This window comes from Ochlerotatus camptorhynchus, unplaced genomic scaffold, assembly GCF_037179485.1.
Source record: "Ochlerotatus camptorhynchus isolate MF236.1 unplaced genomic scaffold, CSIRO-AGI_Acam_v1.1 ptg000022l, whole genome shotgun sequence".
Lineage (NCBI taxonomy): Eukaryota > Metazoa > Arthropoda > Insecta > Diptera > Culicidae > Ochlerotatus > Ochlerotatus camptorhynchus.
In genome coordinates, this window is record NW_027040514.1 from 1,541,551 (window position 1) to 1,613,639 (window position 72,089).

The window sequence follows — 72,089 nt, forward strand, 5'->3', positions numbered from 1 at the left end:
GGTTTGCACCACTAGTTGTAATTGAAGCTTTCAGCTTTCAGCTTTCACGCGTCAAACGGGAGCAACACGGAAACAGCAGTCTGGTACGCTTTGGACGTTATCATACTTGCAGACCGGTTTGAATGTGTGAGTTTAAATTAGAAGAACATTTGTGATGTATGGGTGCCCGAAGCGTGCATTTCTCGCTGTGCGCTTGGATATCTGATTGTAGCAAAGAGAGTAATGGAGAAAGAGAGCACAAAAGCTCGCTCTCACTCTCTTTTCAGTTGTGAATCTCTCAATTACCGATAGTTGCGCCGGTGCGCCTGTCAAAACTTATGAGCTTCCCCTGGTTCATCCTGGTAGTGTTGTTCTGATGAATAAAGGTGAATTCAGATCTGAGCGTACATTAGCGGAGCGGAGCATAATTTGCGTTGGAATGAGAGAGACAACTAGTACTTTTCTCCCTCTCGTACCTTCGCAAAATCTCTCTCCGCGCGTGAAATATCGCTCAGATCTGAATACACCTTAAAGAGTTTATTAATTCAAGTTTGCTACCAAGGGGACTATGAATTTTATCCAGATTTTGACACTGTTTTGTATCAAAACATGTTTTCGGATGTGTTTGACGGATATTATTTGTTACACTTCAGTCGAAAGAGTAAGCCTTTTGATAAAAACGAAAATTCAAGCTGAACATTGCATTAAAGGGTGATACGGTCAAAATTTGGTCAATATCAACTTGACGTATTTCTTTCAATTTTGCATTTAAAAAACCTGAACACCCCTCATTTTGAGTGTGTGTAGAATGTTGCTCCTATTTTGATTTTGGAATTCACTCTTCAGTTGTCAAAATGCCGTCCAAGCAAGAAGAGCAGCGTATCAAAATTTTGCTCGCGCATCGCGAAAATCCGAGCTACTCGCACGCAAAGTTGGCAAAATCGCTAAAAGTTGCCAAATCAACCGTTACAAATGTAATTAAAGTGTTTGGGGAACGTTTGTCGACAGCCAGGAAGTCTGGATCGGGGGGAAATCGAAAACCGGAAGCCGCTGAGACGACAAAGAGAGTTGCCGGTAGTTTCAAGCGAAACCCTAACCTCTCTCTCCGAGATGCCGCAAATATGCTGGGTGTATCGTCTACAACCGTGCATCGAGCCAAAAAACGAGCCGGACTATCGACTTACAAGAAGGTAGTGACTCCAAATCGCGATGATCAACAAAATACGACGGCCAAAGCGCGATCCCGGAGGCTGTACACGACGATGCTGACGAAGTTTGACTGCGTGGTAATGGACGACGAAACCTACGTCAAAGCCGACTACAAGCAGCTTCCGGGACAGGAGTTTTATACGGCAAAAGGAAGGGGAAAGGTAGCAGATGTTTTCAAGCACATGAAACTGTCAAAGTTCGCAATGAAATATCTGGTTTGGCAAGCCATCTGTACCTGTAGCTTGAAAAGCAGCATTTTCATAGCTTCCGGGACTGTCAACCTAGAAATTTACGTGAAAGAGTGTTTGAATAAACGTCTGCTGCCTTTCCTGAAGAAACACGGTTGTTCCGTACTGTTTTGGCCGGATTTGGCATCTTGCCATTACGGTAAAAAGGCCATGGAGTGGTACGCCGCCAACAACGTGCAGGTGGTTCCCAAGGACAAGAACCCTCCCAACACGCCAGAGCTCCGCCCAATTGAGAAATACTGGGCTATTGTCAAGCGGAACCTAAAGAAGACCAAAAAACTGCTAAGGGCGAGCAGCAGTTCAAGGCAAACTGGCTTTCTGCGGCGAAGAAGGTGGACAAGGTGGCTGTACAAAATCTGATGGCAGGGGTCAAGCGTAAGGCCCGGCAATTCGGATTTGGAAAAGCAGAAGCCTAACTGAATATTTTTCCTGAATTTTATACTAATTGAACTTGAAAAAGAAATTTAATTTGATTTTTTAAATAAACGATTTCACCGATTTACACGCGTTTTCCCTTGACCAAATTTTGACCGTATCACCCTTTAGGTCCTAAGTAATATTGACAGATTCTCTCCGTCGACTTTCTCTTTGTATCTCCACGGCCATGTAAATACATTCTCAGGTATTTTCAGCACACAGATCGATAAAAGAAGCTTTTAACTGGCATCTAATACGACAAATACAACAAGAAATGGTTATATGCTCAAGTTATTAACGAAATAGAAAGTCGACGGAGAGAATCGATCAATATTACTTAGGACCTAATACAATGTTCAGCTTGAATTAGTTAAGTTTTGTAATTCCTCCTACTTCGGTTGGCGCAAAAAGGGCCATACAAGTTTTGTTTATACAAGATGATAGGCCCTTCAAATCTTACGTTAGGTAGCGATTTATATAGTTATTGAGAATATGTCCCTCGAATTCATGGAGCATTGAAAAATAAAACAAAAACTAATATGTGGTGGTAAACTATAACGCACAAGGTTTGGTGCACAGGTAAACAAATGAGGCACGCGACGCCTCTGTGTTATTGTGATTGACATAAAGTTTTCAAAATTTCCATAATTCATGGAAGTTTTGTTTTTATCCGTGATTTGTTTTCCGTGCTGAGTACCAATGCTACTGACGCTTCTCACACCTGGACCCTACCTATCGACCCATCAACTCATGAACCGGGGACCAACGACATTACTTCCCTTCTGAAGGTAGGCGTGATCAGAGATTTCATGCCTCAGAAAATCCCGATGGCGCCGACTGGGATTGAAACCAGGACCTTTGGTGTGAGAGGCAGTCACGTTTACCACTACATCACCATCCTCGCTAATTCATGGATGTTTTCTGGACTTTGTTCTTGGAATATCATAAAGTAAAATTTTTCTGAAGATAATCAAAGTTCCTAAAATTATCCTGAAGTATTCGGAACTTTCCTTAAGTTTCCACATGAAGTTCATGTAACCACCCTGAAGTTCTCAGAATTTTCTTAAGTCCTTAAGTTCTTTGAAGTTTTCGGAAGTGTCTAGAATGTCTTGAAAAGTTCATGAAATTCATTTGATAATAATGGAACAGTCGGGAAGCTCTCTGATCTTCAAGCATATGTTTGGAACTTAACAGAAGGTCAGACATTTTCAGGAAGGTCAATATATTAAATGACATTTCAATTCATTTTAGGGCAGTACCAAAGCTTCAGGAGACTAACGAAAACCTCAGGGAAGCTTCAAGAACATCAGGAATGATCAGATATCCTCAAGGCAGTTTAATTTACTTCAATTAAATAGCAGGATCTTTACAGAACCAACACTACAGCAAGAAACTCAGAGTATTTCCGAAAACTTCAGCAAAGTTCCGAGATCTTCAGGGAAATCCAGTTTACCCGTACCCTAGTTTTAATAAGATGGAACCAAATTGTGTATACAATCCGATATTTGAATTATGGGCGCTCTTTGATCAGTGATCAACTATTTCCAAAGTTGCCATGGCTTTTTTCCCTTAATTTGTTTTCCGTCGATCTTGTTTTCCGTGATAAGCACCAATGCTACCGACGCCAGGGAGGCAGCTCCTACACCTGGACCCTACCTATCGACCCATTAAACTCATGAACCGGGGTCCAACGGCTTTACTTCCCTTCGTGATCAGAGATGTTATGCCTCAGAACATCCCGGTGGCGCCGACTGGGATTGAACCTAGGCCTGCTGGGGAGAGAGGTAATCACGCTTACCACTACACCACCGGCGCCGCTGTGATGATTCCAAGTACACCTTTTGTCTCAAGAGACTTGAAAGACAATGATTGGATGATGTTTCTGCCCAAAAGAATAAACTGCTGGGTACTGCTTTGGAGTAAACACTGCCAGTTCAGTTTTCTGCGGCGAAAATTCGATCCTTCGATAGAGACAAGTTATCTAGGGAGCTATGAAATGGGCCTTCGGCATGTGGACCTCAAACCGTCATCTGAAGGTTGTATTAGCATTATTGTGTATTTCTCTGCCAAACATTGGTCGATATGTTAGACATATACAATTTATAAAGAAGAGGGCTGAGATATGTGTCATTGGGCAGTAGACTGATGCAAAATTTGACTTTTTCGCTCCACAGTGCTTAAATGGTTTCAAATTGGGTCCTGATTAGCCTCCCAAAGTTACAACTCATTTGGTTAGAAACAGACTTCGTACAAGCCATTTGAAGTTTACATGTAAATTACTATGGGAAATCTCAACTTTTTGCTCATTGCCTTCTAGTCTTTTTCCATATTGAGCTGCGAAACAGTTCGATAGCCATTCTTATAGAAAATTTTCTCAGCTACAACATTGCTCAAGATCGTTTCTATGTAAAACGAGACAGGAAAAAGATATTAATTATTTAAGAGATTGGTAAACTTATGACATGATCAAGCAGCTGCTCTGTAGGCAACACTGTATTTTACAGTGTGACATAGTAGCCATGATTGTTGGGTCCTATTCAACGCCCCAGAAACACCAATGTTGCCCGCTGAGCAGTTGATTGAGCATGATCATAAGACATCAGTGCATTGAACCATTGATAACTTTCGATCCTTACATTTAATCAAAAAGTGGTCTTGAGCAAAGTGGTAACTGGGAAAATTTCCTACAAGTACAGTTGAAAGTTTTTGAAGCAGACCGATATGGTGAATTATTAGATAGACATGAACAAAAATCTTGGTTTTACCATAGTAATTCCCATACAAACTTCAAATGGTTTGTGCCATCTCAGTTTCTCACCAAATGGGTTCAAATTTTGAGAGGTTAGTCAGGATCTGATTTGAAATCGTTTAAATATTGTGGAGCGAAAATTTCAAATTTTGCATCACTCTATTGGGCATGCTGCACACCACGAATAACTACAACGAAGCTCCTAGCCAGTCGTCTGCGCAACAGCCTAACAGTCAAGCTCTTCATCAGTCTAGGCCATCATCAAATCGAAACCATGCTCTAGTCACCTCTATTACCTACACATGCACGAACTCCGTCCCCAGTCAACAACTCAGCAATCCCGCACCACCTTTCAAATCGAGCTATCCAAAAAACCAGACCTAAAGTGTATCCCAAGTTAAAAGGGGAAATGGCTCGAATGTTGGCCTATGGATCTAAGATTGGGCCCATCGCTAAAAATCTGCTATTTATCAATTTTATCTAGATGAAAGTTCCGAGATCTTCAGGAAAGTCCAGTTTACCCGTATCCTAGTTTTAATGTGATAGAACTAAATTGTGTGTACAATCCGAAATTTAAATTATGGGCGCTGCTTGATCAGTGATCAACTAGTAACAAAGTTATCGTAGCTGTGATGATTTCAAGTACATTTTTTGCCTCAAGAGACTTGAAAGGCAATGATTGGGTGATATTTTTGCCCAAAAGATTAAGCTGTTGGGTACCGCTTTCGAGTAAAAACTGCCAGTTTAGTTTTCTGCGGCGAGAATTTGATCCCAAGTTATCTAAAGAGCTATGCAGTGGTCCTTCGGCATGTGGCCCTCAAACCGTCATCTGAATGTTGTTTTAGCATTATTATGCATTTCTCTGCCATACAAAGGTCGATATGTTAGAAATAAAGTTTATAAAGAAGAGGGCTGATACATGAGTCGTTCGGCAGGCTCTTGTAACGAATTCCGGAGTAACGTTCATTTGCTTTTCTGACAACAAATTGAACAAGAAATTATTAAAAATTACAAGATGTTCACAGCTGAAGCAGTAGGAAAAATCCTTAAAAAAATTCGTTAAAACTGCTTGCCAAACTTGAATTTTTTAAATTTCAGGAATGTATGCAATTTTAGAAAAAAAAATGCAGCCCGAGATCTCTCAAAAAGCTTTCTAAGTCCGATTTGTATCTGTGTAAGGAAGCTCGCCAAAATCAATTTAAGTCTGGGTAAGCTGGAAGTCATTCGGCCTAATGACTATTCAGGCCATTCAGTTTAATGGTATTTTGGTCTATTGGCCACCCCTTGCAACCTCCCACTTGACGTCAATACCTCAGTCATATAGGCTGATATTAAAATCTTTGAAAATTTATCCAGCATTCATCCAAACTTGTCTCATGAAACTCTTGAAATTTCTCCATGGAATTGCGGAGCCCTTCTGGGATTAAATGCATAGTCTCAGACCTATGTGTTTTTTGTGTTTTTCGAGGCATGAAGACTAACCCTTCTTAGCTTTTCGTTGAGCTGATTTCACAGAGCCTCTGAATTCTATTTAGCTGCCGTCCAAATTTCTCATACTCTGCAGAAGACCTCCAAGCATCTTCACGATAGTCTGTAGAACACCCGTTTTATCCCTGTAAGCATTCCAGTTACAATATAAACCCCCCCCCCCCAATAATTTTCCTTAACTTAATACTTGAACAAAAATTACAGTTAAGTTCATAAACTTACCGAGAAACCCGTTGTTGAGATCTCAAAAAAAAAGTAATAACGCGTCATTGCCTGCCATCCACTCAGCTCTTAGTCTATTTGAACCGCTCCTTGCCCATGTTTCGCCAAATTTAATTTCCCCCATAATAAGCGTTTTTCATCTTTTCAGTTCCATTATTTGGCCACCCCCGAGAAATCCATCCTAGAGCCTAAGATAGCCGAGCCAGAAAACCTGATTAGACCGTGAGCCCCAAAACGCCGGTCCTCTTTGTTGAATCCTACCTACACAAATCCGAAGGCGAGAGAGCTCTAAAGAAAAACATTCAATCCAATTTAGCGCGTTCGGCTCGGCCGTCTGCCGTCCTGATCCTGATGGGCTGCCCTGTAATCCTGCGGGGGATGCTTTTTTTTATTCGTTCTTTTGGGTGTATTTTACTAACCCCCTGTCACCGGAAACACCTCACTCAATCAAATTGCTGGTCCGAAAGTCGTTGGAAGGAAGATGAGGAAATGAGCGCGCGTACGCGGAGTGATTTCTTTCATCGTCAAACATCCCTTTTTTTCTCGGTGCTTGCTCGCAGTTTTACCTCATCGTGTGACATTTCAATCTAATCTCGAGGGAATCTAAAACAAACGCACAGAAATTAAGGGATCGAGATTGGAGAAACCCCATTTGCTGCCGACGGGCCTAATCTTTCATATCATCTAATTTTCCAAGCCAAACAGGACATTAGCTAAACGGGGAGAAAGCGAAACAGTTCCGAAATGTGGCTGAAATTAATTCCAAACCGCCCTTGATTTTAGGTGGTTTCTACGGAACAGCCACTGAACCATCAGGGATAGAAAATAGGCTTTGGTGGTGGCATTTAGCGCTTGTTTGACCTTTGATCACATCACAATCATCGTCGTTCGTTGCTACGTTTGGGAAATTTGGCCTGCCGTCAGAACGCATGCCTATCATTTTTTGTTTGATGGGACAGCAGGTTTTCTCAATCCAATCGCGGTTCCCGTTTTTGTCCTATAGGCCATGAAGTAAGAGGGCTGACCGACGCAGGACCTGACACTGACTGGTTGATGACAAATTTATGAACTCGCATCAGAGTTGACCCCTGGCAAGCCACCTACACACACAAACTGGGAAATGATGCGGACGCGTTTGGAATACCGTATGGAATGTTCATCAGTGGAACTAGGTGAAATGTCAGCTTCGGGGCTTCTTTACCTTTTATCGTCTGGGGGGTAAATGAAGTCTTAGGCCGGGCGTCTACTGGAGCAGCAGTGATGTCGCAGCATAATATGTCAAAACATCATGTCGAAGTCGTGTGGCGTGATGCCACTGCTCTGCCAGATCAGTAGGCGCTCGGCTTTAAAACAATGCTCTGAAATATGATGCACCTTCATGAAAAGAAAACCGGTGCTCATTAATTCCCTACCGACAATCGGTATAGAAGTGCTGAAGCCGTCGTTTGCCCTAGTTGATTACGATACAATGGATGAGCTGACAGTTCACGACATGTCTTCTCGATGAATCCTTTGATCGGGGAGTTGCGTTAGGTGGTTTAAAATATGACAAACAACGTGTGTTGTGATTGGAAATTCGAAGTCTTTTTCAATATTTCCGGCGTGCACCAGCGAAAGTAAGTTGTGTCGTTTATGTTTTTTTTGTGTCGTTTTGTGTTTTTTATGTTTTGTGTCTCTTGTGTCGTTTTATGTTTTTTTTGTTTAATAATTTATTTGATAAGGCTCAACCGAATTAACTTTACAGAGCCGAGGATTCTTGGTAACTATACAATACATCTTAAAACTATAGTCAAAAGGTACAACACAATAAACACTTTATCTTCCGCTATCCAAAAAGCCTCCTCCATCAGAACTGGAGCCGCTTCCAGTAGTTTCATTGTATGGCAAATTGTTGTACGCCAACGAGGGTCAGAGCGCGTCCATTGCAGCAATGGACGCAAAATGTGGTCAGCACTCACACACTCATCACAAAACGGTTGCTTTCCAAAGTCGACGACGCATCGACCGAAAGAACTGCTAATGAAGAACAATGAGGAGGACCACAAAATGGTTGCTGCCGAGAAAACAGACGATCGCGTAGCACACATCGAGAGTGGCCTGCTTTTGTCGACAGCCGAGTGAACACTGATGTGTCGTTTTATGTCGGCTGTCGATTGTTTTGCGAGGATTTTATGAAAGTGTTCATGATTGTGAACTGTGATGGGGATTGCGCTCAACTGCATGAATTTGCAGCAAAATTTGGAGCTTGGGGTACTACAAATTTCTCAGCCCTCAGCATTCTCAAGTTCAATGTTATTTATAAGCACTGATTTCTACATTGGGATGTGGTTAAGCTAGGAATGGGCGTTTTGAAACAAAAAAGCGATGTTGTCGAATCGATTCTAAAACTGACTATAAAATCGATCCTCTAAAATATCGAAAGAAAAAAAATCGATTCGAGTAAAATCGATTTTTTTAAATAGGGGAAATGACGGCTTCCACTGAGAAAAAGCAATCTAGGAAGGTTTTCTTGAAATGAAACACACGCACTACAAATTGTAGCTGATTTCGAGTTGCCGATAATAGAACAGCAGATTTACATGCAGTTCAAATGGAACGGTTGCCGAAGAAAAACTGGTTGCCGACAATACTCGCTCTCACTAGAGAAGATTAGAGCTTTGTAAAAGCGTTTCAAAACAGTTTTTGACAATTCTTTCGACTGAAATTGTTAGAGCAGCTGGCAGCAAAAGATTGTAAACAAACCAATACTGCATATGTGTGCGTTCCTTAGAGAAAAATGCTATAGATAGAAGGTCGCTGCTTAGGTTGCCGAGAATACGTAAATTCCCCTATTTGAATTATGCTTTATAATCTTCTATTAGACGAAATATTCCTCTTCCTGTTGTTTTAGTGAATGTGTGTGGGCATTTATTTGTATAAATCCAATTCACAAAAGCAATTGCACTCTATTTAAATCGAGGGGGGTGACACATCTAAATCTCAATTCAAGATGCTCGAAAAATCTCACACTAGCTAATCAATCTTCTAAAAATCTTCTTTCATTTCTCGCATCTACTTGCATCGCGCATCATCTTTTTGCAGGAAATCTCCCAAATCGTGATAAATCTTCTTTCTATCTACTCAGCGTACGCACAGCTAGCCACAGAAAATCACAATATTTCCTACATCATAGATAGAGTCGTCCCCTTCGATTTAAATATTTAAACCGAATTATTAAGAAATATTGCGAATATTTAGCTTCACAGTTAGAAATACCTAATTTTACATGTGACGGAATCCATCTTTGACATAAAAGATGAGACGTAAACAAACATGTAATGTAAAATTAAATGCTTCGAGACAGAAAAGTTCGTTACTCGACGAAAAATACGTTTTATTGAGTTGAATTTCACGTTTATTATGACACAATTTTATGTCAAAATTAACGCTCGTATATGTCAGGCTTAGAGCACCTAAATTTACATGATTTTTTCTAAGTGTGTTATTCAACTTCAACTCTATATCTGAGCTTTCAAAATCTTCTGTACACACTTAGAAATTTTTAAATAAATCTGTAAAATTTTACCGAAATCTCAACAGCTGAACGTTCGGTAAACAGTTTCGCAGATTTCCTGTAATGTTTCACAATTATCTGTGATTTTTTCACAGATATCTGTAAATAATTACAGGAAAACTGTAAAATTGTTTACCGAACGTTCAGCTGTTGAGATTTCGGTAAAATTTTACAGAAATCTGTTAAATAATCTTAGTGTGTAGGTATTATGCGAAGATCGGCTCCGACAACACGGATTATGAGCGTGTCATGGGGCGCCATGGTCTTGGCGAAATGAGCGAAAACGGTGAGCTGTTGGCAGAGTTTTGTGGCAATAACGACATGGTGATCGGGGGTTCGCTCTTCCCCCATCGACCAGTGCACAAAGTCACGTGGGTTTCCCGTGATGGACATACCGAAAATCAAATCGACCACATCTGCATCAGCCGAAAATGGAGAAGGAGCCTTCTTGACGTTCGGAACAAACGCAGTGCCGACATCGCGTCTGACCACCATCTCCTCGTTGGAGAGATCCGCCTTCGTATCGCGCGGGTCCAGCGGCGGGAGGAGCGGCTCGGACGGCGATTCAACACACGCCGATTGGAAGATCCAGCAGTAAAAAGGTCATTCGTCGAGGAACTGGAGACCAGAGCTGCGGATATTCCTGATGGTGGCAGCGTAGAAGAGCAATGGACGGCGATCAAGGATGCCTTTACTGAAACGAGTGAAAACAACCTGGGCGAGCTGCGCGCTCAGAGAAAGGAGTGGATCACGGATGACACCTGGAGGAAGATAGAGGAGCGGAGAAATGCAAAAGCCGCGATAGAGCGGGCGAGAACCAGAGGAGCGAAGAACCAGGCCCGCCAACTGTATTCGGCTCTCGAGAAGGAAGTGAAGCGCTCGTGTAGGCGGGATAAGCGAGCGTGGGTGGACTCCCTAGCCGATGAAGGTGAGAAAGCCGCAGCAACAGGCGATATCCGTCTCCTCTACGATATCTCACGACGCCTGAGTGGAGCAAGGATGAATCCTAGGATGCCAGTGAAGGACGCGACTGGTCAGTTGCTCACCGACCCCACTGATCAGCTGAAACGCTGGTTTGAACACTTCGAACAGCTTCTACAAGTTTCGTCGGTCAACCAGCCATCAACATCTCGGCATGAACCGCCAAGAGTGCGACGCATCACTCGCGTCAATTCTGAGGCGCCATCCCTACCGGAGATCGAAGCTGCTATCCGAACCATGAAATCCAACAAGGCTCCCGGGGTCGATCGCATATCAGCAGAGATGCTCAAAGCTGACCCCATGCTATCTGCACAAATGTTGCATCAACTATTCTGCAATATCTGGGACACCGCGACTTTTCCGGCTGACTGGATGCAGGGCGTCTTAGTGAAGGTCCCAAAGAAGGGGGACCCAACTGTATGCGATAACTGGCGTGGCATTATGTTACTGTGTTGTGTTCTCAAAGTTCTATGCAAAGTTATCCTCAACCGGATACAGGAGAAGATCGACGCGACTCTCCGACGGCAGCAGGCGGGATTCCGTGCTGGAAGATCCTGTGTGGACCATATTGTCTCGCTCCGCATAATCTTGGAGCAGGTCAACGAATTCCAAGAGTCCCTTTACTTGGTTTTCATTGACTACGAAAAAGCTTTCGACCGACTCAACCACGAAAACCTGTGGGGCGCCCTAAGGCGCAAGGGAGTTCCGGATAAAATCGTCAACCTCATCGAAGCTCAGTATGAGGCTTTCACGTGCAGGGTGCTGCACAACGGAGCCCTATCTGACCCTATTCGGGTAGTCGCTGGAGTGAGGCAAGGATGTATTCTATCACCGCTACTGTTCCTCATCGTAATCGACGAGATAATGGTTGGTGCGATCGACCGTGTGCCGAACCGTGGGTTGCTCTGGCAGCCTATTACAATGGAGCATCTAAACGACCTAGATTTGGCGGATGACGTTGCTTTAGTATCACAACGGCGTTCTGACATGCAGAGTAAGCTCGACGATCTCGCCGAACGCTCCTCAGCGGCAGGTCTCAACATCAACGTCAGCAAGACTAAATCGTTGGATATCAACACGGGAAATCCATCCAATTTTACGGTAGCTGGTCAGGAAGTGGAGAAGGTTGAAAGTTTCCAATATCTTGGCAGCCAGATAGCGTCGGACGGCGGAACCAAGAGTGACATAGGTGCACGGATCAAGAAGCCAAGGGCTGCTTTTGCGAGTTTACGAAACATCTGGAAGTCAAATCAGATTAGTCTCCGCACGAAGATCCGAATTTTCAACTCTAACGTGAAATCTGTACTGCTGTACGCTAGCGAAACATGGTGCGTATCAGCGGAGATCACACAGAAGCTGCAGGTGTTCATCAACCGATGCCTGCGGTATATAATTCGTGCTTGGTGGCCTCACAACTGGATTTCGAATGCCGAGCTCCATCGACGGTGTCACCAGAAGCCGATATCGACAGAAATTCGGGAACGTAAGTGGAGGTGGGTTGGCCACACTCTACGGAAGAGCGGAAATGAAATCTGCAAACAAGCGCTGGATTGGAATCCAGCCGGACATCGCAGCAGAGGCAGACCCAGGGGCTCATGGCGGCGAAGCCTAAACAAGGAGATTAAGCAAGTCGACCGGAATTTGACCTGGGCCCAGGTCAAGGCGAAAGCAAACAATCGCCCAGGATGGAGATCTTTCACGTTGGCCCTTTGCGCCAGGGATGGCGCTCAGGACACTTAAGTAAGTAAGTAGGTATTAAAACTCACCTTTCCAATGTTTTTTTGCATCAAGGAGTGCGTGTTTTTTTTTGCAAACAAAATCAGCTGGATGAATTAGAAAGAATGGGTCCAAAGTACACAGAACATAAAAAGTAACAAATAAATAAAGCCCAAGATTGAAAGGGTGTTTAGCAAAATTTGAGGACGATGAAATTAAAATCGCTTGATTTTCAATAAAAACATATTTTTGGGATAGTGAAATACCATTTTGTTTATCTTTTTTTTCAAGAATTCAATGGTAACATTTGATTCAACACAATCAACAACAACATAAAAAGAGTTCTGCGATTTTATTTTCTCCTTTGGTAATTTAGGCGTTTTGTTTTTTTTAATTCTTTATAAAAAAGTTTAAATGAGTAAAAAATCGATATCAACTTTGAAAAATCGATTCTGTCAAACATCGAACAGAAAAAGATCGGATGAAAAAAATCGATTTTTCGAGGCAAAAAAATCGATTCTGTAAAAATCGCATCGACATCGCCCATTCCTAGGTTAAGCCGACACCCGCTGGGGTGTGTAATTGTTCGCCTCCTTGTGGTGCACCCTGGAAACGATGGATCATCATTGCTGCGGTACTGACCCAGTCGGCTAAACGAACAACAAACGAGAGGATGCGCCAGACGGCACCTGGCGATCGATGTCAGTAAGATCGCAAGTATGTGTACTAACACACTGGCCCTAATGTAGGAAGTTGAGCGGAAACCCGTTTATACAAACCACGCTGGCGGCCAAGGTATTTTATTCTCTTAGTACACGCAAACCAAAAATCTATTACAATGAATGTTAGATCCGTTTCCTATCATCCTCTGTTCATGAACATCGCAGCGAATGTTAGAAGTTGACCTTACAGGCGATGCAATGGTTTTTTGTCTTTTTCATTTCGTGTTCTATCTACGCTTTCGACTATACCAGTAAGCTTGTAGAACGACGCACATTGTAGAACATTGTAGAACGACGCACACACTTGCCTCGAATCTCTCCAACAGAAAAAGCATACGAAGTCGAGTATGCGAGAAAATGAGTGCTTCATGTTTGCTTTTAGGCTATCCATATTCAGGAGCATGGAGAGAGCAGTGGAGAAAGCACAGGTCTGATAATCGAAGCGTTCTTGGTTCGAGTCCAGTCGGCAATCGGATTCCTGTTTTTTTCGACATAACTAATTTACCTCACTAATACACTCTACATTTTCCGGTCTCCTATTTTCTTGCATTGGACCGCAGCTAGGTATATCGCATCCTTGGTTCATGCGGTCTCCACTAACATCCTCTGATGATGAATCCCACATAATTGTAAGCGAATCTTACATCCCTCGGTTGGGTGTATCGTCGGGTGGAACCGACCGAAACGACGTTTGAGCTAATGCCTTGTTCATCTCCGTCCCATAAAACCCTGGCAGGCCTTAGAATACGTTCCTACCGTGCCACCCAGTTGGGAGACTGCGGTGGGAATAGGTTCGGTTGAGTTATTCCCGTCTTACGCGATCCGGCTCCGAACATAGCGCCCCATGAAGGCCTATGTCAACCCTCGCCATGGACCTCACTGCTTGAACAGGCACCTATGGGGATCAAACTGCGACTATTCCAGTTGCACGGTTAGGATAGCGGTCTAAGGGGGACCCAATAGTCAGAATGATGGAAAACCATCAAAACCATACAAAAAACCAACCCAGAGATCAAGTCGCCAAGGAGGCGACCGCGACCACCCAGTGATCCGAACAAGGACACCAAGCGGTCAACACCTCTGCAAGACGCAGAGCTAAGCGATAGGACCGGTGGACAGCCGGAGGAGCAACCTACGGATGGGCCCAGGTTAATAAAAGTCATGAGTGGCTTTGGTGCCTCTCCCTAGGATGCTGGATATCGCGGGACAGCTCGATGCTATCATCGAGTTCACGAGCACGCGGGACAATATCGCAAAGGACCTAAAGCAGGCCTTGCGACAGCTCCGCGCAACTGTGAACGAGGCCCAGGACAACCACGAGCGGCTTAAGAAGCGACTAGAAGTCGCCGAGAGGGCGGAGAAGAGGGAGCCGAAGTCTACCCAGACGGACGCCTTCAACTTCGCAGGCAACAGCACGATGGCCTGTGAGGCCCTCTACTTTGCCGTGACGCATGGGCAGAAGCGCGACCGGCCCTCGCCAGTAAAGGGTGCGGCACGCCCTAAGAGACGGAAAGTCTCTGCCCAGGTAGAGTGCGTGGCAGTGGTCGACCGGTCCAATGCAGCAGAAGAGGCCTAAAATAGAAAACAGAGCGATTGAGAAAAGTGGTGGCTAAGAGCAGCACTGCCCGGAACAAGAACAAGACGAAAGGCGAGGCTCTCATCATCAAGACGGAAGCGTTGAAGTACGCGGAAGTTTTGAGGAAGATGAGAGCGGACGAGCGTCTTGTGGAGATGGGCAACAACGTGAGGAGCATAAGGCGCACTCGTACTGGCGAGATGCTCCTGGTGCTTAAGCTTGGCGCTAAAGACCAGGGACCGGCTTACCAGAAACTGGCAAAGGAGGTCGTTGGTAATGGGGTGCAGGTGAAGTCGCTAGGCTCGACAATCACCATCCAGGTTAAGGACTTGGACGAGGTGACAGAGGCGAGTGAACTAGTCACGGCACTCAGGGAGCAGTGCCAAATCGAGGTACCGCCAATAGCGGTTACCCTGAGAAAGGGACTGTTCTCCACCCAGGTGGCTACCGTCAAGCTTCCGGCAGCTGATGCCAGAAAGGCGGCAGCCACAGGGAGGGTGCGAGTGGGCATTCCCCGACCGGTTACGGCTTGCTTCAGGTGCTTCGGTCAGGGCCATCTGGTTCGTGACTGCAAGAACACCGATAGAAGCAAGCTGTGCAGGTCCGGCCATAAGGCGCAAAGTTGCCAAAAGCCGCCGAAGTGCCCAATATGCGCGCAGAAAGGGAAATCCCCTATCAAACAACATGGCAGGTGGCCCGCGCTGCCCGGGTGCCAAGAGCAATGCTGCCCCGGCCAAGAGCAATGCTCAGCCATGTTCGAGGTAGCGCAGTTGAACCTGAACCATTGCGCGGCTGCCCAGCAACTGTTGTGGCAATCGGCAGTGGAATGGGGAGTGGATGTTGCAACAAATCCGGCAACGGGAATTGGGTTACGGACGCGTTGGGGATGGCGGCGTTATGCACGATGGGGAGCTTCCCCGTTAAGGAGGTAGTCTCGTCCAACTCGAGCGAGGGATTCGTGACAAGACCCCGGGTCCGGATGCGATCCCGGTTGTGGCTCTGAGGGTGGCCGTTGCGGAAAATCCAGACATCTTCAGGTCTGTATTTCAGACCTGTCTGGACGTAGGCATCTTCCCAGATGCGTGGAAGCGGCAGAGGCTGGTGCTTCTGCCGAAGTCAGGAAAACCCCCTGGGGACCCGTCATCTGTTTGCTGAACACCACTGGTAAACTGCTTGAGAGGGTCATCCTCAACAGGCTGTCGGCTTACACCGGAGGTGTAGACGGCCTGTCAAGCAGCCAGTACGGGTTCCGAAAAGGCAGATATACGGGGGAAGCCATCCGCGACGTCATCCAGACGGCAGAGGTGGTCCATCGGAAAAGAAGGGGTATTCGTTACTGCACGGTAGTAGCTCTAGACGTGAAGAACGCGTTCAACAGCGTGTGCTGGGGGGGCGATAGCCCGCTCGCTACACCAACTCTGAATCCCCGGAGGGCTGTACAAGATTCTGGAAATCTACCTCCAGAATCGTGTGTTGAAGTATGACACAGAAGATGGCGAAAAATGCGTTAGAGTCACCGCAGGAGTGCCACAAGGCTCCATCGTGGGCCCGGTGTTATGGAACGTCATGTACGACGGAGTGTTGAGGATAAGATTCCCAGTAGGCGTGAAAATTGTTGGTTTTGCAGACGATGTCACGCTGGTAGTCTACGGGGAATCCCTCGAGCTGACAGCGGCTCACTCCGTTAAGCTTGTGGAGGAATGGATGAGATCCAGGTAACTGGAGCTTCACAAGACGGAGGTGGTCGTAGTCAAAAATCGCATGTCGGTGCAGCATGCGACGTTGACAGTTGGCGAGAGCACAATTAGGTCTGTGCGCTCTCTGAAACTCTTGGGGGCTATGCTCGATGATAAGCTCTGCTTCGGCTGCCACGTCGAGTACGCCTGCAAGAGAGCGTCTACGGCTGTGTGGGCATTATCCCGCATGATGTCAAACAGCTCGGCGGTGAGTGCCAGTAAGCGCAGGCTCCTCGCCGGGGTCATAGTATCTATCCTCAGATACGGAGGCCCTGCGTGGGCTGCGGTACTGGATGCTGACTGCCACAGGCGGAAATCAGAGAGTACACATAGGCTAATGTGCTTGAGGGTGGCCAGTGCATACCGCACCATCTCGAGGGAGGCCGTCTGTGTCATAGCTGGAATGATGCCAATCGGCCTCATCATCAAGGAGGACCGTTCGAGGGGTGCGCAACAACGCGCGCGCGATATCGATTTCGAGGTGGCAGTCGGAGTGGGAAAACTCCACAAAAGGGAGGTGGACCTACCGCTTGATACCTTCCGTATCAAGCTGGGTCAACAAGCGCCATGGGGAAGTAGCCTTCCACCTGACACAGTTCCTGTCAGGCCATGGCTGCTTTAGGAGTTACTTGCATAGGTTCGGACATGCAAGTACTCCCACCTCCCCCGCGTGCGCTGGTGTCGAAGAGACGGCGGAACACGTTGCGGAGCGGATACCATACCGTGGGCTGCTTTGGCAGCCTATCACCATGGAGCATCTCAACGACTTCGATTTGGCTGATGATGTTGCTCTACTACTGCGCTCTGATATGCAGAGTAAGCTCAATGACCTAGCCGAACGCTCCTCAGCGGCGGGTCTCACCATCAACGTCAACAAGACCAAATCGTTGGATATCAACACGGGCAACCCTTCCAACTTTACGGTAGCGGGGAAGGTCGAAAATTTCCAATATCTTAGCAGCCAAATAGCGTCGGACGGCGGGACCAAGAGCGACATAGGTGCACGAATTAAGAAGGCTAGGGCTGCCTTTGTGAGTTTACGAAACGTATGGAGATCCAAACACATAAGTCAACGCACCAAAATCTGAATTTTCAACTCGAACGTGAAATCTGTGTTGTTACACGCCAGCGAGACGTGGTGTGTATCAGCCGAGAACACTCAAAAGCTGCAGGTCTTCATCAACCGATGCCTGCGGTATATAATTCGTACCTGGTGGCCTCCCGTCGATGTCATCAGAAGCCGATAGCAACAGAAATTCGAGAGCGAAAGTGGAGGTGGGTCGGCCACACACTTCGACGGGGCGGAAACGAAATCTGCAAGCAAGCGCTCGATTGGAATCCGGCAGGACATCGCAGCAGAGGCAGAACCAGGGGCTCATGGCAGCGGAGCCTCAATAAGGAAATTAAGCAAGTCGATAGGAACCTGACCTGGGCCCAGGTCAAGGCAAAAGCAAGCAGCCGCCCAGGATGGAAGTCTTTCATGTTGGCCCTTTGCACCGCTGGTGGTGCACAGAACCCTTAAGTAAGTAAGTAAGATACCAGTCCGGATAACATCGTCCCTAGGATGTGTGGTACCACCGAGATCTGGAGCGCGGTGGTGACTGCGGTTACCCACATAGTTTTGGAACTACAACGAGTGTGGCGTGCCGAGCAGCAGTTGCCTACTGCCCGACTAGAGTGTTAGAGTATGGCTAAAAGAGCGCTATAGCGCTTGGGCCCCTCTCACGAAGTAATGCCTTCGGGCGGTTCCGGCGAGGTCAAGGGCCAAGCGCACAGGTTGGAGTGCAATTCTCCCATACCTTCAACCTGAGTTACTTTCTCATGTGTCTGTGAGCAGATTCCCCCTGTATATATAAAAAACCCGGCACCTGCTGTCTGTGATCCATCAACATGATAGACCAGTACTATTATCAATTACTGTATGGAATCGGGGTATTCCATCCATCGATCTCATGTCTCTTCCGCCCAAAACAAAAATTGAAATCCAATTTAGCAGAAACAATTCTTTTGTATATGATACACCCTCTCTTGCATATGATACACCTCCCCCATTCCGCCCAGTTCTATTCAATTCCAGCCATGCGGTCCAAAAGTTGGGAGTTTTTGAATTTACCCTCGCATAATGGAACAACAAGCGGCGCCGGTGGTGTATTGGTAAGCGTGATTACTTCTCACCACAGCAGGCCTGGGTTCAATCCCAGTCGGCGTCGCCGGGATGTTCTGATGCATAACATATCTGATCATGGGAAGAAAAGCCGTTGCTCCCCGGTTCATGAGTTGATGGGTCGATAGGTAGGGTCCAGGTGTGGGAGCTGCCTCCCTGGCGTTGGTAGCATTTGTGCGCTCAGCACGAAAACAAATCAAGGAAAAAACATAAAGGAACAAAGCGCTGAGCAAACATAGAAATGGCATATCAAATTGAAATGAGCAAACAACGAAGCTTCACTTGCTGGGAATCACATTTACACAATTTAATAGAATGACGCAGAAGCTGAAAGGCCCCATCGCACAAAGCCCCTCAACGCCAATTAATCGACTCAGCGAGGAACTACGTCATCAAAACCCCTCTTCCCCCCACTGCAAAGAGACTAATTCACACCTCAACCATTGGCAACCATCGACGTCCCATATTCCATATCGATCAGAGATTAGCTGTCCGAATAAACGCCTGCAACTCTGACAAAACGAATTCCTCCCCATCAAATTGACTCCGGCTGGGGCTCACAATTTTGAACCCATTCATCCCTCCCCGGAGTGTAATTACGAGACCCCCCTCCCCTCGTCGGTTTGGGTTGCAAAAGATTTTCCATGAACAATGCCAGATTCGTGCCAGAGCCATGCTTCACAATGCTTATGAATAAATGACCATGGTGGGGAAGGATCAACTGAATAGAATGGACGGAACGGGAAAGCAGTATTTATAACTACTTTTAGTGGTTTTCGACACGGCGATGTGATTGTTTGTGGTTTATTTTTATCGTATTTCATCCACTTTTCGCTGGAATTGTGTACACGGGGCAGTTGCATTGCGCGTTTAATACATGGAGTAAGAGCTGGGGCGTGATGAGATTCATTATGGTGTGTCTCTCACGTCACATGACGTATTGCTTTCTGTATGTTTGTATGTATGTGCATGTCAGAAGGTGTCACACCGACACGATACTGACAGGCCAGCAGATAATGGACGTCATTCATGTTTTGTTTTGGACCGAGTTGATGGACTTTTGGAAGTGCTCGCTCGGTCCTTGCGCTATGAAGAATGGGGACGCACTTTGGTACCCAGAAGCGAAAGTGTTGCATTATTTTGCCATGGTTGCCATTTGCTTGCCTCATTGTTGTTTTTTGTTCTAGTTAAGTTCTTTTTACCTAATGTTGGGTAATTTGGAGTTTTGCATCCCACTCTCCCTTTTTGTTGTTGTCGAAAACGGAACGAGGGATTCGATTTTCTCGTGGCTCAAGCTACTCACGTGTAGGCATGGAAAATCGTTTGCATTAATTTCGTGCATTCATTTACATTCATTTGCCTCTAACGTTTTTTATCAACAGCATTCCGCAAAATGATGTAAATAGCTTTTGTAGGTTTAGTTATTAGCTACAACTTTTGTAAACAAGTCAAATACGTATCTCTGATGCATGACGAACCAGAGCGAACATAAGCCGCTACTGTTTTTCAGTGAATGTATTTTACATTCACTGAAAAGCAGTAACAAGTTCTGCCCGTTCTAGTTCGTGATGCATAAAAGATACATATTTGAGTTATGAACAAAAGTTGTAGCTAATAACAAAACCAACAAAAGCTCTATACATCATTTTGCGGAATGCTGTTGATGTAAACAGATAGAGGCAAATGAATGTAAATGAATGTATGAAATGAATGTAAATGATTTTCCATGCCTGCTCGTGAGTATATGAGATATTCTCAAATTTGAGTCAATTGAACTTAATTTTGGGTAGAAAATACTCACGATTAAGTAATTATTTTTGCCGTAGTCAGATGTAAACTACTATAAGCGGTTTACTGAAAATTAGCTTATTTGAACGGAACATGGGAAATGAGTAAAAAGAACTTAATTTTGGGTCACATAGAAGTTACCTCATCCGAATTGTGACAATTGTGCTATTGGGGACCCGATTGTCAAGTCCCGTTCCAGATCAGTCCCATTCCATCATTATTTTGTAATACCTCAGAATTTCTAAGTATGTGATTGTCATATGTGTGAACAGTGGTGATTGATATTTTTGTCTAAAATAGCGTTAAAGGCTAAACTTCATATCATGTTTTGAAACAATCAACTGATGTTTTCTCCTCATCACGAAAACGCAAATTTCACGGCTAATGAGAACGACCCAAATTTGTGTTTAATTCACTTACAATTGCCAAAAGTGCAGGAACTCAGCGATGAGTAAATTTGCCTCATGGTTTCTTGTGGAAAACCTAATAAATCTGCCGGAAAATGAGAAAATTTTATTCAGTCTAGGAGCAGTACCAATAGACTGAGTGAATCCAATCTTTGCTTTTCTCATATTCGGGATGTTTTAACCTAAACAACTGTGTGTGTAACTTTTTTTTTTATCCGTGGGTAAAAATTGATGAAAATCTGGGTATAACCGAATAACTAGTTTGGAGTGAATTGTTTACATGTGCAAAATTTCATAAAAATCGGTCCAGGGGTTATTGAGATGTCATCGAAACAAGAAGAAAATCGCCGGAGAATTTTGCGCTCTGTCATGGAAAATCTAACTGCATGAGATGGATCGGAAGACAACTGGGAATCACCCATACAACTGTGTCTCGGGTGGTAAAATCGTTTAAGGAGTCCTAGACGACCGAGCGGCGGGCTGGAAGTGGAAGAAAATCGAAGACAGCTGACCCTGTGAAGGCCCGGAAGGTGTTGGATTATTTTAAGCGTAATCCGAACCTTTCGATTCGGGACGTGGCTCTGAAGGCAAAGTGTTCCGCCTGGTTCGTTTAGCAAACCATGAAACGAGCTGGGCTTCGTGTATTCAAGGTCCGGAAGGTACCGAACTGGTGTGATCAACAAATCTCGCGCAAGGAAGCTGTATCGAGAGTGGTTAACGAAACCGATGGGTGTGTGGTTATGGATGACGAAACCTACATCAAGGCAGACGCAAAGCAGAGACCGGGGCTGGAGTTCTACGTTTCCAAATAACGGTTTGATGTTCCGGAAGACATAAGGAAGAAGAAAGTGGAAAAATTCGCCAAAAAATACTTGCTCTGGCAGGCCATATGCAAATGCGGTAAACTAAGGAAACCGTACATCACAATGGGTACCATCAACAGCGAAAATTACCGCACCGAGTGCTTCCAGAAGCGTCTGTTGCCCTTCCTGTGGTCCTACGGAGGCGAGACATTAATTTGGCCGGACCTGGCATCATGCCATTACGCGCGATCGACGTTGGATTGGTACAGAGACAATAACGTTGTTTTTGTACCAAAAACCGCCAACCCCCCAAATTCACCAGAGATTCGTCCGGTGGCAATATTTTGGGCCATAATGAAGACCAAAGTTCAAAAATCGTCCAAGGTGTTTCAGAACGAGCTGGAGTTGAAGAAAGAATAGATGAAAGTGACCAAAAAGGTCGGCTCCACCATTGCACAAAATGTAATGAGGGGTCTTAAGGGAAAGGTGCGGGCTTTCAGCGATGGAAACGAAATTGAATAAAGTAATAATGTCAAAACATAATGCATCTGTATTAGTTAATACCCTGAAAGTTTCACGAAAATCCGACTTAAAATAAATTTTTGGCGAACCCTTTTGTCTGGTGCATTTTTTTCGAGTACAGGCCTTAAACAACGAAATCGTTTACAAGCTTGCATACAGTATTGCTAAATTAAGCGATATTGCGCTTAAATTTACACGAAATATCGTGTAAACTTATGCCAAATCTAGCGTTAATTTTATGTGCGGTATATCTCGCAGAAAATTAAATGAATTTTTCAAACGGTGTAGTCGTGACAAATTCAAACTAGGGAATCAGGATTTTTCAATTATCAGAGGATAACATTTTATTCCTTGTTACTTCTTATGACTTAATAATAGTGACAAGACTCGGGTAGTGACCACCGGGCCGTTATGCATTTCTATATTGTATATTTCAAATCAAAAATATTCATAGATTTCACATAATCCTTTTCCCTTTGTCCTTCTCCCTCTTTTCTTTTCAGAAAGCGAGTAATGGCGTTATAGCCATAAGTCATAAAAGGCTAGGAGAAGAGTTAGTGCTCATGTGCCAACCGTCAGGAGAAAATGGAGTATCACTTAACCTTTCTAGCTTTGATGCTTCCAATGACCAACCAATCATATAATTACCAAAATCGGAAAGTACGGTACGAAATGTCCACGCACGCTATGTCTGAAGGCACTTTTTTTGCAACATTCATGTACCTCAGATTTTCCTTCGCAGGATGTTAGTATTGATTCTAACAATCAAATCCGTGATGGTTTTAAAATATTTCATCTTGGGTTTTTTGAGAAAAAGTGTTTTGAAGTTTACTTAGTCGTTTACAAAGGCGTATACGAACTCTTGATGATACAAAACTGTAACGAATCGAAACAAATTCAGCTGAAAATGATTCAAAATGGAACTAAAGTTGCCAAAATTCTGGTAAAGGGTGATACGGTCAAAATTTGGTCTAGGGAAAACGCGTGTAAATCGGTGAAATCGTTTATTTAAAAAATCAAATTAAATTTCTTTTTCAAGTTCAATTAGTATAAAATTCAGGAAAAATATTCAGTTAGGCTTCCACTTTTCCAAATCCAAATTGCCGGGCCTTACGCTTGACCCCTGCCATCAGATTTTGTAGAGCCACCTTGTCCACCTTCTTCGCCGCAGAAAGCCAGTTTGCCTTGAACTGCTGCTCGCCCTTAGCAGTTTTTTTGGTCTTCTTTAGGTTCCGCTTGACAATAGCCCAGTATTTCTCAATTGGGCGGAGCTCTGGCGTGTTGGGAGGGTTCTTGTCCTTGGGAACCACCTGCACGTTGTTGGCGGCGTACCACTCCATGGCCTTTTTACCGTAATGGCAAGATGCCAAATCCGGCCAAAACAGTACGGAACAACCGTGTTTCTTCAGGAAAGGCAGCAGACGTTTATTCAAACACTCTTTCACGTAAATTTCTTGGTTGACAGTCCCGGAAGCTATGAAAATGCTGCTTTTCAAGCCACAGGTACAGATGGCTTGCCAAACCAGATATTTCTTTGCGAACTTTGACAGTTTCATGTGCTTGAAAACATCTGCTACCTTTCCCCTTCCTTTTGCCGTATAAAACTCCTGTCCCGGAAGCTGCTTGTAGTCGGCTTTGACGTAGGTTTCGTCGTCCATTACCACGCAGTCAAACTTCGTCAGCATCGTCGTGTACAGCCTCCGGGATCGCGCTTTGGCCGTCGTATTTTGTTTATCATCGCGATTTAGAGTCACTACCTTCTTGTAAGTCGATAGTCCGGCTCGTTTTTTGGCTCGATGCACGGTTGTAGACGATACACCCAGCTTATTTGCGGCATCTCGGAGAGAGAGGTTAGGGTTTCGCTTGAAACTACCGGCAACTCTCTTTGTCGTCTCAGCGGCTTCCGGTTTTCGATTTCCCCCCGATCCAGACTTCCTGGCTGTCGACAAACGTTCCCCAAACACTTTAATTACATTTGTAACGGTTGATTTGGCAACTTTTAGCGATTTTGCCAACTTTGCGTGCGAGTAGCTCGGATTTTCGCGATGCGCGAGCAAAATTTTGATACGCTGCTCTTCTTGCTTGGACGGCATTTTGACAACTGAAGAGTGAATTCCAAAATCAAAATGGGAGCAACATTCTACACACACACACCTTCAAAATGAGGGGTGTTCAGGTTTTTTAAATGCAAAATTGAAAGAAATACGTCAAGTTGATATTGACCAAATTTTGACCGTATCACCCTTTAAAGTAAGATTCCCTTTTCGGTACCGTAAGATATCGTATCTTTGTCATGATCTCATAATGTTTAAATTAATAAAATAATTAAAAAATTGTGTAGTCTCTCAATTTACTATTATTCAGCCATTCCATTGCAAAACTATATAGTGGTTCTCAGAAATTGGTAAAAAATTGTAATTTTATTCCTTATCGCAAAATATTTTTTATTTTATTTTCTGTCATCATTTCAACGTTAGAGTAGTCCAAAAAATCGTTTATTTTTTATTTAATTTTTTAAATGCCTCTTTTTTTAATTTATAACTTTTGAACTATTGGGCTGATTTCAAAGACCAAAATATTAAATGAAAGGTAGTTAAAAATTCGTGTAAATAATGTTATTAAAAAACTAGGATTTTATGTTGAAAAACATTGATTGTATTCGTTTATTATAGTTTCATGGGCTGTAGATAGAGGTTTCAATATGTTTTCATATTTTTCCTTGAAAGATTAAGCTTTTTTACACAACATATAAAAAAATCAGTGATGTGTTGTTTTTTGTTAGCTGATGATCAAAATTTCACTGCACGTTTATCAGGCAATGGCATTTATCAAGCATCTACAATGGCGACCAGCGAATCCAAATTGCGTATGCCGAGTCGGCAGCTACCCAATAGCGTTGTCTTTCCTCATAGCTGATTTGAGACAAGGCTATTTGACAGCCGGTAAATCTCATACGTTTAGCCATTGTTTAGCGTCTGTAATACAACAAAAGTATAGTGTAAGGTTTTGTAAAATATAAAGTCATAAAGATAACTGTTACACACTGAACCTATTAGCACTTAGATTAAGAGCTTTTTTAAAGCTGAGTAAATTTTCGTGAGAAATCTTAGATTTTTTTCCCGACTGTTTCAAATTTAAACCCATTGGTCTTCCTGCGACGTTTACAAAAATAGCCTCGGCTAGTTTATTGCCTGCTTTTGGCGACAAAGTGGTTTTCACTACATGCAGGACGTTTCATAGGAGAAAGCTGCGTCAGACATAATTAGCAAATTTTTATGAATTTCTTTTTTTTTTGTCTGCGGTGTTTTTTTCTAACAATTATCTACAAACCCGTACATCTTTGACTGTCGAGTTTGGTTTGAACTTCTTGTTAACATCTTGCTTCTGGATATTTGTGAACCTCAATTTTCATAAACTGCTCCCTTTTCTATACCGGTAAACGGCAATGTAACATGCGTGAGTCATATTCACGATATTTTTTTAGGTGGCGAGCTCTCATTTTTACCCTGCTCATACCCTCGATCCCATTTCATAAGGGAAGCGTAAAAGAGAAAGAGATATCACATGACATTATTTCTACTATACCTGTTTTCTAAGACATAGAGTAGGAGTTGTTCAACCAACGACCCGATGAAACAGCTTATGGAAGTTACATTCAAATTCAAAGCCCTGTTTTTCCTTGATTTCCTTGAACTTCGATGAAATTCTTCGAACTTTCTTGATGTTCTTTGACCGTCTCTGAGTTTGGCTTTTTTTTTCCTGAAATTCTCAGATATTTCTTAAAGATCACAGTACTTTCCTAATGTTATTAAATTTTCCCTGTGGTTCACATACCATCCTAAAGTTTGCCAAAATGTCTTCACGTTTAAAGGACTTTCTGCAGAGCATCATTGAAATTCAAATTATGTTGCTATAGTTCACAGAACTCTCTTGAAGTTCGTAGAACTTACCAGAACGACATTGAACTCCCCAGAAGCTCACAAAACGTCCCTGAAGTCGGCAGAATTTTCCTGCACATATTTGAAGTTTCAATAATTTTCCTGAAGTTTGTAGAACTTCCCTGAAGTTCAATAAAATAATCAGAAAATTGTTGAATTTCTCTGCTTTATTGGAGGAAATAATTTAAAGTTTGCAGTACTTTTCTTACACCAACGAGCTGAGAACCGGCTTTGTAGTGCTGGGTAAGATGCGCCTACGCGTGATTGGTTGGCAGCCGATCAACGCGAGGATGTGCAAGTTGAGGATTAAGGGCCGTTTCTTCAACTACAGCATCATCAACGTGCACTGCCCACACGAAGGGAGACCCGACGACGAGACAGAAGCGTTCTATGCGCAGCTGGAGCAGGTGTACGACAGCTGTTCGCAACGGGACGTCAAAATCGTCATCGGCGACATGAACGCTCAGGTAGGACGGGAAGCAATGTATAGACCGGCAATCGGGCCAAACAGCCTGCATGCCGTATCGAACGACAACGGCCAACGATGCGTGAACTTTGCAGCCTCTCGACGAATGGTAGTTCAAAGTACCTTTTTCCCCCGTAAGGATATCCACAAAGCCACCTGGAGATCACCTGACCAACACACAGAAAACCAAATCGATCACGTTCTAATCGACGGGAAATTCTTCTCCGACATTATCAACGTCCGCACGCACCGCAGTGCGAACATAGATTCGGACCACTACCTAGTTGCAGTATGCATGCGCTCAAAACTCTCGACGGTTCATAACACCCGTGGAAGTCGAACGCCGCGACCCAACATTGAGCAACTACGGGACGCCGGAGTTGCCCAGGACTACGCGCAGCAGCTGGAAGTTGCACTACCCACGGAAGAGCAGCTTGGCGCAGCTTCTCTTGAAGATGGCTGGAGGGAAATCCGTTCCGCCATAGGTAGTACTGCGCCAGCGGCACTAGGTACTGCAATCCCGGACCGAAGAAATGACTGGTTTGACGGCGAATGCAAACCGTTAGTAGAGGAGAAGAATGCAGCACGGGCGAGAATGCTGCAACACCGCACGAGATTGAATGTGGAGCGATACAGACAAGCGCGGAACAGACAAAACTCCGAAGGAAGAAGCGTCAGCAGGAAGACCGAGATCGCAAGGCGATGGAAAATTTGTAACGCGTAAACGACACACGGAAGTTCTACGAGAAACTAAATAGTTCGCGCCACAAGCCGATATGTGCAAGGACTTGGACGGTAACTTTCTCACGAACGAGTGTGAGGTGATTGAGAGGTGGAAGCAGTACTATGACGAGCACCTCAACGGTGTTGCAGCAGAAAACGAAAGTGACACGTCCACAGACCTGGGAGCACACGCAGAGGACGACAGGCTACCGGCCCCTGATCTTCAAGAAGTTGATGAGGAGATCGGTTGGCTGAAGAACAACAAAGGAACTCGTGTAGATCAACTACCAAGTGAGCTATTTAAATACGGTGGTGAAGCACTGGCTAGGGCGCTGCACTGGGTATTTGCCAATCTTTGAGAGGAGGAGATATTACCGAAGGCGTGAATGGAAGGTGTCGTATGCCCAATCTACAAAAAGGGCGACAAGTTGGATTACTGCAACTACCGCGCGATCACACTTCTGAGCGCCGCCACAAGGTACTCTCCCAAATTCTATGCCGCCGGCTGTCACCATTTGCAAGAGAGTTCGTGGGGCAATACCAGGCGTGATTCATGGGTGCCCGCGCTACCACGGACCAAATTTTCGCGATTCGGCAGGTTCTGCAGAAATGCCGCGAATACAACGTGCCCACACATCATTTGTTCATCGATTTCAAATCCGCATACGACACAATAGATCGAGATCAGCTATGGCAGATTATGCACGAGTACGAATTTCCGGATAAACTGGCGCGACTGGTCAAGGCAACGATGGATCGAGTGATGTGCGTTGTTCGAGTATCGGGGACACTCTCGAGTCCCTTTGAATCTCGAAGGGGGTTACGGCAAGGTAATGGACTTTCGTGTCTGCTATTCAACATTGCGTTAGAAGGTGTGATCAGAAGAGCTGGGATAGACACGAGTGGCACGATATTCAGGAAGTCCATCCAACTTTTTGGCTTCGCCGATGACATTGACATCATGGCACGGAATTTTGAGACGATGGCGGAAACGTACATCAGACTGAAGGCTGAAGCTAGGCGGATTGGACTTGCCATCAACGCATCGAAGACAAAATACATGAAAGGAAGAGGTTCTAGGGAAGACAATGTTAGCCTCCCACCCCGAGTTCAGATTGACGGTGACGAAATCGAGGTGGTCGATGAGTTCGTGTATTTGGGCTCTCTCATGACCGCCGAAAATGATACCAGCAGAGAAATTCAAAGACGCATTATGGCAGGGAATCGTGCCTACTTTGGACTCTGGAGGACGCCCCGGTCGAAAAAAATTCGCCGCCGCACGAAGTTGACTGTCTACAAGACGCTTATTAGACCGGTGGTGCTCTACGGCCACGAAACCTGGACTCTCGTGGAGGACCAACGCGCAAAAATTAGGCGACTACGGTGGGCTGGGCACGTCGTAAGAATGCCGCATGACGACCCAGTGAAAATGGTTCTAGAAAGCGACCCAACAGGAACAAGAAGAAGAGGCGCGCAGCGGGCAAGGTGGATCGACCAAGTAGAAGGCGACTTGCCGACCCTTCGCAGACTACGAGGTTGGCGAAGTGTTGGCGAGTAGAGTGGAGACGACTTCTTCGGACCAAGCATGGGAAAAATCGATTCATTTTGCATTTACTACTCACTCACACGCATACAACATCAGAAACGAACAGCAGCTTGTGCGAGCCGCACTGATTTCGTTCGTATTCGCATTGCTTCTATTTCCTTCGATGAACGCAGAATTGAGCAAAACAGACAGCTGAGCGTAACATGAATGATTCTGAGTGTAGTAGTGTGGATCATTCCTCTCTTATTATTTTTTCTATGCTGAACCTTTTACGATTGCATTCTGCTGAGTGAGCTAAATGAGAATTTTGCAGAAAGAATCGCTTTTTATTTTCTAACTTTAAACATACATTGACACATTTAAATTGCTGTAAGGGGAAATGACGGCTTCGGCATGACAGACTATTTTCGGCAACACAAATTGAAACACTATTTTCACTGGATTTTCTTACGAAAACACTTCGCTGAATGCATGCAAACGATTCTTTATGCTTTCAGCTTCAATTTGGCTATATTTTTACCACTGAGAAAAAGCAATCTAGCAAGGTTTTCTTGAAATGCAACACACGCACTACAAATTGTAGTTGATTTCGAGTTGCCGATAATAGAACAGCGGATTTACATGCAGTTCAAATGGAACGGTTGCCGAAGAAAAACTGGTTGCCGACAATACTCGCTCTCACTAGAGAAGATTGGAGCTTTGTAAAAGCGTTTCAAAACAGTTTTTGACAATTCTTTCGACTGAAATTGTTAGAGCAGCTGGCAGCAAAAGATTGTAAACAAACCAATGCTGCATATGTGTGCGTTCCTTAGAGAAAAAGGCTATAGAAAGAAGGTCGCTGCTTAGGTTGCCGAGAATACGTAAATTCCCCTAATATGGAAAAAAATGCTTATATTGTGACACATAAACATAAGCGTCAAGCAAATACCGTAAAACTGCTGTAGCCAATTCAACTGATTTAAATCAGTGAGCCAAAAACTATCTGACTCGGCTATTTTAATCGTTAGCATTCGGATCTTAAGCATTCAATCTGGTTCTCTCTCGGTAGAGAAAATTTTTCGGCTGTCTTTCAGTTTATCCTTCTTTCCTTCTACTGCTGTCAGTTCTGAGTCGACCTGCAGAGTCACTTGGTTGGAAAAAATTACACTCGTTCGGCAATCGCGTTGTAGGTGAGGATGGCTATTTTTATTCTGTTGCACTCGCGAGAGTGAATGAATTTTCCCATGCTTGCTTCGGACAGCAGAGGACAACAAGGCCTTAGACTGATTGGTAAGGTAAGCAAGTACTTTTCTAAAATTAACTACAGTTCCCTATAGTTTGCAGAATTTCCTAGAAGGTCGCTGAACCTTCCTGAAAATTTCCATGGACAAAATATGGGAACTACAATGAAGCATCTCTGTAGTAATTCAAGGTGAGGGCTACCTAAACTCATTGGGCAAGAGTAACTAACCTCATGTGAGTTTCATTCCTGTATTATCGGCATTATCGGTTAAACGATTTTCAAAAAACATCATCATGGTTGCCAGAATTTATTTTTGATCTAGTCGTTGCGTCAAACATATCTATTTATTTTTGAAAATCCAAGCAAATTTTCCGCCCCTCAGGATGATTTAGTGGTAAATTCCACCCAAGGTTACTGATACTCGCATCGTATGACTCAAAAGCGCTTACCGTCTCCGAACGCGTTTGGAATAATGAAAGCAAAGCATACATTCCTGAATGAACCGAACGATGCCATTAACGCGAGTCTTTGTGAGTGACCTGTGTGCAAAGAGTATTCGTGCTGCCTTCCATTCACTCTCGTTCCATTCTCATCGTTCTTTACGAACTGGTGTGATCGGATAAGAGTGCAGGCCTCAATGAACGTTCACGGTGAGTCAGTTTAAAACTCGCGGCGAGTGCTACCGGTTGCCAATATGGGCAAGACGAACATTGGAAGTTTAAAAAGGAAGAAAATACGGCATTGGGTGCAAATATCGTTGCCTCGCCGATATAGACGCGGATCGTACAAATGGTGTTCAATCCGGGGAAAATCAAATGTCACTTTAATGCCTGCCAACCGGAAGTGGCCCAAAGGCTAGAGATGGTGGAGGAGACTACAAAACCTGCAAAACGTGCAAAACCAAAAGTGCAAGTGGACATTGCTAGGGCTGATGTGCTCCTGGGTACGTTGCGAATAGTAACGCATCACATCCTTCCCATAAGGTATCCAGCATGAGAAGGTGCAAATTTGATTTTGGCCCCCCTGTGGAAGGCGTGTGGTCTGAAAATCTCCCGGAATACTCTGCCTCCGTCAATCCACAGAGGTGCTGAAATCATGCGGCAAATTTTGTCTGCCAAATTTCGGTAGAAGGCAGTTTGCCTAAAAGTTGATGCGGCCACCCAATATTTAAGGTCAGCATTTGTCATAAACTTATCGTAGCATGGTAAGGTAAGTCTATTGAAAATTAATAAACGCATCGTGCCAATATTACAATTGCCATTTGGTATTATTTAAATCATCGGAAACAACTAGGGGCTGTTCGTAGCCGACACAGAGAGGTGAATTTTGAACACGCCAATGTCGCCAATTGTTCCTGTTGGTGGTGAGTCGACCAGGTGAATTTTTTTACGACCTCATCAGCTTATTTTTTTTCACAAATTTGTGCTGGTACTTTCTGGATAATTTATCATAAAATACCAAGTAGAGAGTATCCACAAAGAATGGTCTAGTGAAATCAGATTAGGAATAAAGCAAAGGATGGATTTTATAAAAAGTAAAAAAGACGAAAATCATGTGTTACCAAAACCGGGAAGATACTATATTGGACATCGATCGCTCAGGTTGCAGTAGAAAGCAAATCAAGCTAATCGATTTTTTTATCAACAAATGGACATAGAACCTGTTAAAAGAAACCTCTTTTATATTTTATTATAGTTCCTTTAACATTCTTGATTCATTCGTAATTTGTGAGCTTTGAACTTGTGACTTTAGTTCGAGAGGTATGAATCTCACAATTCCGGGATCCCCCCTCAATTCCTTATTTTGTGAAGCTTTATTTATTTATTTATTTTATTTTATTTATTTACCCTTCATCTCACACTTAGAAATAACTAATTTTACACGTGACGAAACCCATCTTTGACATAAAACATGAGACGTAAACACACATGTCATGTAATATTAAGTGCTCCGAGACTGAAAAGTTCGTTGCTCGACGAAAAGTACGTTTGATTGAGCTATATTTCGCGTCTGTTATGACTCAAATTCATGTCAAAATTAACGCTTGTATATATCATTCTCAGAGCACCTAAATTTACACGATTTTTTCTAAGTGTGTGCTAATCCAAAGAAAAAATAGCATTGCAGATGCATTGCCAACCTTTCCCTGGATTAGTAATGCAATTAGAAACCTGATTTTGGCAGCTCCCGTTCAGAAAATATTTTTGAAAACTCTTGGAAACTCATGCTCTTTTCAGTGATCTTATTGCACATAATGAATGAAATGAGAAAGATTTTGAATTGTGGCTTAACTTAAAATGATTCACAGATAAGTCTGATGCATGGAGAGGCTGATAAAATATGATCATTACTGTAACCGGTATATGTGAGTTCACTGATCAGAACTCCTGTCCGATATCCACAGCTTAGCAGAAATCGCCATAGTGAGTTCGTTGGAAGATCTCCTCTACACTTCCGACCACATGGGATTATGCTTAGGTTTTTTTGTTTAACTAAACGCATCAAAATATGTTTCTCATACTACCTTTAGATTGCTTGAAGATTCAACGATAGTGTCACACGCTCACCAATTTAGGCAATTAACCAACACCTTCCATTCAAGATTACACATTACAATTTTGTACCACATGTTTAATTGCGCCAAACGCGCTATGGATTTTGGTCAACTGCACCAATGTTTTGAACCCGGAACTGTAGGAGCATATACTAATATTATTTAAATGTTACTAGCTGACCTGACAAACAACGTGCTGCCTACAACATAAAAAAAAGAATCTTGAAAATCTGTCAATCCGTTTTCGAGCTACAGCATGACATAAGAACACCATTTAATTTTTATTTATAGAGATTTTTCCAAACTTAAAGTTACTGTTCTCGCGCATACACCTGATCTCTGTACGCACAGTTGTGCGATTACTGAATCATTTAAAATGCTTCGCTTCCGCGCAGCGTTAATCAACCACTCAAGCGTCCAGCTCAGTATATCGCATCGCCGTGAACGCTCGTGGCGAGTGGAATCTTGCATTCTTTATGAAGATTGCCCACAAACGAATAGCAATCGAATTGAATGAACCCAGCTAAACTCGTCCAGTAGCAAACAAGTGGATGAGTGACGATTGTTGGTTTGCCTCAAGACGGTTTTATGACAGGTGGGCAGGAACTCACAGTCTCCCAGTGTTGGTGAGTTCTTTGCCGTTAATGTTCACGAAAAGTTCACTATTTTGCTGTACAGAAATTCAAAACAAAAATTTTATCTGCGGATTTGAACAGTTTTTGACCTGTTTCATACTACCGGAAGGTGTATGCTGGTCACAAATGCCGTGCCAAACTGATTTCCTACTCAATTAATCAATCTTTGATGTGAAATTCGCCAATAAACACGAGGCGCATTTCGTATAGCAAACATGCCATAACAAAATGGGCATGGTTCATTTAAGTAAACAAACTAACACTTCTTCCGACTGTTACACCTATGTATTAGCCGTCTCGTACTATGATAACGTGGCTGTCTCGGACTGTCATGAGGAAAGATAAATTAAACAAGATATTGTGCTACGAACAAATATTAGTTGATTTATCACAAAGTCGTCAACATCAAAATGGATATTACTTGGGAGTCAAAGAAAACTTCTTTAATGCCATTTGGATTAATGCAATCAACTTTTGAATCTTATTTGACTGCATTTGTTCAATTCGTAACAGTTGTATGGTCAATAGTTCATATACGCCTTAATAATCGACTTTGTAAACTTCAAATCACTTGTTCTCAAAAAACCCAAGATGAAATATTTTAAAACCATCACAGATTTGATTGTTAGAATCAATACTAACATCCTGTGAAGAAAAATCTGAGGTACATGAATGTTACAAAAAAAAAAGTGCCTTCTGACAAGCGTGCCACGTTTCATCCATTTATTGGATTCCGAAGCATCGTGTTTAAATGTTCGATTTAAACAGGCCCGATGTTTTCTGAATCATCTTGCCCCTTAAATGCTGCATAGTAGGACTGGCCGTTTTGATATGTGTGACGCACATTCGATGTGAAACATATATCAAATAGACAAGAAAAATGTTGTAGGTATATAGGGTAAATTATGGCTTCGGCACCCATTGACTGTTTTCGGCAACCGAAATTGAAACGTTAATTTCGCAGTATTTTCCCATCAAAACTCTTCGCTGAATGTATTAAGCCGATTCCTTAACTTTTCAGCTTCAATCAGATTACATGTTTACGACTGTGCAATCCTGTTATGCCATATTTTTCTTTAAATTAAATATACACACTACAAAATACGGCTGATTTCGAGTTGCCGATAATAGAACAGCTGGTTAACACGCAGTTCAAATAGAAAGGGTGCCGAAGAAAAAGAGACTGCCGACAATAGTCACACTCACCTGAGAAGTTTGGAGCGTTGTAAAAACATGTTCAACCCGTTTTGATCAATTCTGTCGATTAGAATGGGTAGAACAGCAAGCAGCAGATAAATGTCAACAAACAAACCTGTCATGTATGTGTGTGACGCTGAGAAATCGCTAATAGAAGTTCGGACGCTGCTTAGACTGACGAGAATACGTAAATTCCCCTATATATCATTTTCCAGGATGCTTTCAAGAACTGGCTGATTATATTAGATTAGATTAGATTAGATTAGATTAGATTAGATTAGATTAGATTAGATTAGATTAGATTAGATTAGATTAGATTAGATTAGATTAGATTAGATTAGATTAGATTAGATTAGATTAGATTAGATTAGATTAGATTAGATTAGATTAGATTAGATTAGATTAGATTAGATTAGATTAGATTAGATTAGATTAGATTAGATTAGATTAGATTAGATTAGATTAGATTTTATGAGTAAACTAAACTCAAAGATCTGAAACATAAAGATTTATGATGTCACTTGGATTTCTACAGTTATTTTGCCACATTAGCATGTTTCCGAAAGTGGGGTTAACATGTTTGGAACCTAATTATGAATAACAAAGGAACTGATTTTCTAATTTCAAAAATGTAATCTTAATTGTAGAATTTATTCAATAACCGCCCAATTTTCAAAACATACCATGTTGCAAACCAAAACATTACTACCCGACGCTTTAAATTCTCATGCGATTTTCTAAATTGTTATATCTAATGGCCACAAACAAAATCGGCCCGGTTTGATTTTTGTTCATAATAATAAAAGATATTGATTCCCATTAAGCGTTCGGTTGAAAAGCAATTTCGTTAGTGCGGAAGAATTCAATACCAGATATCATTCCATCGCTCCATCGCTGGCCGGCGAACGCTTCCGACGAAGTCATCAACCGCGGGTGCAGGTATGTCGGTAGGTATGTACGTGTGTATGTCTGTATGTATGTATGCGTCATGTCCAATGTTTGTGAGCACCACCAGGAACGAACGAACGAGCGTTTTTTTATTTCATTCGATCGCCGCCGGTTCTGCGTGTCGATAAATAATTGACAGCAAATATTTATTTTTGGCGCTGTGTTCGCTTGTCGGCGGGCTCGGTTCCATACACATTCCGATACACATCCGGTCGAACGGTGTTTGGCCTTTGCTGTCCGTAATGTTAACCTAGCTGGCTCGAAGAGTGCTTTTTTTTTTCCGGTGAAATGAAAGAATTAAACTGCACAAGAACCCACTTCAATAGGTCAAATGAGGAACACACAAGGACAGCCACCCACCCCTGCATTCAATTAACCTTCCGTTGGCTGCGGCTATAAATCAACATCAAACGATACTCGGTCAATTGGAGTTATTTGAATCTCGGTCAGATCCTAACCGGTCCCAAACGCCAACAATGCACCAATATGGAGAGCAGGGGACCGTTCTTCCTTTATCCAACTAGCATTAACATTACATAAAGGTAAACTAACAATTACCTTCGCTTGCTAGGTCCGTGTCCGTAATGGCTCTTTACCAGTCAGCTAAGCGTCGGTCTCGGGAATAGGAGCTCAACAGGGAATAAGTTGTCCCCTTCCCTCGCTGCCTCGAACTCATCCTTGATAGACCCCAACCTGACATGAATACCTCGCTTGAGGAAGTTGCTCCAGACAGCATCTGCTTGTGCCTTGCCAGCCCGGGAAGAGTAGACAGAGACCGGAAACAAGGAAGACTACTGCTGCAAGCACACCTAACCATGAATAACAAGCTGCTCGCAACTGTCTCGGTTGGTCTTCAACGTGAATGTGAATGTGGGTGAGATGGCGGGGGAAAAGTTTTGTGCCTCGATAGATAAATAAAGTGATGGTTGAACATTTATTTTACCCTTGCGCTCCTCTCTTCGCTGGAATCGTCTTGCTGCTATCCCCAGGGATTGTCCTGGGGCTTTTACTTCGTAGGAGAACGACCTGTTTTATGTCAGACCACTTACGCAACAACGCACATCCAGACATGGCAAATTTCTTCTTGCCAAGCCTATTTCTCATATTCGATTTGGTTCTATGGTGTCGCAATCAAACTGTCGAGATAGAGTGTATCAAGAACCATCGGTTGGAACTGTTTTACACAGGTGAAATATTTATCGCACATGAAAAGTGACGTTGAAACTGATTTAGTTATACGGTAGACTCCGATCGAGATTTTAGGGGTCATAATTTCATACCCTAAATATATGATCTAAACCACTATTTGAGGGCTTATGGGTTTTCCAAATCTTAAAACTCATTTATCTCCGTGAAAATGGTTCTAATCGCGCTTTAAGGGGTATTTAGGTACAGTCAAGATTCCTATAGTACGGGTAATAGGGACCGCACTATAGGAACCAGCACTAATGAATACGCGTAACGTATGGGATTAGAGCTATTTAGGGACAAACTATTATTGTAGGGTAATTTTAAGAGATAACTTCCTGGTGTCTTCTGAAAAGTTAGTAACAAGATAGATGACCTGCGCTGCGCTGCGTTTCTCGAAACAACTCATAAACGTCGGAATCTGAACGCTGAGGACCACGGTATGGTTCACCGGAAGATGCAGAACATTCATAAAAGAGGTAAATTTATTAAACTGATCCTACGGTTCCATTATTTTAAACCGCTCATAGACGTCTTATAAAAATGAATTCAAAGTTGTGACCAAAATTTCAACACTGGGTACTACGAGGTAGTCCATCGCAAGATCCGAAACGCTCTGATCATCGAAGCAAAAGACAACGCAGAAGACGTCGTATGCAGCACTCCTCCGGAAGGTTGGAGAGGATCCGGAGTTGAAGCAAAACCAGGTGAAAACCAGGAGCACCCAGAAAGGCGAGATGCTCTTTGAGCTGAAGAAGGATCTTGCGATCAACAGCTCAGCCTTCAAGGAGCTCGCTGAAAAGTCTCTTGGAGAATGGGCGAGCGTAAGAGCTCTATCCCAGGAGACAGTGATCGAGTGCAGGGATCTGGACGAGATCATTAGAGGAGCTCCGAAGTGCGTTGAGAGTGCACTGCGATCTGGGAGACGTCCAGACGATGAGGAAGGCGTACGGCGGCATGCAAACGGCGGTGATACGGCTTTCGACAGTTGCAGCAAATAAGCTGTTGGAGGCGGGCAAGGTCAAGGTTGGGTGGACAGTGTGCTCGCTGAAAGCCACTCCTTGGGTTACCAAGCAACTGGAGCGATTCAGCAAGTGCATGGGTTTCGGTCACCAGGCAAGGAACTGCAATGGCCCTGACAGATCTGATCTGAGCAGGAAATGCGAAGAGAAAGGTCATATTGCAAGAACCTGCACAAAGTAACCGAGGTGTATGCTCTGCAAAAAAGAGGACGGAAACGATGATACGACGGGAGGCTTCAAATGACTAGCATACAAAAAGGCGATGGCAGGATAACAGTTTAATGGAAGTAACCCAAATAAACCTCAATCATTGCGACACTGCTCAGCAACTGGGATGGCGGCTATACAAGTTATGGGCAGATACCCTATTGAAGAAGTGGTTGCAAGCTGATACGAAGCTTTAGTGATCGCCAAAATTAATGGAATCTTCATATGTAGTTGTTACGCACCCCCCAGATGGACGATGGAGCAGTTCCATGAGATGCTGGATCGACTTACCGAAGAGCTGATTGGACGACTTCAATGCTTGGGCAGTGTAGTGGGGAAGCAGATGTTCCAATGCAAGAGGGCACAGTCTGCTGGAAGCTCTGGCAAAACTGGAAGTTATGCTGGCCAACGAAGGCACCACCATACTTTTCGCAGAGATGGCCGGGAATCCATAATCGACGTTACTTTCTGCAGTGCGTCGCGGGTGGCAAACATGGATTGGAGAGTGTGCGAAGCCAACGGAATACTATGGCAGTACGGAGGACGAGAAGCTGGACAGAAGCCCCGTGGTTCTGAACGTGGACGAGCTGACAGAAACGTTAGTGAGAGCATGTGACACGACCATGCCGAGGAAACTGGAGCCAAATAACAGACGGCGTCCACCCAAGTAACCAAAAGTTCTGATAAAAGGCTATTTGTGGCTTAAGCAGCTTGGTTGAAGGTGGTCTATAGAATTATAAGCAGCCTCATTTTTAAATCTTCATAAGAACTTGAAAGTTCCGGTATCATAATTGAAGAGCTTCTAAGCAGTTTCTGGCGGAACTTGAGCGGAACTTTTAGAAAATAAATTAAAAAAGGTTATTGTCCTCAATACCAATTCTATGTTTACTTCGCACTTTTATGAAAGTTATTTCTAAAGGCAGATATTAATGTCTATTGATTTATCAGCATTAGTAGTATAATTGAAGCTGTTTGAAGAATTAAACCCAGTCCTTCTGCGTGAGAGCCCCAGCACGAACCGCGGCGTCATCTGAGATATAATAAAGTGAGTTGTTGTCCCACCTACTGTTGGAGTTTTCAGTGCCAGCTGACTAACTTGAATACGAAACACAACACCTTGATGAATTTTAAATTGATATTTGACGGCATGGAATTCATGGAATTTTTTGTTTGGATAGACTGTTGATGCACTGCATATGCCGCTGATGCCAACCCTGAGGCGACGCATACTGAGTCGTGATGGCGAATATCAGAGGTGATGATGATGATGGTCCCACCTCTTACCCCTACAAAGGTTTGAGCTGGACGATTTATCTTTAAGATAAAAATTGTCGGTCGGTCGGTCCAACAATGCCGGCTGTAATGTGCCTAGAGAAGCTGAAAGTCATCGTGAAAGGACTGGACGAGGGTCACTTCCCTGACAGGTGGAAGATACAGAAGCTAGTGTTGCTGCCGAAACCAGAAAAACCACCGGGGGATCCCCAGCATCGTATAAGCTTATATGCCTGCTGGATACACTCGAAAAACTCGGAGAGTGAGCACGGATTGTTGGAGAGGAAGTTCGGATTTCGGAAGGGGAGATCGACAGTGGATGCAATTTGGACAGTGGTCGAGAGAGCCGAGATAGCGTCCAAACAGAAGCGAAGAGGTTCGATATTGCGCCGTGATAACGATCGACGTCAAGAATGCATTCAACAGCGCCAGCTGGTAGGCCATCGCCGAAGCACTGCATAGAATGACGGTCCCTGATTGCCTGTGCAGGATCTTGAGGAGTTACTTCCAGAACCGGGTCCTGGTCTACTAGACAGACATGGAGCAGAAATTGCTTAGAATCACAGCGGGAGTTCCACAAGGCTCCATTCTAGGTCCCACGCTGTGGAACGGAATGTACAATGGCGTGCTGACGCTCAAGCTGCCCAAAGGAGTTGAGATCGTTGGATTTGCGGACGATGTCGTCTTGACGGTAACCGGTGAGACGCTGGAAGAAGTGGAAATGCTGACGGCGGAGGCGATAGATACGATTGCTAACTGGATGCAAGGAGCGAAGCTGCAGATAGCCCACCACAAAACAGAACTGATGTTGGTCAGTAACTGTAAAGCAGTGCAGCGGGCAGAAATCACCGTTGGAGAGCACGTCATTGGTTCGAAGCGCGTGCTGAAGTATCTGGGAGTGATGATCGACAACCGACTAAACTTTAACAGCCACATCGAATTGCGAGGAGGCGGCGAAGGCCATCAACCTAATAGCCAGAATCATGCCGAACAATTCTGGTCCCAGCAGCAGCAAGAGGCGTCTTCTGGCTAGTGTGTCCTCATCGATACTAAGGTACGGAGGGCCAGCCTGGATTAAAGCGCTGAAAACGAAGCAGAACCAAAGGAAATTGAGCAGTACGTTCCGGCTCATGGTCATGCGAGTCGTGAGTGCGTACAGAAACAGGCAGTATGCGTTATCGCCGGTATGATCCCAATCGGAGGACTACGAGTGCTATATGAGAAGAGAAACCAGAGGAGTACGAAAACTGGTGAGAACGGTGTCGATGGCTAAGTGGCAGCAGGAGTGGGATGCAGTAGAGAACGGTAGATGGACACACAGGCTAATACCGATTCTTTCGACCTGGGTGAACAGGAAGCATGGAGAAGCCAACTTCCACTTGACGAAAAAAAAAAAAAAAAACTACCACGTAGGTGGTGATCCTATGAAACAGCACAGCTACTTGTTCAGTCTGAAACCGATAGACGGAGAGCTTTTGCCGATGTTTAGGATGTTCTTTCTGAATACATTTGGGTATGGTAATCACTGTGGGTAAGTGTGCTTCATACTTTATGTTCTGGTACCCAAATCAATCTTATTTTGACGTAGGATTATGTCTTTCGGCAACATATTGGGGGCACAATTTAAAAAAAAACCAAAATCTACCACGTTACGAAAAGTGGTCAGGTTTTGACCATTCATAATTCTGTCAATAGCACATGGATTTTAATTCTAAACAAGCCGATCGATTGGAAACTTTTCTACGAATCTGCTAAAATAAACAATTTATCAATTTTCAATAGGTCACTATTGAAAATTATTCAAATGTCTAACTGTTGCAATGCTGATCAAAATTATTGCCTGCAAAAAGCACTTTCTCTAACACAGATTTCAAAATCGAGTTCCATCCGGTCTCGCCAAACGGTGCTTATTCAATCACCGTGTGTGGTGAGTGGTGGTGTCCGGTCGTCATCATCAGCAGCAGCAGCAGTGCTTTCGGTGCTTGGCGTTGCATATTTTTCTCCAGTAAACAACGAAAGGCTCCCCGCAAGCAGCTAGCTGCGCAAGGCTGCCCTCAAGAGCCCTCGATTAACCGAAGATGGAGGAGAAAACCACACCGCTACTGATCGGATTCAGTAGCTCGTCGTGAGCCGCTGTGGGCCATGTATGCCAAGCACGTCACCCTCGTTCCAAACAGCTTCAGAACACCCTAATAGCTCAGCATTGCTCAACCAACACGACAAAATAGTTCTTTTCAGGACCACCATATATTATTGTTGTTTAAGAGTTTATTTTCATTGAACGTTCACTCGCCTGGCTGCCAGCCATATCAGCTCAAAAGTTCTTTGGTAATGTACCCAGCAAACAAATGTTTGTGGTTAAATGCGTAACAGTATTGAAGTGGTACAACATTTTTTCGCAATGACCGAATACCACATGACCTTGTCAATTAACCAGAAACACTTCGAATTAAGGTGAGGTTTTTTCAGGACGCTAGAAAAAGCAAACAAATCTCGAATTTATATGATTGATTGCAAATAACTATCTCGCCAATGGAATATTTTTGCAAGAGATTTCTCCAATCATTTTTTGCTTTTTGTATTATCTATTGAATAAACCAAAAATTCCTTGCGTTTTGTGTACGAAAATGTGTAATTTTGTCATCAGAAAACGAGACGAAATGGTAAAAAGTTGGAAGGGTTGTATACTAGATAAGACCGCAGGGTTGGCGTTGGATAACGTCTGTTATGTGTTGTACTTAATTTTGTATATTATATTTTAGGAATATTCCTTAATAACTCTTTTGCGAAAGTTTGGTGGCCCTGAAAAGGGCCGTTTTGTTGGGTTTGCTCTACTCTGTCGCCCTGGAGGAGCTTTGGAATGATGTTGGTAGTTCGAAGACAGACAGCATCTCCCCTTCCAGCGTTCCCACATTCCAGTATAGTCCCCTAATTTAAGTGTAACTGTGATATTCTGGAAAGAAATTGTCTTCAAAACTAACTCTTTGTCGAATTATTGGTGGCCGTTTTGGTTGTGGTTTTGGAATGATGGTTATGTCGAGCATGGGTACCGGATGGCGATGGCGATTTTGATGAGCGGTTTGCATGTCGGGCGCTTTGCTTCAACCACGAGTGCGGTGAACTCCGGGTAAATATTATTACCAATCAGTAGAACAGCGCTAGGTGGTATGATGAACCGGGAAATCCACTCGAGATGTCGAGAGGGTAGATGGTTGTTTTGGAGGTTGTGATGAGAACGATTTTGGAACGGAACGGGTTGTGCTCGATGATGCATCGTTCTTCTTCACACAGTCTGTGAAGACGAGTTTGATTCTGAAATAAGTTTTGTAGAAATGCAATAAAAATGAAATCTATGGCTCTGCGAAGATTCAACTTTCGATATTCAAGTGTCCGAAAATTAGAAAATTATTCGTAAACTCTTTCTTGATAATGTTGTGGCCCTGAAAAGGGCCATTTTTCCAACGCGCTCGGCGTAGTTGCCCTTGCGGAGCAGACGGTGAATACTACCGACTGAGAACTGCAGCAGCTGGGCATTCCATGACGGCGGCCCAGTATACCGGAGCACTGGCACCAACGCACTCGGCGGAGTTGCCCTTTCGCCCCCAGGCTCTGCTGCCGCTGCTCTGCTTCCGCTGCTCTGGTACTGCTGCTCTGCTGCTCTGCTGCTGGGTCGACGATCGGATAGACAATGATGGAACGGGCGACTTACTTCTCTTCGACTTAAAATGATCTTTATTTCTTGTGTATGTGTGGTTTACATTTTATGAATTTTTCAAGTGACACAGATGCGTCTTTTCAACTTCAGTACAGTGAGATTTTAATTATTATTTACTGTTACTAGTCCTATCAGGCCTATTTTAAAGTATGACCACCTTGGTGGGATTGGTTTGATTTGAATTGGAAAAAAGGGGATTACTTATAACTACTATTTACAACTAAAACTAACCTACAACTACTATATACACCTAACCTACTATATACAAATTGCTTATCAAAGCATGTTCTGATAAATTACATTTTTCTGCAAATTTAGTCTTAATTTCGTTAATTCATGAATCTATTTTGGCAATTCCTGCCTCTTCGTGTAAATTTGTTATTCTAGTGTCGAAAGGACGATCAAGAACCATCCTCAGCACTCTATTTTGTGTGACCTGAATGTTGTTCCTGTGAGTCTGTGCACATGATTCCCACACCGGAGCTGCGTAGAGGATCGCAGGTGCTATGATTTGTTTGTAGACAGCCAGTTTGTTTACCCTTGAGAGGCGAGATCTGCGGCAAATCAGCGGATCAGACACCTAACCAAGGCAGAACACTTGACCACTGTTTTCTCTACATGCGAACGGAAGAGGAGCTTTTCATCGAGCAACATCCCGAGATAGGTTACTTTGGCGGACCACTCAACCCTTGTGCCATCCATGATTACAGTACAAGATTGAGCCGGTTTCAGTTTGGGCGATTGCCGATGGAGGAACATGATCGCTTGTGTTTTGGAGGCATTGATTTTGATTTTCCACGTGGTGGCATAATCAGCAAAGGCGTTAAGGCATCGTTGAAGTTTGTTCGTTATTTCGCGAGGCATCCTTCCTTTGACGGCTATTGTGGTATCATCTGCGAACAGGAAAAACACGCAACCGTCTCCGAGGGGAGGAATGTCGGAAGTGTAAATGCTGTAAAGCAAGGGGCCCAGCAGACTGCCTGCGGGACACCTGCTGGGATGGAAAACGTGTCTGAAAGACCTTAAACGACCTTTGCTGGAGGTAGTTACGGGTGATTTTAATAAGATGTAAAGGAAAGTTGAAGTTACAAAGCTTGTACACAAGTCCATCAAGCCAAACATTGTCAAACGCCTTTTCAACGTCTGTTTACTTGGATACAGCTTTGTTACTTCGGATGTTATTCATCACCCGTACTAGCTGATAATTGGTGGAGTGCCCCTTTCTGAATCCAAACTGTTCCGGAAGGAGAATGTTATTTTCCTCGACAAACTTGAGCAAACGATTGAGAATGAGTTTCTCGAACAATTTGCTCAGCGCTGAAAGGAGGCTGATTGGTCTGTAGCTTGAAGGCAATGTTGGATCCTTACCGGGTTTGCGGATTGGTGTGATTTTTGCTACTTTCCAGATGCTTGGAAAGTAGTGTAGTTCCAAACATCTGTTGAAGATAGCGGTTAGGAGAGACTGCACTTTCATGCTGAGTCTCTTCAAGATCAAGTTGAATATACTGTCAAACCCGGGGCCTTCATGTTCTTGGTGCATTTCAGCGCTGAGAAAATTTGTTGTACTGTAATCGAGATGGTACGGCCGACCTTGTTGGACGCTTATATAGTAGAACAGAAAATATCAAAGGTGTCAGATACTCGCATCTGATGTCTCGGTTGGGGAAAGTATAAGAATATAAAAAATCAATCGATTTTCACCATCTTTAGACAATGGTTTACTTTTAACCATTTTTCAAAAGTTTACAGAATAAAATCAATAGTTTTGAAACATTCAGCAAATTGCTAGACATATTTCTAATCGATTGATGCCATTATCTCGTAAATCTATCGAGAGACGGTTGAGTTATGATCGTTCAAAATCTTTTAATTTTTCGTAACGCATCCAAAATGACTGTTTTAAATTTTGTACCCCCGTATGTTGCCGAAAGACGTTATCCAACGTCAAAAAGTGGTTTCCCTAACACAGTCGCCGAATATTGATACCGAGCACGTAATGCTACGTAAAATTTACGATCGTGTCTTGGATAAAACCTTAAGGGTATAAATAGCGGGACCTTTCAATTAGAGTCGGATCCTTGCGACAAATGCAAGAATGGCAACGGTAAAAAAAAATCGAATACTTCATCATTTCTCAATAGTTATGGAGTAATATGACATGCACTAAACTAAGGACCCGAGATATTCTACAATAGATCAAATTACTGGTCGCAGTGCTTCTATGACCCGAACAGAAAGAAACATACTTATACAAAACTAGTCAAATAATGCAGATCAAACAAAAATATATTGTTGGCCACCTCCATGGTGTGGTTTCCTGTGTATTAACCTAAACTGTGACGATCAAGCCAGACCTACTGCTTCCTTTTGATCAGCCTAAATTATTAATAGTAATGCAGACTCAAAGCTTTCCTCATTCATGGCTTTCAACGTAAATCAAACCAACAATAACAAACTTTCACACCTCTACGCCCACATTCCCTAGGGTGGGGGTAGGAAAGAATTTGTCCTTCAACGATCACATTGAACCGCACTGCTGAAGCTGACGACGTGTTGTTTTTCGCACAAAGTCGGACTCAAACTCTTCCCGCAGGTGGTTATTTATGGCCACACTACCGCTAAAACTTCAACTGGACCTTTTGTGCACGTAAACATCAAACTGGTAGACTATTTACGTTTCGTGCTTTCTGAAAATAGAATCCCTTTGATAGCTGAAAGTGTCTGACCGGGACTACTGCGCCTTGGAGAACCTGTTTTTGCGTCTTCCACAGGATTTGACCAGCAAACGAATGGGAAGGAGTTCATTGAATCGAAACCGATAAGAAATCACATGTGGTTGACGTGTGAAGTGAAGACGCAAACAGCGTGATTTGTGTTGCGAAATTATTAATAAAATAAAATATAAGAAAACAACGCCTTATCTGTTCATCTTTCATCCAGCCGGATCCTGGTTAATAGGATAATTTCATTCAGGTGAGGCTTTTTGGGATTAGTCATGCGACACAGGTGACATGTCGAAAGCAACGTTGATGACGTTGATGAGATGAAGGTGTCTGTTTTCTGTGCTCCATACATTTTGAATTAAAGGGTTACTCATTCTCCCTACGTCATCTTACCATATTCGAAATGTGGGTATTCTTGCACATACTCGAGGACTTAGTCAGTCAGGCGGCTTAACTGCCTCTCACAGGTAACCCAAATTAGCACGGATGGCATAACATCGGTGCTGCCGTCAACCGTCATCCCACCTGCTTCAAAATTGGGAAGAAGCACATGTCATTCTGCTGGTGAGATTTATGTAGATGATATGCAACGATTGTCACAATGATTACACGTGTGGTAAACACAACGCCAACGACAGCATCGAACAGTTCGCCATTCATCAAAACCGGTGCCTTCCAAATTCGGCAAGCAAATGTCGATTCACCCGCTCCTGGACGGACTCATAAAACCGCTCATCCGAAGCAGACGACTCTTTGGCCATATCAGGAACATCATCTCCTCACCAATCATCACCACCACACTAGACTCGGAGACCACGCGGTGAAGATGATGTCGCTAGCCGGTGGCAAAGAACCATGCTGGGAAAACCGACCCAGTGAGATCCAACGACGACGACGACGACCGACGTGATGGTGGTGATTGAGAAAGAAATTATGTTTAGGAACATGGTGAATGCGAAAGCAGCTTCCTACTGCCGGATAGATAGTCATAATTGGATCGTTATTCACGACGACTCTACAGCCAAAGACGGCGATAAACCGGTCTGAAGGATTTCTCATTTTAGATGTTTAGCCTCCCGGGGGCTACGATGACTGTCATCGTCGTCGTCGTCTGTGGGAGGAGGGTGATTTGCATCGGGAGAATGTATTCATAATTTTCTGCTTTCCTCCTTTCGACCGCCTACGGGGTTAGATGGTGGGATTTTTTTGATGATGGTGGGAAGAAACCTCACTGGGATTCTTCAAATCGTGTTATGTGAGGAAAAGGAGCTAAATGATAATTATCATTGGGTTGATGATCAAAGAAACTTTCAATTTTGAAAATTCTGAAGAATCAGCAAACGACAATTCCGGAACGGTGAGATTTCCCATAAAAAACGTAAGAAGGAACGAGACATATTTAGTTGGAGCTTGGGTTGTGGGGTCGGTTAAAACCATTCCGACTCCGACTCCGTCTATAACCAACTATGTCAGACGACTCCGGGATATAGCTTTTTTGAACAATGCGTCTAACCCTACACGGTAAAAAATGTACCAAAATTGAGTTCATTTCACTCAACACGTGGTTTCTGTGGGGCAAGGTTAAGTTAAAGTAGAAAACTAAATATTGAGTTATCCTGATCCATATCATTTTTACTTAGCACCTAACGATCAATCGTATGGAATAGGTCAAATTAATCCAACGTTGGAAGACAATTTGTATGATGTTCTATTCTTTAGAATGAAAATCAACTTATATATGGCAACCAACGGAGAGGCGAACGGAGGTGATGGTGCACAAAAAATGCCATTAGTGCTGGGATTCGGATTATCTGGATATTTTTATGTTTTCAATTTTATTATTTTTTTGCAATTAACATATCTGTCATTCCACATCAGGTCACGGGCTCCTAAAAACCAACTTTTTGACAAATATTTAACAGTAAAAAAGAAAACTGTTAAAGGGAGAATAAATTTGAAAATTTCACCATCTGGATATCCGGATAGTTTCTATCCGCATGATAACCATCTCAACGTTTTCTCAATTTATTTTATTTCAATATTGGGCACTAGAAAATATGATATTCTGTATACTGAATATCAATTCAACGATATTTCATTTGTCTGAAAGTAATTTTATTGAAAAAAAAAAACTGAAGTATCCGGATAGTTGAAGTCTCAGCTCTAGTTGCTATGATTTTCATCCAAAAATAAGTTAAAGTACACAACGGTAAAACCAGAACGGATGAGTCATTTTAGCGGAAAATTAAGTTCTTTTTATTTTGAATCGCGGTGTGTTTTATTTAAAAGAAATAGATTGAAAAATATTTAAAAAACATTTTCCGTTAGCTAATTTAGGCAACATAATTTACAAACATGTAACTTTTAAACAGACACGGAATGTAATCTATCAATCGATAATGAAAAATATTACGTTTTGAGTTTAACAGTGATTAAAGGAAAATAAACTTTAATCTGAGTTCATCTATTATTGCTCAATAGTTGAGTAAGTTTGAACCATCGTCGCTTTTCTGATTAACTCAACGGTGGACCTAAAATGATAGAACTCAAGGTTTACTGTTTTTAAACGTAATTTTGAGTATATTTTTCTTACCGTGTTGCTCATTATTGAACATACAGTCAACTCTCCATAACTAGATATTGAAGCAACCATTGTGTTATAGAATTATTGACTCGACATTTCTGGATGTGGCACAACCGCCCAGAGGATGTCCGGCCATTTGGCCGAATGGCTATTAACCCAGACTTCAATAAATTTTGAAGCGATTCCTTACGCAGTAGTTATGTATTGAAGATTTTAAGCACTGCTATATTTGTATTGACTATTTTAACGTTCCATAATCTTGAAAATTACCTAACACTGAGGTAGGGCCAGTCAAAAATCAACAAGCAAACAACTGCGGTTGATTTTGCAAGCTGTGTTATCGCAGCTTGGAATATCAAGCTAACAAAACTCACCAACTGCAAATCTCACCAAACTGTGGTGAGATTGAGGTTAATGATTTTTGCTTTACACCCGAATACAACCTAAACTTCCATAACGGCTTTCAGCAGTCCCTTCGCGTCTGCCATCGGTAAGGATTAAAAAGAGATAGCATACTATGCTTTCTCTTTCTAAGAAAACGATGTGCAATGGAATCATTTTCATAACAATCAAGGCTGGTAAGTTACTGTAGTAACTGGAATACCTAGGTTAAAATGAAATGTAATTAATTTTGAATTTGGAACAAATAAAGAGTTAATAAAAAAGTAATGCTACTTCTACCGAAAATGGGCCAAATTCCACTAATAAATAAAATTCAAAATACTACCGTCTACCATGACAGTATACGATGGTGTTTGTAAAATGGTATTAGGTATTATAGCGCAGTGTTCGTGAGATCTGGCTTGCAGAACGTTTTGCGTCCATTGCTGCAATGGAAGCACTTTGCCCCCCGTTGGCGATACTGTCATACAATGAAATCACTTCAAACGAATCCCGTTCTCATGGAGAAGGCTTATTGGATAGCCGAAGATAAAGTGTTTATTGTGTTGTACCTTTTGACTATAATGAACAAAAATCCTCGGCTCTGTATAGTTAATTCGATTGATCCTTATGAAAAAAAAAATAAAAAATACTTTCAAAACTTGTTCACAAAATGACAGTGCCATATATTTTATTCTGGGTACATTTTATTTGAAGTACTGTTTATAGAGAATGATTACAGCATATCGCTCGGAATGAACATACCACCCCCCCCCCCGCCCTCCTTTAAATCTCTTCACCCACTTCAATCGTTTTTCGAATGCGTAAAGCTAGCTTTCTTGAACTGTTCCAAGGTGCTGATTTTGTAATCATTCAGCTTTGACATCATGTAGGACCAAACAGAAAAGTCAAATGGATTTAAATCTGGGCAGCTAGGGGAGGCTACCTCTTTTTGTCCAGGACATCCGTCAAATTGTCCTGACACAAGGCTTGAAACACATTTGCTGTGTGGGCTGGTGCACCGTCCTGCTGGAACACATAGTGGTCATCTCCGTAGAGTTGTCGTAGATTTGGCTCAACAACTTTCTGCAAAACCTCCGTTTTGTAATACGCCGCGTTGATTTTTACGTGTTTCTCGATGAATAACAAGATAAGTGTTGAGGCCTTACCGTAATCCTAAATCTAAACTATTATATATTTAAGTTAAAGATTGTCAAACCTACCCTAAAGCTACGGCTTATATACTTATAAAATGAGAGAGAGTAATAACGAATACCATTGTCCGTACACAAGCATTACACTTGATCACCCGATCGATGAGAGGTCAGTGGTCAACCCGATAAAAACAATCAGTCCAAACCCAACTCACAGCGTGAATACACGGTCGATTGTGCGCGACAAAACGAAACACAAATTTCTTTATCCAAGGTCCGAAAGTAGGTTTTAGTGCTTGTCCGCGACTTTAGTGCAAGGTGGGAAAGTAGAAGATTTTAATTCCTCCAACGCCAACGGTGCGCGATCGATGTGTGCTAGTCTTGCGCTCTAGTGAAAGAGCGAAGATAGCAAAATAAGTGCAAGTAGTGTAGCCATTCTACTGGCCCTTTTGGCAGCCGTTTCGACGGCGAAGAAAAACCTTCGGTCCAGCAATTACAGCCAACTGGCTTGTACAATAAGCTTACCTCACTTGCAAACTGCCCCCCCAACTTATTGAACACCGTTCACCATCACTGACGCTGCACTTTGGAACCGAGTAATGTTGAACTGAGAGGCAGGAATGCTTTGCGTAATAAGAGGCTACTCCAGCCAGGGCCCCACAAAGTCACATTCAATCGAAAATCGTCAAGCGACGATGAAGCTGTCAACCATTATTTTCAATTGAAAGTCATTCTGTAATATCTTCGAGCAGATCCCCGTCAACATCAACAGAACCACTTTCGATCAGTTTTCATAATGTTTGTTTTGGCTTGACTCGTGTTCATTTCTACTTTCAATGTCAAATGAACTTACTTTTGCATTGAAGCTGTTCGATCCAAATTCGCGCTGTTTTTATGACCTTTGTTGATTGTTCACTCGGTTCATTTAAGCGTATGCGCATAGATCTGTGCACGTGGATGTCTTATTTATCATTGTCGGGTGGTTTGTTTACCCATCAATATGGGTATTTTTTTTTAATCGGGCTGACGTCTAGAGATCGAAAATTGATATGCGACACCATTTTGAAATCCAAGATGGTGGCTTTCAGTTTAAGAAAAAGTGGAAAATTCTGTCAAATACTTATCCATAAAGGTATTTTTGGAATCGGGATGATGTCTAGAGGATAAAAATCGATATCCGATGCCATTTTGTAATCCATGACGGCTGCTTCCGATTTGCTGGAAAGTGTCAAATATCCTAAAATATGGTTATTTTCAGAATGGGGATGAGGCATAGATGCCGAAAATTGATCACTCCGTCTTTAAATTCAAATGGCGGCTTTGGTTCAGAAAAAAATTGTGAAACTGTGAAAACTGTGATCTTTTCTGATCGATAGAACGGAAATGGGTGATCACGACGAAGTAGTGCTCAACCCTACAACTGATAAATAGTCAACACCACACACTTAGAAAAAATTTAGAAAATTTAGGTGCTCTGAGAGTGCCATATTCGAGCATCAATTTTGACATAAATTTGAGTCATGAACAGACGCGAAATTTAACTCAATCAAACGTAATCTTCGTTGAGCAACGAAGTTTTCAGTCTCGGAGCACTTAACCCTCCGTTTCTCGCGCTGTTGTACTTTGTACAACACACATGAGTTTTCCATTGCCATTTTGTTGCTGAGTTACCAATCGATCTCAAACCAACGAGTATTCCTCAAAAAACTTGTTTTGATCTAAACAAGCTAAACTTTGATTACAGTAAACACCTAAAAAATGCGGATAATAGGGAAAATGTAAATGGAAATGCGAAAACTGTGACCATACTACGTGGGATTTGACTTAATTGATTACAACATGGAATATATCAATATTCTGACAAGATAGAAAGTTACTGTCTCTGAAAAAGTTGTTCAAGAGACCATAGCCTTGTCGCTGGCGGACAGTAGTTCAGAATTTTCTCACTACATAGCGCTAGTATACATGTCAAATTCTCGCATGTGATATATCTCGAGATCCTGACCAGATAAAAAGTTACTGTCTTTCACAAAGTTTTTCAGGAGGTCAAAGTCTATTGCTTGGTGCTCAATGGTTCAGAATTTACTCACTACGCGACGTTAGTATACACGTGAAATTCTCATAAAAAATATCTCGCGTTCCCAACCAGATAGAAAGGTACTGTCTGCGGCATAGTTGTTCAGGATTTCAAGGCTTTTTCGCAGGTGGATAGTAGTTCAGAGTTTTCTCACTTTGCGGTGCTGCTATAGATGTGAAACTCTTGCATATAAAATATCTCTAGACAGGCTTGCAATTGCTCATTACAGCTAAAATGCTATTTTTCGTTATTATGAAACAATGCGATACTATAATGATAATTTTTATTTGTAAGATGCAAGAAGAGGTGGTAAAGATTGTATATGACTTATAAAATTTGTCAATTTTGCTTTCAGAAGGTCACAACTAGCGATTAGCTGTAACGATGAGCAACGCGATAAGCGAGCAATTAGCCATAATAAAATCGCTAGTTGTGACATTCTGAAAGCAAAATTGACAAATTTTATTTGTCGTATACAATCTTTACCCCCTCTTCTTGCATCTTACAAATAAAAAATTTCAATATAGTATCCCATTTTTTCAAAATAACGAAAAATAGCATTTTAGCAGTAATGAGCAATTGCAAGTCTGTCTCTAGATCCTGACCAGATAGAAAGTAAATGTATTCGGCAAAGTTTTTCAAGAAGTCAAGATCTTTTTGTTGGGTGACAATAGTTTAGAATTTTCTCACTAGGCGGTGCTAGTATATACGTGCCTTTCTCCCATATTCAATAGCTCGAGATCTTGATCAGCTAGAAAGTTGCTGTCTTGGGCAAAGCTGTTTAGGGGGTCAAGACTTTTTGGCTGGTAAACAGTAGTTAATAATTTTCTCACCAAGTGGCGTTAGTATACATATACACTTCTCGCATATGCTATATCTCGAGATCCTGATCAGATAGAAAGTTGTTCAGGAGGTCAAGGTCTTTTGGCTGGTGGACAGTAGTTCAGAATTTTCTCACTTCATGATGCTAGTATACATGTGAAATTCTCGCATATAAAATATCTCACGTTCTTGACCAAATAGAAAGTAACTGTCTTGAACAAAGTTGTTCAGGAGTTTAAAGCCTAGAGTTTATGAGAAAATTCTAAACTATTGTTCACCAGCCAAAAGACTTTGACCTCCTGAATAACTTTGTTGTAGACAGTAACTTTCTATCTGATTAGGATCTCGAGATATAGCATATGCGAGAAGTGTACATCTATGCCACGTGGTGAGAAAATTCTTAGCTACTGTTTACCAGCCAAAAATGCTTTGACCTCCTGAACAACTTTGTCGAAGACAGTAACTTTCTATCTGGTCAGGATCTCGAAACAAACCACATGTGTATTCTAGCGCTACGTAGTGAGAAAATTTTGAACTACTGTCCACTAGCAAAATCTATCTGATCAGAATCTCGAGATATTTTACATGCGAGAATTTCACGTGTATACTAACGCCACAAATGGGCTACAAATGGTGAGTCGACAAACTGGAAGGAGTGTTGTCCCAACAGCTCTGGTCCTCACAAGTTCCTACCTCACGCTTCCACGGGTCAGCCGATGACAAAGACCGCCAGCAAAAGATGCTGGTAGCGTAGCCTGGGCATTGTCACCACGATAAAAACATGGATCCGGATCGTGGTGATAGCAAAGTGAGGAGGTGCGACCCTCGAGCGTCTGTTCACCATGGAGGTGCGGCTCAAACAGCGTCTGTCTCGGAGCGAGCGGCTGAATAAGAAATGCTGTATCACGTCAGCTACACCTAAGGTGGCAGCCCCACCAACATGATGTAGGTATCGCGACCCCGGTAAGGTAGCATACTGAAACCCCCAACATTACTCAGAAAAACGAAGAAAGAGAAAACAACGAACGGAATTTTCGGCAACCGACCCGGCAACGAAATAAGGACAATGAATGGAAACTCGGTACTTGGAATGTCAGAACCTTAAATGAACCTGGACGAGCGGGCCTTTTGGCTCGTGAACTGCAAAAAGTGAATGTGAGCGTAGCTGCTATTCAGGAAGTACGGTGGCCTAGATCCGGAGAACGTGAATTCCGGGCGGTGGATCCCATCGCCAACACTTCCTTCAAGTATCATATCTATCACAGCGGTGGCGATAGGGCAGAACATGGAGTAGGGTTCATAGTGATCGGGAAGCAGATGAAGCGTGTTATGCGGTGGAGACCGGTAATCGACCGCATCTGTGTATTAAGGATTCGGGGCAAATTCTTCAACTACAGCCTGATCAACATCTATGCGCCAACCAACGATAAATCCGATGACGTGGAGGACGCGTTTTATGACAGTCTCGATAAAACTTATGATGAGTGCCCAAAACACGACGTGAAGATTGTAATCGGAGATGCAAATGCGCAGGTCGGGAGGGAAGATTTCTTTCGTCCAATCATTGGTACAGAGAGCCTACATACAGTAACTAATGATAACGGCCTGAAACTGATAAACTTCGCCGCTGCTAGAGGTATGGCCATCAGTAGCACCTACTTTGCACGCAAGAATATCCGAAAGCACACCTGGAGACACCCAAATGGCGAAACTTGCACCCAGATCGATCACATGTTGGTGGATGGCCGGCACTTCTCAGATGTCATTGATGTAAGGACTTTTAGGGGGCCTAACATTGACTCAGATCATTATCTTGTTGTCTGCAAAATTCGGGCGCGTCTATCGACCGTTACGAATTCAACGAACCGGAGATCGATGCGTTTCAATATCCATCGCTTGTCAGTAGAAGGTGTTGCTGCAGAGTACCGCCAGAAGCTTGATGAGCGGATTAGCGAAATCAACGTGAACGAGGACCTCAACAATCTGTGGAACACAATCCACGGAGCGGTGAACACAACAGCACAAGAAGTGATAGGTACAGCTCAAAGACGACCACGTAATGGCTGGTTTGATGAGGAGTGCCAGAGGTTGACGGATGAGAAGAACGTTGCCAGAAGCCGGATGTTAGTGTCTGGTACCCGGCTGAACAGAGAGCGGTACAAGGTAGCAAGGGCAGCTGAGAAACGAACCCACCGCAGAAAGAAAAGGCAGTACGAAGAACGCGTGATTGCTGAGGCGCAAGAAAGTATGGAACAGAACGATATGCGAAGGTTCTACGCGACTGTCAATGGTGTGCGGAGTAAAACAGCGCCATCTCCCGCCATGTGCAATGACCTTGAGGGGAATTTGCTGACAGATAAAACAATGGTGGCTGCCAGGTGGAAAGAACATTTTGAGACATTGTTGAATGGAGAGAGTGAGGGAGTATCGAGGAACAGAGTAAACATCGCAGACGACGATCCAGCTGTGGAGCCTCCAACGCTAGACTAGGTTAAAAAGGCAATACGTGAGCTGAAAAACAATAAGGCTGCTGGGAAGGACGAGCTCCCGGCCGAACTTTTCAAACACGGAAGTGAGCAGCTGCATCAAGCAATCCACCGTATTCTAACGAAGATATGGGAGGACGAAGAACTGCCTGCTAGCTGGTTGGATGGCCTCATTTGCCCATTATTCAAAAAAGGGCACAGACTCGAGTGCGCCAATTATCGAGGAATAACTCTTCTGAATTCGGCGTACAAAATACTGTCACGCGTTCTGTTTAACAGATTGAGACCGCTTGAGGAGTCCTTCGTCGGTGAATACCAGGCTGGTTTTCGTGAGGGCCGATCAACGACGGATCAAATGTTTACCCTGCGTCAAATCCTTGATAAATTCCGGGAGTACAACTTGCAGACTCACCATCTGTTTATTGATTTCAAAGCAGCATACGATTCAGTGAAGAGAAATGAGCTTTGGCAGATTATGCTAGAACATGGTTTTCCGGCGAAACTAATTAGACTGATTCGCGCAACGCTAGATGGATCGAAATCAAGTGTAAGGGTTGCAGATGAGATTTCGACCTCGTTCGTGACCTTAGATGGATTGAAGCAGGGTGATGCACTTTCAAACTTACTGTTCAACATTGCTCTTGAAGGAGCGATTAGGAGAGCTGGTGTGCAGAGGAACGGTACCATCATCACACGATCGTACATGCTCCTTGCCTTTGCGGACGACATCGATATCATCGGAATTGACCGTAGAGCAGTGGAAGAGGCGTTTGTGCCTTTTAAGAGCGAGACGGCGAGGATTGGGCTCACGATAAGTTCTACCAAAACGAAGTACATGGTAGCCGGTAGACAGCGTGGGAGCAATAGTGGTGTTGGTAGTGTAGTGTTGTTAGATGGTGAACAATTTGAGGTAGTGGAAGAATTTGTGTATCTTGGAACACTAGTGACATGCGATAATGATGTTACCCGCGAGGTGAAGAGACGTATTGCAGCTGCAAACAGGGCCTTTTATGGATTACGTAGCCAGCTGAAGTCCCGTAGCCTGCAAACGAAAACGAAATTCGCTCTGTATAAGACGCTGATACTTCCGGTAGCCCTCTACGGCCACGAATCGTGGACGTTAAAAGAGTCTGACCGGAGAGCATTTGGTGTCTTCGAGCGTAAGGTGCTGCGAACAATACTCGGCGGTAAACAGGAGAATGGCATCTGGCGGCGTCGCATGAATCACGAGTTGTACCAAGTGTATAACGGTACGGATATAGTGAAGCTTATAAAACACGGCAGACTACGGTGGGCTGGGCATGTAGTGCGGATGCCGGAAGAACGACAAGCAAATATTATATTCAGCAGAGAACCCGGTAGAGGTCGTCGACTCCGGGGTAGACCTCGGACACGTTGGCTATTTGCAGTTGAGGAGGACATCAGGTCGCTAAACGTTCATGGCGGCTGGAAGCGATTGGCTCAGGACCGAGTCCAATGGAGAAGAGTACTTCGTTCGGCGTTGAATCAACCTGGCGATTCGTAGCCCATCAAGTAATCAAGTAAGTACTAACGCCACGTAGTATGAAACTTCTGAACTATTGTGCACCAAGCAATAGGCATTGACCTCATGAACAACTTTTTCGAAGACAGTAATTTTCTACCTGTTCAGAAGCTCGAGCTTAGCATACGCGAGAATTGTATACGTTTACTAGCGCCATGTGGTGAAAAATTTCTAGGCTACTGTCCATCAGCCAAAAAGTCTTGACCCCCTGAACAAGTTTGCCGAAAACAGTAACTTTCTATCTGCTCAGGATCTCGAGCTATTGTATATGCGAGAATTGCATGTGTATACGAGCACCGAGTGGGGAAAAAATTCTGAACAACTATCCACCAACGAAAAGATCTTGACTTCCTGAAAAACTTTGCCAAAGACATTTATTCTTTATCTCGTCAGGATCTAGTGATGTATCACATGCGAGAACTTAACATGTATACGAGCACTACCTAGTGAGAAGATTTTGAACTACTTTTAATCAGCAAAAAAGCTATGATCTCCTGAACAGCTTTGCCTAAAAGAGTAGCTTTCTATCTGGTCAAGATCTCGAGATATTTTATATGAGAATTTCACGTTTATGCTAGCGCCGTGTAGTGAGAAAATTCTGAACTACTGTCCACCAGCCAAAACTACTTGACACCATGAACAAGTTTGCTGAAGACAGTAACTTCTCTCTGCTCAGGATCTTGAGCTATTGTATATGCGAAAATTGCATTTATATACTAGCGTCACGTAGTGAGAATTTTCTGAACTACTCCACCAACGAAAAGATCTGGACTTCCTGAAAAACTTTGCCGAAGACAGTAACTTTTTATATGGTAAGGATCTAGAAATATTTTATATATGCGAGAATTTTACATGTATACTAGTGTCGCGAAGTGAGAAAACGCTGAGCTACTGTCCACCAACGAAAAGGCCTTGACCTTCTGAACAACTTTGTCGACGACAGTAATTTTCTATCTGGTCAGGATCTCGAGATTTTCCATGTTGTAACCAATTAAGTCAAATTCCACGTAGTACGGACACGTAGTACGTGGTTTCCATTCAAATTTTCTTTGTAATCCGCATTTCTGTGGGTTCACTGTGATAAAATTTTAGCTTGTTTAGTTAAAAACAAGTTTTTTAATGAACACCCGTTGGTTTCATATCGATTGGTAGCTCGGCTGCAAAATTTCAATGAAAAACTCACACTGTTGTACAAAGTACAACGCGCGAGTACTCGTGTTATAAAAGTTGGCGCGAGTAACGGAGGGTTAATACTACAAACCATGTTCGTTTACGTCTCAGCCTTTATGTCAAAAATGGATTCCGTCTCGTGTAAGATTAGGTATTTCTAAGTACATGTAGCTAAAGCTGACACTAATACTTGTACAGAGTATGTACATGGAGCATACCTACATAATCATGAAAAATTATATTCGAACACTGTGTATTTGACCTATTTTGTAAACTTTCGATGATGAAAACACCCCATTAGAGAGGTAAAGTGCGGATGTAACTGTACTAAAAAGTAGTCAGCATAATGTAAACAGGACGTCAGCATCTACCAGTATGGGATTTCAGGAGCAACTGAAATTCGTGCTAGTTGGCTTGGGAACTAGCATAACCGTAAAGACCCCATAAGCCCTATCTCAAAAGCAAACCACACCAAAAAAATCAATCCTTCACTTACCTATTCTAACGCTAATCCTGCACTTCCTGGCTGATGGTCAACCCTGCTTGCAGCGTCGTGTGCCATTCATTTGTACGAGTATGATTGATGAAATGGGCACTCGATAATTCCTACTGTTAACTGCGGACGCTTGGAAACGCCTGCGGTTACAGTCTATAGCTGCCGTTGAATGGTTCCCCGCAACCATCAGACCGAATGCATTCAAACGCCAAGTCATCGCATTTGATGACCATGGCGCGGCGGTAGCGGCATGTCCTGTGTTCCTCCAGCTGCCACTCCAGCTTGGATCTGAAAAATTCAGCAGAAGCAGAAAAATAAAATAAAAACACAGTGGTTAAAAATATCCCATATTGGTGTCCAGGGGCAGAGAGGGGGGAGGGACTGGAGGAGGACAGAAATAGCTCTACTGTGTGTAATTAGATCTAATCCTGTCGGGGAAATTATATGCTGAATATCGACCGGACCTACGTCAAGTGTACTGACTCGTGTCACCGCCACCAAGCAACATCAAATCGTCAAAGGGGTTTTGTGGCAAAGAGAAGGAGGGGGGGGGGGTCTCGAAAAGGTACTACTGCTATCAATTTGATTGCTCGGTTCAATGACGGCGTGACTGAACCGAATTTGATGTGATGAAGTAGAACAACGACATGGTGACATATCATTCTCTAATTTCTCCCTATTGCATTCGATTTGATTGCTATCACTTGTCCGGATGTTTGGATTTATTAGTCCATGAGCACATTTCGATTGATTTGGATTGTATATATGCTTCGGTAGATTATACAGCAATTTTAATCAAACTAGATTGGAAACATTGCTAAGCATCTGTTTTGCATTAGTGCGGCCAGAAAACGTCTATCTTCATCAAGAACTTCTTCCAATTTCCGGTCTTAGAGCTAAGAATAGAATGATGTTAGTTCACAAACTTTGCACTACACCCACACACCGACCCCAATCGTAAGTTTAAGCTACGTGACTCGGTGTGTGGCCTCTCCCATTACCGCTGATGCAGCAAATGAGGGGGCGAAAAAAAAACCAACGATTGTCGTCAAACATCACCATCAGCATCAGCAGCGAACGCATGGGTTTTGCGGTGAACCTGCAATTTCCTACAAATAGGACTTGTCGAACCCGAACATTTACATCCCTGCCTCTAGTTTGGTTTCCGGCAACTTTTGGCGCGGGACGTGACCTTGGCTACAATTGCTTCACAGCCCTTCCCCTCCCCCTCCCCCTCCCCATGGTACCTACTCTATATTTTGATCTCGGAAAAGGTCGACCGCAGCTCGTTCGCTCTATAATATGTATGTATGTGGAAGGAAACCACATACCTGAGCAGCTCTCGAAAGGTAGCTGGGGACGTTGAATGAGATTTGAACCCCTTTCTACTCGTTCCGCGCTCCTCAGAGCTTTCAGAGTGATATCATTGAAGGTTGGAGGGATGCTTTTATGAATGAATCACGTTCTGCTAAAAATAAGCTACCGGGCCCATTTTCACCGGTTGCTCTTATTGCGTTGTCGTATCGTGTTTTGTTTGCCTCTGCTTTCATTTGTCTATGTGTAAGTTTCCGCTCTCAGATATCAAGTTCATCGGGATGATAGCATGGGAAAGGGTATGTTCGGGTCGGTTTATGGTTATTCCAGCACGACACGGATATCGGTAAATTTTGAATAAGATGGTGATTATTTAGTTCCAACGAACTAAATTAGGACATTACATAGAGTACATGTCAGAAAAGTCGTTGGCAGTGCTGCGTACTGTCAACAATGTCAATCGACATTCGATACTGCACTAGCTCTGAATGACGTGACTGTTGTTTGCTACAGTCAGATATTTCCAGCAATGTTCCAGTTGTTCCTGAAATGTTCTACCTGTTCGTAGAACAGTCCTTAAGATGCCATAATTTTTCATGTTCTCGGAACTACTCTGAAGTTAACATAATTCTATAAAAATTCTTTAAACTTTCGTGAATTTCTCTGGACTTCCCTAAAATTATCTTCTTAAAGTCCCCTCAATTTTCCTGGAGTTAACAGAATTGCCTTGAAGTACTGTCAAAGCTGTCAGAACTATCCTGATGCTCACGGAACTTTCCATAAAATATTTGTATTTCACTGAACTTACGTGAACTTCCCAAAAAATCCTCTGATCTGAAGCCTCGATTTTTTTTTAATTCAAAGGAGTTCCTAAATCTTTAACAACTTTCGAGAAGTTCTCGAAACATCTCCAAACATTTTGTAATTTCACTGAAGTTAATGGAACTGCCCTGGAGTTTTCTGATCTTCCCAAAAGTACTAGTAATTTCTCTAAAATTGTTCTAGTTCTCCCGAAGCCATTAATATTAATACTACCCACACACTAAGAATCCCTTAACTTCCTTGAAAATTCCTGAACATCTGTGAGGTTCTCAAAATATTTCTGAACTCTCTTGATTTCATGAACATTTGGGAACGTCTCAAAAATTCCCCTGAAATGCAATGATCTCCTGAAATTAATGGAACTGCAATGGGACTCGCTTACCTCAGTTGGTAAAAGCACAGCTACAAAACAAGACCATGCTGGATGTGGCTGGGTTCAATTCCCGGGTCTAGGAATTTTTCGGGATGGAAAATTTTTCAACTTTCTTGAGCAATGTAAATTTATCCAGCAAGACACTCTTCACAAAAGTTGATGAAATTATTTTTTTTTTAATCCATTTATTTGTCAAGGCTCAAATGCGTTAGCTTTGCGGAGTCGAATATTTTTTACATAATTGTGTGTGAATATCATTTTCTTACAACTAATGTTAGTAGAATGGGAGCCGATTACTCGCGGCTTACTCGAGATTAGGGATTACATTTATTTATCATTTGGAGGGAGGACAAGGGAAAGCATTTTGAACTAATTTAAAACTTAAACGTAAAGGATGACTAAAACACAAAACATTAAACACATACATCAACAGCTTTAAGAAAGTCGTAAATAAGCTTCATAAAGTCGATATCACGGCAAGCCAAGACGTCTCTAATTGGCTTAAAGAGTTGTTTACCTCGGACCCTAAGGGAATCACACAAAAAGGATCTCGCCTCATGATGCAAGGAGCAGGACTAAACAACATGCTCAATGTCGTGATAACCGTTTCCACAGGTACACAAGTTGCTGTCGGCAAGCGTAATACGGAAGAGGTGGGCGTTTAACGAACAGTGATTCGACATGAGCCTGGACATAACACGAATAAAATCACGACTCATATCCAACCCTTTGAACCAGGGTTTGATCGACACCTTTGGGACAATAGAATGCAGCCATCTTCCCAGATCACCATCATTCTACTTTTGTTGCCAGTTGGCGAGGACTTGCTGACGAGAAATCGTGAAAAATTCGTGGTAGGTGATTTGTCGCTCGTAAATATCGCCTGCCATAGCGCCCACCTTAGCCAGCGAGTCCGCTTTCTCATTGCCCGGGATAGAGCAATGAGAAGGGACTCATACCAATTTGTTGCGATTTGTTTGTTAAAGCACTCAATGACGATCGTATTTCCTGGAGGAAATACGCCGAGTGCTTCATCGGCCTCATTGAACGTATAGCATCCAGGGAGCTTAGGCTATCCGTAAAAATGAAATAATGGTCAGGTAGAAGTGAGGCAATCCGCTCTAACGTGTACGATACAGCTGCTAGTTCAGCAACGTATACCGAACACGGTTTTTGAAGCTTGTATGAGGCGCTATGAAGATCGTGGAATACTCCAAAACCAGTGGACGCATGTATCACCGACCCATCTGTGAAAAATCTCTTCTCGGTGGGGATGTGGCGGTATTTGTTCGCAAAAATAGTTGGGACAATCAGGGAACGGTGAGGCTCTGGAATACCTCGAATCTCCTGCCTCGTTGTGAGATCGAATCTCACGGAAGAACAACTGAAATGATGGGAGAGGGAGACAGCGCGATTGGGGTTGTCCAGAGTCATGTACTCGTAGTACAAGCTCATAAATCGTGTTTGAGGATTCCGCTCTAGCAGCTTCTCAAAGTTTTCGATCACCAGCGGGTTCATGACTTCACAGCGGATGAGGAACCGGAACGATAAATCCGCAAAACGTTTTGTTAAGGGGAGGACGCCCGCAAGAACTTCAAGACTAATGGTATGCGTCGATTGCTACAACCTAGCGCGATTCGAATGCAACGATATTGAATCCTTTGGAGCTTCAATATGTGCTTCCCCGCCGCCGATTGAAAGCAAAAGCTACCGTACTCCAAAATCGAGAGAATGGTGGTCTTGTAGAGTCTTATCAGATCTTCCGGATGGGCTCCCCATGAAGTGCCGGTAATGAAACGAAGGAAATTGATTCGCTGTTGGCATCTCTGCCTCAGATACGCTATGTGTTTTCCCCAAGTGCACTTGGAATCGAACCAGACTCCTCTACCCATAAGTTGAAGCTGAAACTGTGCTGGATAAAGCTTCCTAGAGAAACTAACCATCTCTGTTTTCTCCGGAGAGAATTCGATACCCAGATTCGTTGCCCAAGTAAACAAATTATCCAAGGTATCTTGCAATGGTCCTTGCAGGTCCGGTGCTGTTGGTCCAACCATGGAAACCACGCCGTCATCTGCAAGCCGCCATCTGCTGTTTTTCAGCATAGGCTAATTGGATTTCAGTTGAAAGCAACGCAATGCAGTCGTTCGTCCCTTTGCTCCTACGGAATCCAAATTGCGTGATCTGACTCGGGTTTACCGGGCTTCTGGATGGCGATAACTCTCACTTGTATCCAATCATCTGGAACAACGTTGAGCTCAAGAAATCGATTGAACAAGTTCAACAATCGCCTCTTTGTGACGTCTGGGAGGTTCTTGAGCAGGTTGAACTTGATTCTCCGTGATCAGAGATGTTATGCCTCTGAACATACCGGCGGCGCCGACTGGAATTGAACCCAGGCCTGTTGGGGTGAGAGGTAATCACGCTTACCATTACACCACCGGCGCCGCTAGTTTCTAGTATTATATCTATGAAAATCACTTCCACTTTCAATTCGATCACACAAATATCGAGGCAGCAAACCGTTAACTACTTTAAAAAGGAACACCATAGTCAAATATACAATTTTTTGCTTCACCGACAACCATTGTAAGGCGTCTAGCATCAAAGTTGAGGAAGTGAATCTATTACATCTCAAAATCAAACGCATTATTTTATTCTGCAAGCGCTGTAATCTCGATATTTGTGTTGCATTGGCCAGAAATAAAATGGAAGGGCAAAACATACCTTACTTATTTAACTTTATATTCTTATCTTAATTGCTTATACTTCAACCATCTACTTAGAGAATGCAAATCTCCATTCAAGTGTGAAACGGCATCATCTAAATCCTTAGCTGCAATGAATAACACAGTATCATCTGCAAAAAGATTACTGTCGCAATATCGTTAGAAACGTCGTAAGTCATTAATATACATATTAAATAACAGGGGCCCTAATACACTTCCCTGGGGCAATCCAAGGTTATTCCCCAAATAATTTCATGAAGATAATTTTAAGGAAATTTTTACGAGAATTTATAAGGGTTTTGATATAATGTAAAGAGATTTCCTAAAGGGTTTCAAGGAGGAGTTTTCATACTGCATTTAGATTATTATTTCATAAAACTTCTGAGTAGCGTTCTAGAAGATTCTGACAAAGGCAACATTTGGAGATGCAAAAAGTGACTATGAATTACGTGTTAGAAATTAATTAAGATCCTTACTTTCATCATTTGAAAACATTACCACCACCTTGGGTTTGAAAACTTATCATATTTCTAGGGCATTCTTATTTTTCGATTTAAATCTTAAGTTTTGGTATCTGCCTGATTTTTTTTCATTGATTACAAAATGGGCGTACGAACATTTTCGCGATGCCTTAACTTCTACATATTGCCCTTGACATCCTTGAGAGAAGTTCCTTAAATGACTGTAAAGACTCAGTTGTTAAAGCTCAAATATTGACCACCCTTCCCTTTAACAAGAAGCAGTGAAAACATGCAAAGACATTTCATTGATCTCGATGAAGATTTTATCAAAATACACCTGCTGGCTGCTGGGATTCTGCCACAGTCCAGTTGCTGGCGTTTCGTTTTAGCTTTTTTTTAAGCACTCCGTTCCCATTCGGTTTTTTTGCATGCTGGAAGGATGGAGAAAATAAGAAAGTTCCGCAAAAAAGAGGATGAAATATTTCGATTGCCACTACACCATCATCGGCAGCAGCGCAGGTGTGAGGTTTGTTTTTGTACACTCTGCTTGAAAGGAAATAAGGGGAAAATGTCCACGTTGGATTAGATTTGAGCCAAATTGCGACGACAAAGTTTAAACCAGCTTTCGTCAAGTTTCGAATCAATTTAGATGTAGCATTTTGTTGCAAGAAGTTGCTTATGGGAAAACGATGCCTTTTTCCAAAGTTGATTTGCTGAGTGAAAGGCACGTGTGGATATTGAGAGTCTATAGGTATTAGTGGGTTCGATTACCCAGGAGGGATCGTTTTTGCTTACTGAGCAGAAAATCATGGGTAGTATTATATTCTTATATTCTACATATTTGATACCGATTGAAGTGATTTGGATGGGGAGAGTGGAATTGACAACTCATTGTTCTTAATATTTCGTGAATTGAAGGTGGGCTCTTCTCCCGACGCATCCCTTCGTATGATGGCTTGTTTTGTATCGGGTTGGAACATTTTTATAATATGAAGGAGATTCTTCTTGGTCCCGTGGATCACGCGTAAGTGTCTCTACTAAAGGGTCATCCCTCTGTTTTTGACCCTTCATACAATGGTAAATTGAATACAAACTGGTTTCGTACTTGATCAAGTCATACGAGGTGGACTGACTGTCTAATGGCTGTGCCCTGTCACACTGAGTGGTATTCGTTACAAACATAAATACATGCAAAACTTTGCAGAGCATGAAGTAATGAAATTGGGTTGTTAGCGGAATGCTTAAATAAAAAAGCAAAAAATGGGTTATCTTCCAATTAATTACACTTAAGTTGGAATGACACTGATGAAGACTGCACATTGTAGTCGAAATACGTATCTGTTATGGATACCAAAATTATTTAAGTGGAATTAAATGGAAGATAACCCTTTTTTGCAGAGCATACCTAAAAATATGACGAGATTAAAATAAATTAAAGAATAAAAGAACTGTTTATATGGTGCAATGAATGACTTCATCAGTGCCAAGTACTCAACACCAACTTTTTATCCAATCCGTACCTTCCTCAAAATTGTCCTTGCTCGCTTTCTATTCTCTATATACAATTTTCACACTGCCGTACTCTAACGGAACTATCAACTGTATACTTTCAGCTCCTCATCTATCGTATTAAATGTCCACTACAGTCTGTTATTGGAAATAATCATGCTTACTTCTTTATCCATTAAAATCGACAGATTTGTCAAAAACTGCATCCTTCCCAGCGTGTTACCATCGACCTTAGAATTCAATCCTCCATTGTGATTCTGAAAACCGTTTTCAATTTCTAGTATTATGATAGCAAATTCATTTTTTTCTTTGTCTCCAAAATCTTGCAGATCATGAACATTTCTTTTTCCAAATCTGATTTCCTGGACTTCGGTTTTTGGTAGAACTTATCGAGAGCTCAATCCTCGCAGTCCCTCGCTGCCGTTCGCAATGGCAAGGAGTATGGACGAAGGTGTGATGATGATTTCGTTCCTCTGCACACCAGCTTTCGTAATCGCTTCTCCAAGTGCAATTTCATCACCCATCGAATGAGGTCGAAATCCCATCATTAACCCGTACAAACACTTGATTTCACCGGAAAAACATGTCCGTACACTGCTTTAATATCAATCCACAGCTGGTGATTCTGCAAGTTGTATTACCGGAATTTATCTTAATCGGTGCGTGCCCTCCATCGAATTGAGTCCTGATTTTTTGTACGCGATTAGAGCCAACCATAAACTCGCCACCTGCAGAAAATTAGCTCAATTGGTTGGAAGACCGCCGAGAATCTGCGGTGGGTGGAAGGTTTTCTCGATAATTGGCGCAATCCTTTTTTTAACACAAAGCAAATGCGAACATCCAATCAGCTAGCAGTTCACTCTGGCTATGTTAAAATATATCCCCAATTTGCACCACCGCTGCTCCATTTCCATCATCAATTTTAAGAACGCTATGAAATTCGTTAAAATCCATTACTTAATCATAATTTGAGCAACTCATTTTCGTCCAAATTAAAAATTAACATTTCAACTTGATTCACTCAAATTTATTCATATTCCAATACACCCATCGTGCAGCCTACATAAGCCCCCAAACTACCCCAAACTGGTTGGACGCTGCTGCTGCTGCTGCTCAGAGCCACTCTTTTCCCACAAGAACCCGGTGCACACACCGCATCCAAGAGTAATCTCTTTCTCACTTCATCCATCTATCTCCTTCACCATCTCCGCTGGAAGATGACGTCATATTGACGTCATCAGCGGCGGCCGGCAGCGGGTTCGAAAGCACAACTGTATGTAGGTAGGTAGGTTGCTACATACAGAATTTATGGCCAAGGCTGAAGGTTACACCGTCCAACCGGCCCGGGCGGTGGCGTCAAAGAGAAAACACACAACTCGGGGAGCAAGCGAGGCAGGGATGCCAGCTTTGAAGACATGGTTAATTTGGGAGGTATTTGAAATTATGTGAAGGAATTTTTTTTCCCGCTGACATTTTGAAGACATATCATGTTTTGTTTGAATGTTTGAAGACATGTCACCCTCTTCAATATTGAATGAATGTTTTTCGTTAAAAGCTTTAATAAATCTTCTATCTTCTGTGATATTTTGTTGGGTACTTAAAAATTAGCAATAGTCTTAGAACAACAATTTTTGGTAAAATGTTTGAACTATAGGGTGTCCCAGAAAGTATAAACACACTTTCAACTTGCCGTCATTTCCACCCCGATGAAGTTTATCAGCTGTTCATAGATGTGTGTTTTTGTTTACTTATATCTCGACAAGTGTGCGCAAAGTTCATTTTGCTTTTACAAAATCATCAAAATGCAAGGCATTTCTCCGGAAAAGTGCAAACAGATCGTGCACAAATGGTGCACTATTCCCAACGTTTCAGTAAGGAAGTTCGAGGAAGTAAGTATCGGAGGAATCTACATCGCCATCTGGAAGTTCGATGAAGAAGTTACGGTGGACCAGAAGATCACCAATCTTACTTCAATAAGAAAAGTACCTCTGTTCGAGATTTGGCCAACAATTTGAGATCATCGAAGAGTAACGTCCAACGTGTCAAGGCAAGAAACGGGCTGACAACGATCAAGAAGCAGAAGAAGCTGAAACGGAGTCAGAAACAAGCCGCATCGACAAATTTAAAAAAAGATTAAGCCGCATCTGTCAAACTGAGGGCTCAGAAGCTAAGAGATAGTCTGCTGTGTGGAACATTGGCGTGTCCGTTAAGGCTAGGAAGTTTTTTTTTTTTTCCTTTGATTTGTTTTCCGTCGATCTTGTTTTCCGTGCTGAGCACCAATGCTACCGACGCCAGAGAGGCAGCTCCCACACCTGGACCCTACCTATCGACCCATCAACTCATGAACCGGGGACCAACAGCTTTACTTCCCGTGATCAGAGATGTTATGCCTCAGAACATCCCGGCGGCACCGACTGGGATTGAACCCAGGCCTGCTGGGGTGAGAATTAATCACGCTTACCACTACACCACCGGCACCGCTAGGCTAGGAAGTTGACGATGCCGGTAAGTCAATTTTTACCCAAACATTTGGTAAGAAGGCCATGGTTTGGTAAGCGATATGTGAGTGTGGCAAGTTGTAAAAGCCATTTGTGATGAAGGAGACGATGAACACTAAAGTTTACGTTCGGGAATGTTTGAATCAGCGTCTGGGGCCCATGATCTGTCAATATGATGGCCCAGTACTATTTTGGTCCTATTTAGTGTCAATGCACTACTCGAAAGACATGGTAGTTTGGTATAAAGCCAACAATGTGCAATACGTGCCAAAGGATATGAATCCTCCGAATCCACATTTTTATATTAAGGACTTAATCTGCCTGATTTTTTCTCGGAGTAGTTTTTTTTTTAAATTTCATTGATAAAAAAATGGGCAAACGAACATTTTCGCGATGTCCTCTAGACTTGTGCGCCGCCTCGCAACGCCGCAGTCGTCAACGATTTACTCGGAAACTACTGAGCCAATCGACGTGAAAATTTGTATGCAGGAATTTTTGGGGCCCGGAAAGGTTTCTTATGATGGTTCGAGACCCCTCCCCTCCCATACAAATACAAACAGAAACATACAGCATGCTTTTTTGAATCGGCGCATAAGCTCAAGCTATAATGTTGAATTCCGAGCAAGGCCGGAACACTTAGCTAGTGCTTAATAAATGAAAGAATTCCTAGGGCTCATTAAAATGTGACGTAATGCAACAGACTGCTTTGAAATATTATCCACCCCCACATAATGTACTTTTCTTATACTTAATGAAAGGGTTGTAACTAGTGTTGGGCGATCGTGAGGCAAGAAACGAGCTTAGTAAATCGATTCATTTTTTTAAATAATCGATTCACCGATTTGATCAATCATTTTGAATCGATCTTTTGAATCGATCCATTTTTCAAAATGGCACAAAAATGTTTCAATTAAAACGGATCATAAGAAAGTTGGTGCAGATTAACGCCAAGTTCAGTCTAAAGTTGATATTACGTTACATAAGCTATCTTGTTATGACGTTTCACTTATAATAGTCATTTTTTTTCCATTTGGTTTGTTTTTTCCGTTGATCTTGTTTTCCGTGCTGAGCACCAATGCTACCGACGTACCAGGAAGGCAGCTACCACACCTGGACCCTACCTATCGACCCATCAACTCATGAACCGGGGACCAACGGCTTTACTTCCCTTCCGAAGGAAGGCGTGATCAGAGATGTTATGCCTCAGAACATCCCGGCGGCGTCGACTGGGATTGAACACAGGCCTGCTGGGGTGAGAGGTAATCACGCTTACCACTACACCACCGGCGCCGTTTCATAATAGTCATTTAGTGTGATGATTTATATGCTCCTGCTGCTGAATACTAAATCCAGGCCAAAACTTCTAAACTTTGAAATCAATGGTTTGGTAATGTTTTTGTCGAAATTCACCGCTACCCGTTTTAAACCCTCAGTTGCTGGTGTAAAGGCCGGCGCACAATAGATACGTTTTCAGGTTTTTTGACAGTTGGCCCATGCATTATCTATCAAAAAACCCGAAATCGTATGCATTGTGCGCCGGCCTTAAGAGTTGTCGAAATACGCCTAAAATTATCCCTTGTTCTTTTATCGATTACTGCTTGAATGGTTTTTTTTATAGCCATTAAGTCTAGCGATTTCAAAAATGTGAGCTATTTCCTTTGATTTGCCTGTATCGCTAAGAGGAAAATTTTGCATCCTGTGAACCATGTGGTGAAAAGCGGCCATTTTGTGTTGATGGGAATGGTTTGAAGTGCTTGGTATTACTCTCTTTGTGTTTGTTGGTTTCGTATAGATTTCGAAATTGAACGAAGACGTTTCCCTGATGATGAGAAGATCTAAGAAGGCGAGTTTGCCGTCTCTCTCTTCTTCTTGAGTAAATTTGATGTCCTTGTGAACGTTGCTTATGGCCTCCAAAGTTTTTGAAAAATCTTCCCTTATGACATGGCTAAAGATGTCATCCACGTACCTATACCAACATTTGGACAACAAATTCTTATCATCCAGAGTATTTTCTAGGTTAGCCATGAACAATTCACATAAAAATGGAGAAAGCGGATTGCCCATAGGAGCGCCTTTAGTTTGTTTATAAAAATTTCCTCTGAAAATGAAATAATTTTCCTCCATACAAAGACGAGTAAGCTTGAGATATGACCGAACTTTGCTTTTCCAAGTAGAATCCTCACTTTGCTTCAGAAGCCAGTCCTCTAAAAGGCTGATGGCTTCCTTTACTGGTACACTCGGAAAAAGTGCTGTGACATCAAATAAAACCATGACTTCATCTTCCCGAATCTCTCCTGTTGCCTGAAGTTGATTTGCGAATTCCTGTGTGCTGTTAACTAAGCGAGTGGAAAAGGGTTTATGCATATTTTGAAATTCCTTTACTTGCCATTTGGCAAGCTTATGAGTGGGGGAGCTGAAATAATCTTGAAACTTTCAATTGATTCGTAGTGTTGCCAATAAACGCCTTGCACTCCTTCAACGTTTTATCCACATGTTTAACTATAGATGGGAGGGGGTCAATCCTCAACTGTCTGTATGGGCCATTAGTAATTTTTTCCGTCATCCGATTGTCATAGTCCTCTTTGTCCAAAATCAGTACTGCATTACCTTTGTCCGTTTTTGTATAGAATACCGGCTTTGTTTTTATTTCTTTGAGAATTCGAATTTCCTCTTTTTCGGTTTTACTAAGTGAATGTCCCTTTCCGTTTTGTATTGTCTCTGAAATAATATTCCTGGCAGTCTCGTGTAATTGAATAGGAAGTGTGTGTGAGTGATTGCAGTCTCCATGTCAACGATGGTCTCTTCCACGTCAGGTTTTCAGGAGATCACATATCCTAATCCCTTGTTGAGAAGTGTCAATTGTTCTTCTAAGAACTGCTGCGTCGAGCGATTTACCACAAAACCTTCGACGGATTGAACCACAGCTGTATTAACTGAACTGTGTGATTTCTGGTCGCTCTGTTTTGTTGTGTAATTCAAATAGTATTGTAGTGACCTCAGTTTGTTGTTATGTAATTTTCTTTTCCTTTTTTCCTCGCAGTCCTCCAATACTTTTACTTTAGTCAAAAACAGTGGAAATTCAATTGTGAATTCTTTGGCCAATTTCAAATGCAGGGAATAACATTCCAACGACTTTGTTTCCAACTGTGAGTAGATACTCTGAATGCTTGCTTTTATAAATTCTGACTCCATCTTACGAACTACTTTTAAGGGAGTTGGTGTCTTAGCCTTAATCTGATGACTGATAGGTGTTAGATTTAATTTTCGGCATTTCTTAAGAAATGCTATGTTTTTCCTTAAACCTACGATGGATTTCTTTAGTGATATGTACCTATTAGGTTCTGAAGCTTGGAAGCCATGATCAATCCTTTAAATGTGTCGAACCTCTTACTTAATCTGACTTACTTCAGATATCCTAAAACACATCCGATAGGGATTCCAAGAAAGCTTATTGAGCCATGAGTTTTGCATTGAGCCGATATTGATTCTGCGTGGTTTCACCAGTTTTAGAGAATAGCCTCTCTGACAAAGCGAGACGTGGGACTTTCTCGTGTGAAAGACAGAAGTGGAAGAGAATGCGAAGTACTATACAACTTTCCCCCGAAGAATGCGTTACCCACTGAGTTCTACCCACCGCTTTGTCTCGGTGGGTTTTCAACCAAGCGCTCTGATTTTCAGCGAGTGACTAGTTCTCCATTGGCACTACTCACATGCAAAAAATCAGACTGACTGGTTGAAACCCCGCCGAGAAAAAGCGGTGGGTGCAACTCAGTGGGTAACGCGTTCTTGGGGGGATAGCTGTACCCAAGAGAAGAGGAGACAAAACGGGGGCGAAAACGAACGACTTTTCTGTCAAACGCGAACAGGTCGTGATTGGCTGATTTGTAGTGTGTAAGATAGAGATAGAGATAGATATAGATAGAGATAGAGATAGAAATAAAAGAGTAAGAAGCCAGTTGTCTCCTCTTTCTATTAGTAGTATACGAGAGCCACACAGAGAGACGATTATTGAGCTTTCTGATGTTCAATTGGTGCAC